The sequence below is a fragment of the Diplotaxodon limnothrissa genome, linkage group LG8 (assembly GCF_057381915.1).
Source record: "Diplotaxodon limnothrissa isolate DT_005_m linkage group LG8, D_limnothrissa_male_GT1.1, whole genome shotgun sequence".
In the NCBI taxonomy this organism is placed as follows: domain Eukaryota; kingdom Metazoa; phylum Chordata; class Actinopteri; order Cichliformes; family Cichlidae; genus Diplotaxodon; species Diplotaxodon limnothrissa.
This window is the reverse complement of record NC_140603.1, coordinates 16557989-16622372: the sequence shown is the minus strand read 5'-3', so window position 1 is coordinate 16622372 and position 64384 is coordinate 16557989. Positions and strand designations below refer to the sequence as shown.

Below are 64384 nucleotides of genomic sequence, written 5' to 3'. Positions count from 1 at the left end.
GAAAGTTGTCATTTCACATGAAAACGCTGTAATTAGAGTTGCATGAGTCAGCGTTGTGACTAGGTCTCGCTGTGTCGCTTCCTCTCGTTTCCAGGAGTGCTACAGCCCCTTCGTCAACGGCAGCTTTTTCGAGCACGAGGGCAAGCCGCTGTGCGAGGCCCACTACCACCAGTCCCGCGGCAGCATGTGTCAGGCCTGCCAGCAGCCCATCCTGGGGCGCTGCGTCACCGCAATGGGGGCCAAATTCCACCCGCATCACCTCGTGTGTCACTTCTGCCTGAAGCCGCTGAGCAAAGGCTGCTTCAAGGAGCAGGAGAACAAACCCTACTGCCACCCCTGCTTCATCAAGCTCTTTGGTTGAGGGCCCAGCAGGTCTTCGCCAGCCTGCCCTGAGAAGAAGCCCTAATGTGACTCTCAGTTCTCTCTTTTTTTTTCTTTTTTTTGTTACTGTGGGAGTTAGGGCGGAGCTGGACTCTTTGTAAATTTTGAAGAATATCTGAGTCAGCAGAGAGATGAGGAGGAAGACAGAATCATCCAACCCAAACCAGCCCTATTTTATTTTAACCATGGACTTTCAGTGCAAGGTTACAAACTTTATCACGGCTCAGAAACAAAAACACAGTGTGTTTAAATGAAATGAAAATTACGTTTTGCTACCAGGTGTAAAAAGAAGCATACATTTATACATCATTTGAGAATTTTTCCTGTTGTGCAAGGAAATCCCCTTTTAATATATTTGCTTTGTATTGCAGAAATTATCCACGTCACTGCAACTGCATTTTTATACCGTATGCTGACTGCTACATTTGTTTGTTTTTTCATTATTCATTCACTATTGCGCTGTGCAAAATGCCAAAAATGATTCCAAAGAATAAAATGAAAGCGAACGCGACTTGTTTTTGAGTGTTGATGTTTCTTTAAATTCACACGAGTCAGCTTTAAAAATAAAAAGCTCCTCTGCAGAAAGAAATATTTGATCTACTCCACTATTGGCAAGAACCTGGTGACAGTGGGAAGGAAAATCTGCCTCTTAATAGAAGAAACCTCCAGCAGAAGCAGTTGGTTGTGATAAAAGTCTGGTGAGAAAATTTACAAGCATCAGGCATAAGAAGATAAAGATTATTGATAGGTTATACGATTGGATGTTGAAAGGGCAGTTTGATAATTTTATTTTTATTTTTCAGTCATAAGTTTGTGTATGATAAGCAGTTGATTTATACAGAATTACTGTAAGTCATTTGCTGTGCAGGGTGAGACGGTAAATACTTTAGTTTTTGACTCCTTTACAATAAATAGAGGAGAAATATACACTCACCAGCTAAGTACACCTAGCTTTGTGAGATGGCACAATAACCAGCTGGAAGCAGAATGCAGAAGATGGTACACTGTGGTGATAAAAGGATGGAGATAGTCAGGAATGATACTCAGGTGGGCTGTGATGTTTAAACGATGCTCAATTTCTACTGAGACCTAACATGTTCCAAGATATCCACCACAACGTTACAACACCTGCATCACTTATGGAAGGCAGGATGGATCCACGCCTTCATGGTAGTTACACCAAATTCTGACCCTACCATCTGAATGTCACAGCAGAAATTTCACTATGTGTTATGCCTGTATAACTATGCATGTGACGAATAAAGAACCTTGAACCTTGAAAGTGAAGCTTCCTGTTCTTAGCTGACCAGACTGGGACCCAGTGTGGTCTTCTGCTGCTATAGCCCATCTGTTCACCTGCATACCTTAGTTGCAACAGCTGAACTCTGACATCAAAATAGGCATAAAGTTATTTTCACACAACAAGCGGCTCCTCACTGGAAATTTTCTCCTTTTCAAACTGTTCTCTGTGAGCCCTAAAGGCAGTTATGTGGGGAAAACCCAGTAGATCATCAGTTTCTGAAACACCCAGACGAACCCATTATGTTTAAAGTCACTTAAATCGTCTTTCTGATCCTCAGTTTGAGGGTTGAATATGTCTACATTCACAAAAGCATGTTGCCACATGATTGCTGGATATTTACGTTAATGAGCAGCTGTACAGCTGTACCTAATAAAATGGACACGGAGTAAATAAACGTTGCAGTCCTTTAAAATGTCTGCTGTGTGTGAGAAAATGTGCAAGGATTTTTCCCCCTCTTCTTCTGGACCATTAAGAGAAGCGAAGGGCGAATAAACGCTCCGTGTGTGAGGGAAATACTGACTTTGGCCACCAGAGGTCACTATTCGCTCACTGAGGATCGTGTGTAATTAATTGTAAAGTAGTTACAGGCAGGGTTTGAACACAAACGCTGAAAGAAACGAAGAAAAGACGAAAAAAAATCACCCAGACGACATGTGGGCGGCACGTGGGCGGAGGCGACTTGACAGCTGCTGGGAGCCGCGTGTGACGTGTCCACGCCTACGCGTCACCTCACAGGTGAGCTCGCTTAAAGGTTAATGAGCGTCACGCGCTGTCAAACGAGAGAACGCGGGTAACGCTGCGAAGGTGGTCGCGATCCGTCGACTTCATCAGGAGAGGAAAGAAGTTGTGAAATGAATTATGAGTGACTCAGAGCAGCAACACGTAAGTCTGCTTCAACCTGCTGCTCTTTAATGTGTGTGCTTTAATCAGGCAGCCATCGCATGCCCGGAATGAACAGATGGTGAAAGTTGGATTGAAAACTCCACACGTGTTGTTGCGTGATTTATTTATTTGTTGGCCTATTTGCTGTTTAGAAACACTCTCTTCATTAATAAATCTTAAAAAGCACTCTGTCTCCACGCACCAGGATGTGGTGCAGGTGTGCGAGCCGCAGTGGCCTGAGAATGGAGAGGACTGGAGTGATGGAGAAGGTGGGACGGATATGGACTCGGGGCTGCAGGCCATGGCCGAGGAAGATGAGGAGATAAACGTCCACAATGAGGAGACGTTTGGGATGGGTGTGTAACTTGTGCTTACAGGTGTTCTTCTTTTAAACTTCTTTGCCCCCCCCACGTGTCTGTGTGTTAAACGTGAGCTTTTACTATCAAAAAATAATGTAAGCATCCAGCATGATAATTTGGCATTCCAACTTAAAACTGAGGCTTAATAACACTAAAAATGTTTATCTTACAGGTCAGATTAAGGTTAAGTGGAAAGAAATTAGTCGTCTTCTTTCAGCTGCTCCTTTAGGTGTCACACCAACCTCCTTCACTACATCCAAAAACCTCTTTTGTTGTTTCTTCCTCGCTCCATCTTCAACATCCAAACCATCTCAGCGTCTCCTCTCTGCAACTTTGTCTCCAAACCGCTCAACCTGAGCTGTGAAGATCTTAAAATGTTCAGCTCCAGCTCAGCCTCCTTGATCCCTTTTTATTGTGCACAGTCCTCTTTGACGTAGCTTAAATGCACTTCTTAAATGCACGACGGCTCATAAGGTGCTGCCTTTAGGGTTGAATCGGGCTTTGTTGGGTAATGTGTGCTTGTTTGGCTGCTGTGCTCGAACCCAGGGTTGTGAAACATACGGCCCAGGGGCCTGAATAGACTCCGGTCCAATAAAAGTTGGGGAGCTTTACCTGTTCGCAAACCCTGCCATTTTTACTCATACGATACCTTAGAGTAATAGGCAAGGTTATTATAGTTAAACTGAAAAACGAAATGTGAAAAAACACTTGGTTGATTAAAAGAAAAAAAGGAAAAACTTGACTTTTGGGGCCAAAAGATTTCAGGAAACCTCTGCAGCCTTTAGAGGACTTTTCTGGTTCTGACCACTTAAAAGAAATATGTGAAGTTGCATTTTTTGCATCGTTTTTACAGGGTTACTGGGAATCTAACCTGTTAACCTATCAGAAAGCAGAGTTTCCACATCTGTTTCTCTTTGTTCCCTGCCTGCATGTCTAGATTTGGATGCAAACGGGACCACAGAAAAGTCCAGCAGCAGCCTTCAGTTTGGAGAGGCTCCGCCTTCGCCGCCACCACCGCCGCCACCTGCAACACCCCCTCCCCCACAGCCCAAACCTCGGTCTCCCCGCAGAGCCCCGTCGCCTCCCCGACAGAAGCTGCAGTATTTTCCGTGGGCTTCCTCGAGGCAGCGCGGCAGAAGTAGGGGACAGAGAGCAGCTCTGGGCAGGGGGCAGATGTTTGAAGACCCAGCTGTGATGAGAATAATCGAGGGCCGACCGAGCCTTAAGGTGACAAAGATGAATCTGTGTGTTGTCAGAAAATTGCACTAAAAACGTTAAAATCCTCCGTTTGATCCATTTTTTGCTCTTTTAAGAGTCTTGACAGTGCCATAGTGGACTGCGGGACCACCATGTACCAGCGTCCCTTTGAGGATGATGTAAGTGCCAGCTTTTAATCCTTTTACTACACTTTGTTTTTCTTCTGTGGTGCTGATGCTTCTCTTCCATGTTTGTTTTCCATCCTAGATGATGATGCCCTCTTACAGAAAAACCAGAAGAACCTCAGGATCCATACTTGAGGTTATGATCACTTAAGAATGTGTTATACATATAATGACAAGTTCATTGTATTTTTATCTTTGTATCTTCCTGTGTTCTGTAGGACAGTGCTATAGTGTGTGTAATTGGGCACAGAGGTAGAGGTCAGACTCTGAACTCCAACTTTGTTGACTTGCCGTACTCCGCCGGGCCCCTTTATGGGGTCAGGCGAGGGGAATCCAGAGGATTGTACTCCAGAAGACAGTTTGGCCATCGAGGACCCACTCAGGTGGGCAACTGGCTTTTTACCACCTGGATATTTGTGTAACTGGATAGATGCTGTTGATGTGTCACTGCTTCTAAACAATCAGCTGACTCACTGTAAATTGTGGACTTCTTCCCTTTTTTAAGTTCTACTTTTTTTTTTTTTTCATACAGGTGTACCCACCCATAGTACCAAGATCCCCCCTCTTCCCACGTCAGCCACTGACCCCACGCCAGCATTACAGTCAGGTTGATTTCAGTATTGCTCACCCCTTCATTTCCGTGTTTTTGTGCAGATCTGATTTGATCTTGACTTTTATTTTGTACTAAAGCAGACCAGGGCATTCATGTTTCCTCCAACCCACCCCTGCCCCTCGACGCCTCAGACTCCCAAAATGATGCAACTTCGCTTCGGAGCCAACTCACCAAGGCCATCCCCTTTTTACAGCCCCTCTAATCCAGTACAGCCTTTCAGGTGCTTGACGTTAATGTTGCTGAAACAGGTTTGGTCAACAAAATGTATAGTCTGTTAAACTCTGACTATAAATTTTGAGTTCATGAAGTTTGAGATGCAAAAGTCCAAGACGAGCATCACGGTGGCTCACTGTTGGGTGCGACCTGGGCGGGGCCCTTTCTGTGTGAGGTTTGCACCAGAGAACATGTTAGTTTAAAGCTGCCTCTCATAGTTTAGGACTCTTTAAAAAAACAAAAAAAAACAAAGAGACTTTTAATCTGTTTAAATAAAAGTTTGAGTATTGTGTGTCATGCATAAATATCAGTGAGTGGTGCTAATGTTTATCTGCAAGGTACAGGCAGATGTTCTTGGATGTATAAGCCTTCTGGAAATGAAAGATGGAGATTTCATATATATAAATGCATCTTCTCTTTATGTGCTCATAACCAAGCACAGTCTGAGATTTCATGCATACTGATGAGACAGTTCTCTAACCAGTAGGTACCCTGGTCCAGCCACGCAGCTCCATCCCCAACACAAACGACTGCTTAGTCAAAAACAGCGGCTATTCCAAAGGTTGGTGCATGGAGTGAAGAGTTTGATCGTGTTGGGTCATTCGCTATACTTACGGCCAAATCTGACCTGCTTATAGAAAGCCAGAGGGCTGGGATCCGTACTGTAACCTTATGACGGCCAAAGAAAAGGAGTGGATCACCCGGCTGCAGATGATCCAGCTGCAAAGTGAGAATCCTTACCTTGAAGACTACTACTATCAGGTAGGAAATAAAAGCTTTGCTCTTTAATTTTTTGATGGGAGAGGGGAAGCGAAGAAGCATTTCATTTTTGATTGCCGGTGAACCTTTAAACTGTTACAGGAGTACTATCGTCGAATAGAATCAAAGATGGCCGAAGAGGAGTTGGGCATCAGGAGCAAGAGGGAGCCACCTAAGCTCACCACGCCTTACGTCAAAAAAACAGACTCCTACACACCGGGTTAGTGAGGCACAGGCTGCGTTTCTCATTGAATGTTGAGATGCTTGTACCAGAATTTGCCCGTGAGAGTAGGAGAGACATTATCTCCACGCTGCTTTGATTTAACAAACATTTTTCCCTCCAGCTGCTGTTGGACTCGTTTGAGTCGGTGAATAGTGCATGCAGGTAGTCCTGCCTTTTTGAATGTTTTTGGAGGTGCACGAGGCCTAAAATGCTTCCATCCTAAAACATTTGTCTCATAGATGCCTTATTTTTGATCCTTCTGAATGCATCTGTTTCTACAGGGGTTGCTCTGCTTATGTGTAAGAGTCTCTTGTTCTTGCAGTGGTGCACATTGAAGGCTCTTTGGGTCAAGTTGCAGTTTCCACGTGTTACTCTCCTCGCCGAGCCATCAGTGCTGTTCATGCAGTCCAGCCTCAGGGTCTGCTTGAGGTGATTGTGTATTTTGGAGGTTCCCTGTGTTTGAGTGTTTTCGGTCTGCCTTTCCTGCTACTGACCTTTATTTCCTCTCATTTAAGTATCAGAAAGACACCAGACTACAGCGATTAGACATCCTTAACAAAATAGAAAAGGTACCTGATTATGACTTGATTTGACACAGCAGTGAGGGTTTTTTTTTTTTTTTTTTTTTTTTTTTTTTTTTTGCCGCCTTGTAAAATGGCTTCTGTCCTGCAGTTGTTCATGGTTCTGTTAGAGGTGGAGGAAACTGAGAGGATGAAAACTCCATTGTTGTCCGAAGCAGAAGAAAGGAGGTTGGTGGAGAAGATTCAGAGGAAAGTGGAGCACATCTACTCCCAGCTGCAGCACCACAATCCCCTGTGAGTCATGCAGTTTGTCATTTAATGCATCCTAACACGTGACTTCATCGTTTTAAACACTTTAAAAAATTTTGATGCAGGGAATCGGAAGGGGACTTCATTCCTTTTCTGCTCGTCTCCAAAGGCAAAAAGCTCGTCGCCCGTCTGCTGCCGTTCTTGAAACACGATTCTGCACTAAAAATCTTGCGTGTTGTCACCACTAACCTACCAACACTGATGAGCAGAGACGCAGACGAGGTAGGGCAGCTTTAGCTGTGCAAAAGGAAATGTAAGCTGAATGGTCTGCTTAGCAACACCACTTGGTGATATATTTATTTTTGGTTCTTGTTTGGTTTCCTGATGTTACTCAGCCTCTACCAGTTACAGCTGGTTTTACAGTCTACACGGACGGGGTGAGATTGAAGAATATATTGAGCCTTGATATATTCCAGTTACAGGAGAGATTTGCAAATGGAAAAAAAACAATTGGTCTTCTACAGGCCTACTTGGCACAGCTCCACCTATAAACACACAAGGCTGGAGTTATGCACATAAATGACGAACATCAAGTGTCTTTATAAAAATGACTGGGCTTAATCTTGTCTTTTCAGACCCTTCCTGTGCTTTACCCACCTCTTCGAAATGTGATCGGTGGGCTGGCGTTCAGTCAGCTCATTGGCGTCCTCAAAGATCTGACCTCTTTGGAGTCTCTAACGACATACGAGTGTCTTGAGCTGGCATGTCAGAACAAGGTCTGTGCTTTTGTTTTTGTGTTCTGACCTACAAGGCCCTGAAAGTTCAACTTACCCAGGATGACATTCTATTTTCTGGCTTCACTTATCCTGACACGGTGGCTTAACTTAACTAGTTGATAGTTAAGTTAAGCCGCGGTTCATCAGTGGCTATGAGCACATTTACATGAAGCATGGTGTTGTAGCATCTGACCAAGCACAATATCGTTAGTGTATATTTGAGTAAGCGAGGCTAACGGCAGTGAATCCAGGGTTAACCCTGAAGTTGCCTGGATAGTGGTACAGGTCTTTGTTCTAATTGGTGGATTTCTCTTCTCCCTTTCAGTTCGGCCTGTCCTTGCTGTACGCTCTGCTCTCCCAAGGAGAGAAGCTGCTGTCCTCGGGTGTTCCTCTAGAGCCCAGCATCGGGGACTTTGAGACCTGGTGGGAGTCTTTTAGGTTTTAATATCAAATGAAGTGACGGGTCTAAGCTTACTCCTGAGACTGATGTTTTCTCTTTTAGGACTGACATCATATTCCAGGTGGCAGGACAACTATCCCAGTGTTCGCTGGTGGAGCCGCTCCTTCTGCCCTCAAACCTGCTCACTCTCTTCTGCCGTTACCTGGACAAGCGTACGGTGCATCAGCTGAAAAGCAACATGGAGTAGGTTCTTTTTGCTTCAGAGGATGACAATTTAAATTGCTTTAATAGAACTATTGTGGACGTGGATGCAAACATCACCAAATATCTTCATTCAGGTCTGTTACTGGATGCCTTGCTCTTCCATCTTAAGGTGGACAGCGGTGGCTGGTGTTCTATTGATGACCAGGATGCTGTGAGCACTAGAGTGAAAGGAGGCGAGGCACAAACCCCCCTCGGTGCTCATTGAAACGGACGCTATATATGTGTATATTTAATCTCCTTTGACCTTTTTGATTCTTATTCCCTCCCCTCACCCGTTCCCTCACATTTTTTTTGCACTTGAACGGTTTCCCTGTTTTGTTTTCCTTTTATCTGATCATCTGACTTTCCTCACTTTGGTTTCCAGTAGGTTACATCAGCGTTACAATGAAATCACAACCCTCCCATTTTCCCGATTTAGACCTTAAACCTCTACATTTAGATTCAGTCACTTCTAAATGTGCTGTTTCACACTTGGTGACCAGGGTGTGGATTGTATAGTAGTGTATGATTGTACAGCTGAACCAATATGTTGACCATTTGAAAACCATTTAAGGACGTTGTCGTGGCCCATCAATGTGCCGTGCAGTTTGGGGTTTTGTTGAAGGGCTTGCATTGTTTATACTAGTAATGAATGTAATAGGATACATTTGTAAATTTCTATCTGAAGGTTTATGTTATGAAGAGGGATTTTATTTATTCATTTGGAAACAGGAATAATTTAAACTGCACCTTTGTACAGCACTTGCAATATAAATAAAAAAACTTTGAAATTGCTCAAGTCTGTAGAAATGAAGTGAAATTATTTATTTTTGTGCTCCTTGCAGTCTTAAAGGTTCCTGCTGCTCTCATCAGACCTCATCTTTGTGTTATCTTGGACTTCTTAAATGCTCCCTGGCTATGGTCCACTCATCACAGTGGACTGTCTGCTTCTCTCACCCTACCCTCAGCATCCTCCTGTCACACAAACTCTCTGCATGTCACTTAACTACACCCATGAGTCTGTCTTCCTCTTTTCCTCCTGCCTGGCATCTCTGTGGGTCAGTATGTCCACTTTCCCTCCTGTGGACATGTCCAAACCACCTCAGCCTTACTTTTTTTGTTTCTTTTCTTCCCAATGGCACAGTATTCAAACCATACATTGTGGCATGTTTCGTTACACTCTTGTAAAGCTTCTTTCGCTCTTGCTGCGATCATTGTCAGAAATCGCCCCTGGCACGCCTCTTCACTCACTCCACCCTGCCTGCACTCCTTTTCACCTTTCTTGTGCACTGCCTGTTGCTTTGGATGGTTTGTTCCAGGTATTGAATGTCACCCACATTTGCTACTTCTGCTTCCTGCAGCTTTACTGTTACATACTCACACTGGAGATCAGTGTTTGCAAATATCAGCCCAGGGCCATTCCCACCTGACCTGTGTCAGCCTGTCCATCACCATGCATACACGAAGGGGCTCGGAGCCGATTCCTGATGTAATCCAGCCTCATCTGTCACTCCTGACTTCCTCATACCACACAGTTCCTCGCTTAACAGCCTGTCATGTCTTCTGGACAGCCTCTGTACTTTTACATTAACACATTCAAAGTAATTGTAACATCTGCATGTTTTATCAAAGACACTTTTAAAGAATCTGTTTTGTAGCAGCCTGATATGGCAAAACGGCGGATTTATGGAGTGAATTCAAATATATCACCTAAAGAAGTTTTAATAAAAAATTCTTTAACAGCAGTGGGAGGAGATTCCCAGGCACAGTGATTGAGATGTGGTGTCAGCATCAATCAGGCAAACTAAGTGATTATAATGTGCATTACACGTTTTGCTGTTATTCCTGGTAATACTGTTTGCAAGTGGTTGCACTAGCTAAGTGCTAGACACAGTTTCCTGGAGGTGGAGGCCTGTTGACAGAGCACAGGTTTTCTCTAATTTAACTAGGATGGATGGGGGCAGGAAACATGAACGATGACTCACACTACAGCATTTATAGGCTAAGCTAATTTATCTTGCCTTTAGACATTTCTGCTGGCTCTGCATATCGTTGGGGATCTCACTGCCCCGTCCATCTCTACAGTCTTGAGTATGCAGATCACAGAGAAAGCTAAACTATTAAGACTGGCCCTAAAATTACACCTGAAGTGGACTGTTGCATATATTTTTGTTTTTAAGAGCGCATTTTATTTTATTTGATATCCATCGATCTAATTGAAGAAGCCTTCTAAAACTTTTTAAAAACTGGTTGTTTTCTTTTTTTTAAGTGCTTGAGTGTATTTCAAGTATTTCACATTTGATCTTTCCCTTAAACTCCTGCTCAGACCTCTCACAGCTGTTGCCAGTGATGTAGGGTGAGGCTGGATTACCAGCACCAACTCCTGTCAGATGCTCGTGTTCAAAGATTCCTCCTCCCTGGCTGTTAACCAAACGCTGACGTTGATCCTCGCTGGCCAGGCTGCCTCTACCAGCTGCAGGATCAACATCTGGACAGGAATGCATGTGGCAGACATGGGTGTGTGCAGTCAGAGAATCCCTGCTGAACAAAAGCTGCTCTGTGGTCCCGATCACAGTTGTTATTTTTTTTTAATGGCACACAGAGCAAGACGCCAACATCCTGACCGCCGTGTCAAACCAAAGTCCACCGCAGGAAGTGCAGTAAAGGCAGTTTAGGAATGAACTAGGGGTCGGCATCTGTGTTTAGAGGGATTTGTTTGCTGTGATGGTACAAGTGCTGAAACTGCAATCAATCAGGAGACTGAAGAAACTACTAAAAGAGTCTCTGACAGTTTTTTTTCCCCCAAGTTTGTTGCTCTGTACGTTATCAGTGTGCAGGGATCTCCTTAATTTGGTCATTTTGAGCACACAGATCTGGTTGTGAGCAGAGAAGGGCTTTTGCCATCTTCTGTTTAAACCTTCTCTTTATGAGGGGCAGCCTATGAGAAGAAAGTTGGCGTTAATATGGAGAGGAGCGGAAACAGTTTCCAACAGTGGATGAACTGTGGCTCTGTATAAGGTAAATAAGGGTGATTCTGAGCTGTGAAAAAGCTTTAGAAAACGTTGGGTCTAATAATCTAAAAAGCCTTCAGTTGATCCAAAATGATGCAGCGTTGGTACTGCCAGAGAAGAGAGAGAGAGAGAGATCGTATTTCCCCTATACTGGCTTCTCTTCACTGGGTCCCAGTTAAATCTAGAACTGATTTAAAAACCTTTCAGAATCAGAATCAGAAACTTTATTGTCATTGTCATGAGAACAACGAAATTACAACTAAAGTCTTGAATAATCAGTGAAAATAATGTCTTAAATGTTAGTTTGTAAAAGTAAAATGTGAGGCAGGTCCTTCAGCTTTCAGGTCTCCTGTCGAACCAGCTCCCAGTTTGGGATTCAGGAAACGGGCAGCTAAAAACATTCTGGCTGGCTCGGTGGCCCTGAACTATCCCGTAGTTATACCACTACAGGCTCAGACTGCTGCAGGACATCCCATCATCCACTGAGCATTTCTTCTGCATCATTAGTCACTCCTCAGCTGTTCATTTAGCTCTTCAGCATATCATTAATGTTTCTCTTCACTCTCACATGGTGTGTCTCCATAATCTCTAACATGATCTCTGGTAATCCCTGTTTCCCCAACAATACTGGGGAAACAGGGATTGATTCAGAAGACCCGATTTACTGCTGAACTCAAAAAAGGAGTACAAAAACTGGAGCCAGGAATCAGAATACAAGGAGTCATCAGGGAAACCGATAATTAATGAGACAACTCCAGATGGCTGCCGGTCCCTGACCCTGATTCCAGTGGATGCTTCTTCCTGTTAAAAGGGAGTTCTTCCTCCCCACTGTCCCCCAGGGCTTTATCATACAGAATCACTTAACCTGAAGTGACTTTTTTTTTTTTTGTGAATCAGCACTATATGAATGAAATTGAATTAATTATTAACATCTTATGGTGGATAAAGTAAATAAATGTAAAAAAATAAATAAACTTGTGGATTAGCTGATAACTATAACAGTTATAAATTGTCTTAATACACAATATGTAAATAGGTATCATATAAGAACATATAAGGGCCTTGTTATTACTAATACTTATCACAAGAACCTACAGGTGAAGCTTTGGTAGCTGAGTGATCAGTGATGAACTGAAAGACACATTCATTACCAGGTGGTGAAAAGCTGGCTCAGTTTGTCCAGAAGCCAAGTATGTGAGAGGTCTGGGTGGGCTGGGAAGTGAGACATTAACCTCTTCTTGACCCCACAGGAAGAGGATTTGGACTTTAGGTGAGGAATCTGTGCGAAAGGTGAGAGATCTTTCTCTTTTTAGTCACTTTAAACACACATGAAGCCGCTCTGTGTGGAGGCCAGGACTGTGAAGACGTTCTAGGCTGAAAGAGATGTGGAAAAAAGCACCAAGCTCACTTCACTCAAGTTTCCATCATCATTATCTCTGCCAGCTGCCTACTCTGCATATGGAAGTGATGTCATTATTGTCCATTCAAAAATAAGGCTTCATTCAGAGGGGCTGCATGTTGAGCTTTCTGTTTGTGACTTATAGAAGTTTTGGTCTGTGGAAATATTTACCGAAGTAACCGTATTTTCTTTCTTTAATCTAAATACAGAGCTATAATGCTGCCTATTCATGTCACTGCATGCATAGCTTTAGTTTGGCTGTGTTCTGTCACTGTGGTGCAGCAATTTGAATGATGGATTATATTTACATTAATCAGTCCTTTCATAGTTGGCTGCACGGATGAGGCTCAGTTCCTGTCCATGGTTGTTTTTATGCTGTACGACGGTGCTTTTGTAATCCAAGAGTGACCGGTGTCGTCGTCTACCTGCTATTTTGACAAACCTTCAGGGAAACATCATTCATGCTATAGACACATAAGTAACTGCACTGACGACTGTTCACCCGTTTACATCGCAAAACTGCAGGCACTGTGGAAATAGAGCGACTTAAAGCCTACAGCTGAATGTTTGTCACTATTAAAGGATTAGATGTGGTTGAGAGTAGTTTTGGAAATGTCACTGATGTTAGTAGGAAAAAAGTTTCTAATCCTAATACATTTATAATTCATAAAAACATCCATCCATATAATTATGGAAAAAAGAAAGTGCACCTCTGTAAGTTCTAATATTTCACATATTAGGACATTAAATATCATGTTGTCCTAAGCAGGTCTTAACTCTCCAGATGAACATTGTGTTATTATTTAAATACATCCTCTCTGCTTCTAAAGAAATTCATGTTGCAGGCAGGTGCTGATAATCAAATGCATTTGATTAACTGATCATCAGTTTGTGTGGGCACCTCTGTGAAAGCAGAGGTTTTGACATTTTGCTCGTCTGGAGCATTCAGGTGGGTGTTAACACAGTGGAAAGGTGAAAAGACATTAGCAGCGATTGTTGGTGAAGTCCATCATTTTATAGTTAGAACAAGTAGTTTCAAGACAGCTGCCAATCTTTACAGGAGTGGACCCCCCCCCCCCCCCCCCCCCAAAAAAAAACAAACAAAAAAACAAAACTTCAAGGTCAGACTTGCAATACTCAGGGAAACTGGAAAAAACCAAGAGCTACAGCTCACATGTCTCAGGAAGCATGTTAAATGTTAAAGTTCCTGACAGTACAATTATAATAATTAAGTATGGCTTGTTTGGAAAGTGGAGGCCATAATGCACATGTTTGGCAAAGAAAAAAACACAAACAGCACATATTAACTGTCAGACACGGTGATGGAGGGGTGATGGTTTGGGCTTGTTTTGCAGCCACAGGATTTGGGCACCTTGTCGTCACTGAGTCAACCATGAACTCCTCTTTATACCAAAGTACTCTAGAGTTTAATGTGTCCATTAGCCTGAAAGCTTGGCTCATATTGGATCAGCAACAGGACAATAATCCAAACTACAGCAGCAAATCTACATCAGAATAACTGAAAAAGAACCAAATGAAGGCAAAAACGTTTCCCAGTGTACTTTTTTCAGTGTTTTTCACACACTGCTTCTCCATTTTGGTGTAGTTTGTATTAAATAAACGACACTGTCCTGAAACTGAGGGTTTCTTTACTCAAATTTCCTGCATACATCATTTCTGATTCTTTTCTTTCACTTTATACTTTTAAAAATGGTGTATACGTATAGTTTTCAAACTATCAGCTGGCCCAGCCTGTATGTGTAATGCACCCTCCACAGGTCATCAGTCAATGTCCAATCTGGTAATCTCCCTCTCTTTGTTTCTCTCTGTTAAGTGTTAATGTACTTTAAGAGGCCAATTATTCAGTTAGTGTGTGCACACCTCTGGTGCATCTGCCAGTAAGTGGGGGAGGGTCCACCACAAACAGAGCTGGTGAGAGGAGGGACGCCTCAGAGCTGAGTGTATATTAGGCCCTCGTAATCAGGTTAGGTTCCCCACTTCGGAACATCTTCATCCTCCCGCTGGGTCTCAAAAACATTGTCTTTTAGGTCCAGCATGATGGGACAACTTCTTCTTCACAGTGCAGTGATCCTTTGGCTGGTGCAGGCAGCACACACAGGGGGTGAGTGTGCTGAAGCGCAGATTATCTGATAACATCTCGTTTGGATGTTTAACGCTTGATTTACATTTATTTGTGTGTGTCTGTTTTTGCCATGTGTTAGTTGTAACAATTCAAAATACAGTCACCAAATTGTTTTACAGGTAAACCATGTTAGGATAAATGTAAATGAATATAGGCTGCAGGAAATAGCCAGAGTAAGTGTAGTCGCTGGAAAATTTCCAGGGGTGTAGTTTAGTGTGAGGAAAACTGGGATTGAGTTATGAGCTGGTATATGGCCAAGGATGATGTAACTGGCACAGAGGAGCCGCTCTGTGTCTGTACATCCGACATGTCTCAGTTTGTATTCCATCATTTCCTTTCCTGCACCTGACGTCCATATTTCCTGATATCAAAGAAGGAAATTTAGTTTGAAAGTAAAAACCTGACAATCAGAATATTTATTCCTAATTTTGGTTTAATTAAATTACTTCTTCCTAAATCTAGAATTTGGCATTGCAGTCAATGACATGGCAGTAAAGCTTTAAGACAAGTCTCCTTTCACCAACAGGAAACTGCAGCTCTTAGAACAATACTGGAAAATGCACTCGCTCTGTTGCTATAGATGAACCGTACCTGTAACTGTATCTGTTCCTTAACTGCCGTGTCTCTGCATGAGTAAAACATAGACTGAACACCTTAATGAATGAAACATCCATGTTAAAAGTCTTTATTTACATACACTGTGTAGTTTGTTTCCATGGTCAGTGGAAACCATATTCTTTGTACTTTGCAATTGAACCTATATGTAATTTTAACCTATATTATTGTATTACCGGAATAAGCTTCCAGTTGATATTCGCATGTCTGAATTTATTCAATCCTTTAAATTACGTTTGTTAACTTATTTATTTAACTTAGCGTTGCAGATTAAAGTGCTCTGTGTTATCTGGTAATGTATTTTGCACTTTGTTATCACGTCCTTATGTCATTTTAATTTTATTTCATATTATTGTATTATTGAGAAGCACTTTGGTGTACCTGTGGTCTTTAAATGTGCTATATAAATAAAGTTGTATTGTATTGTATAAACATCAACCCTTTGAGGGCTGGATTCAAAATGACAGTGAAACCATGCCATGTGCTTCAATTTAATGCAAAATCAGTTAGAGAATTTAAGATTTCCTTTAACGATGTGAGAAGGAAATGCAGGAAAGACATTTTTTCAATTCTTTTAGAATAAATAAAAGTGTACATGTGGTTATGTTTTCTGCAAGACTCTCAAAATATCCTGGCTACACTCCCAAAAACCTCAGGAATCAAGTTATCCGGACTCCGAGGAGTCCTGAAATAACATAAAGTCGGTTATGTTAGTCGGGCTTGCCTACCAAATTTCTAACAATCATGTTAAACCAAAATCTGAGCAAGATGAGCCGTAAATCTCTTTCGTCTGGTCGACCCTCTACCAAGTATCCTTGTGATGATGTGAGGGAGCTCTGTATTTAGTTTTGTCTTTACTCGCAGACTCGGTTTGTGAAATCAAAGCTGCTGTGGCAGCAGCGGTCTAAATTTAACATCCCTCTGTGAGAAAGTAAGAGAATAGTTTTACCTCTGACACAGTCGGTTCTCCATTCTTTTGTAGAGGGGCTAAACTGCAAATCAAATAAAAGTGAACAAGGAAAGACATCTAAACATTTTTGTTGTTATTTTGGATCCTTATACGCAAATTAAAGGAGGACGCTAATTTAATATGTGAACAAAAGCAACTAAAAGCATAAAAATACTTTTAACTAACAGCATCTAAGTGGAATTACACATTTTTACTATAAACACTAAAACATCTAATGTAACTGAATAATGTGAACTTTTCTGAAGCAAATGAAAAATGATCTGATTAAAAATTAAAATCTGCAGCAAAGATTTCTGGCACTTACAACGCAGGAACTCCAGCAACACTTAGCCGAAAATGCGCTGGCAAGTTAATAAAGAGGAACAACTTTATTAACTGACCAATGCGTTTGGGCTTGTGGCCTTCATCGGGGTCATAAAAATTAAAATCTGTCATGCGTGGAAAAACAACCCGCTCTTTAAAAACATGGAAAATACTAATTTCTTAATGTTGCTTACATTACATAGACTCCAAGATGATTTTACCGATTATATAACAGGGTAAAAATGTATTGTCTAACCGCTTCACTTGTCAGAGTTATGTTTGTTTTATATAACACCATTGCCAGATATCTTCTGTGATGTTTTCGATTCCTTTCTTTAAGTTATCATCAATGCGGTGACCATGATAGTGATGAAAGATGGAAACTGGTTTTATTTTGTTTTAATTGGAGTGTCCTTCATCTGAATTTGTAGTCTTAACTTTATCTGAAACACTTTAAGGATGCAAAATATTCAATTCAATTCAATTTTATTTATATAGCGCCAAATCACAACAAAAGTCGCCTCAAGGCGCTTTATATTGTACAGTAGATACAGAGAAAAGTCCAACAATCATATGACCCCCTGTGAGCAAGCACTCTGGCGACAGTGGGAAGGAAAAACTCCCTTTAACAGGAAGAAACCTCCAGCAGAACCAGGCTCAGGGAGGGGCGGGGCCATCTGCTGTGATTGGTTTGGGAGCCAGAGATGAATAATAACTAATGATTAAACGGAGAGAGGTCTATCAACACATAGTGAGTGAAGAAGAAACACTCAGCTTCAAATGTTGGCAGAAAATATAGTGGGTAAGAGCTGTAGGATGACAAATAGTAATCAATTATTGTAAATGTAAATGTTATCAGGAAATGATCAGACAGGAGAGGGTTTTCAGGAAACACTGTTAAATGTTCAGTTTCTATGCCGTATGTTAAAACAAGATCTAGAGTGTGATTAAAGTGGTGGGTGGGTTCTTTTACATTTTGAGAGAAGCCAATTGAGTCTAATAACAGATTAAATGCCATGTTGAGGCTGTCAATTTTAGCATCTACATGGATGTTAAAATCACCCACAATAATTATTTTATCTGAGCTGAGCACTAAATCAGATATAAAGTCTGAGAAATCAGACAGAAACTCTGTGTAAGGCCCAGGTGGACGATATATAATAACAAGTAAGACTGATTTCTGAGTTTTACAGCTGGGGTGGAGACGAGGTTAAGCATCAGGCTTTCAAATAAATTAAAAGTCTGTCTTGGTCTTTCGTTAATTAATAGGCTGGTGTGAAAAATTGCTGCCACACCACCCCCTCGGCCTGGGCTTCGAGGTTTCTGGTAGTTAGAATGACTCGGGGGTGTTGATTCATTTAAACTAACATAATCATCCTGCTGCAACCAGGTTTCTGTAAGGCAGAGTAAATCGATTTGTTGATCAATTATTAAGTCATGTACTAACAGAGACTTGGAGGAGAGAGAGCTAATATTTAATAATCCACATTTCACTGTTTTACTCTTTGGTTCAGATGTGGATACTGTATTGTTCTTTCTTTGTAATTGTTTATGTTTAAGTTGTTTGTTGCTGGTTTTTAGTTTGTTTTTTGTCTGTTTGGGAGCTGACACAGTCTCTATGGAGATGGGTTTTTGGGGGGTAGCAGGAGGAGAGAAGCTGCAGAGCGGCGTGTAAGACTGCAACTCTGCTTCCTGGTCCCAACTCTGGGTAGTCATATTTTGGGGGGTTTAATAAATTTGTCCATATTTCTAGAAATGAGAGCTGCTCCATCCAAGACCAGGTTTCCTCCAGAAGGTTTGCCAATTATCTATGAAGCCCACATCGTTTCTGGGACACCACTCAGACAGCCAGCAATTTAAGGAGAACATGCGACTAAACATGTCACTCCTGGTCTGATTGGGGAGGGGACCAGAGAAAACTACAGAGTCCGACATTGCAAAATAAATGGCTGAGACCAATGCTTTGTATTAGTGGGTTAAAATTTGGTGTGTTCAGAGGATATTTTTGCTAATCCAAATGTTTTTCTTACTATTATTAAACTGGTAGTCTTACACTCAGCGTCTTGTGTTTAAGGTTACGGTGCTGTGGCTGGAGTACATAATGGACAACTTCCACAGCCTAACGGTGAGTCCATCACATCCTGTCCATTTTGTGTCACCTTTGTTGCATTATGTCCATGTAAGTCACAAGCTTTTGTTCACCGGCTCACACTTTTTATTTCTAGGAAGGACACCGCAGAATGGTGGAGGTGTAGGAGCAGTGCTGATGCCATCAAAACGTAAATTATCTTCACAGATTCAAAAACCATGAAGTGAACTGTTTGCCTGATTTTGAGATTTATGTCCTCTTTACTCTTTTTGTAAGGTGTGGGCCGGGCAATGGGGCCAAGAACTGGATATGCTGGCTATCCTACAAAAGGAGTCGGTCAGTGATAACACAGTTTCATTGCTGTTACTGAGGTTACAGATACAAACAGTAAATCTGTGTCCATACACCTACTGTGTACATTTACCAAATCTTTCTGCTGATGGTTACTCATATTCCTACAACAGATTTTTCTCTGATGCCGGTACTGAAGCACATTCAGTGGTTATGTTACATCTCAGAATCAGTCATTTGTTCTAACATTGGATCTCTGTTGGCACTGTGTTTCTAATTCAGGGGGTTATCCTGCAGTTTTATCCCACCAAAATGGAGATAACTCCAATGGTAGACATTTCTCCATTTTTAAAATCCACTTAATGATCAATGGCACGATAAAAATCACTGTGTGAATTTTTTTGTTGCAGGATATCCTGTTAAAGCCAGTCCCACCAATAGACAACAAACTAAAGGTGCTATAACACATGTTTTATAACTAAGGCCTCACACATCTACACTAAATCACATTCGATTTTAACTTTGTTCTTTTTGCAGGTAATGGCGCTCAGGATGGCAGATATGGATGGCAAGGACCTAAAGGCAATGGTAACGAACATGTAAACCAATACAACAGCACTGCTCTACTTTAATAAAACTAGCATAGTTTCCATTTATGCTATTGTCTTGATTATTAAAGCCTTCTTGTGGTGGCTATGTGGCAGAATAACGAGCAAGATGATGATACTGGGACTAAAAAGGTTTCTGAATCTGTTGTGTTGCTAATTTGTAGGTAATGCAGCTGCTGCACATGGAACAAAAGGCAATGGTAAGACAGTTATATGAAAAAGGACTCTCACTTCACAGTCCTCAAAACTCAGAACACCCCATGATTCAGTAGTTTGTAGAACTGCCTCTAGCAGCTATAAACTCTATGAAGTCTCTCACATCTTTGTGGAGGAATTTTGGTCCTCCTTATGTCACTTTTGTTCTTTGAGATTTGAGGGTATTTGTGTTTATTCAAAGCTCTCTTAAGATCTTATGAGAGCATTTCAATCGGGTTGGGGTATGGACCATGCTGTTGCAGATTGGTTGGTGTCCCTGGGATCAAAATCTAAATCATCATCACGTCATGAACTTCAAAATCGAACATGCTAACTGAGAGATGCAGAGTCTGACAAGCAGCTCTTGGGTTTTCTGCAGATTCTCTGAGCATTGCATGATCTCATTTTGAGGTGAATTTGGTGGAACAGGAAGATGTTGAGTTGTGTCTACACACACATGAATGCTCCAGAGCAACAAACTGTCAAAATGTTTTAGAGTGCTGCTCACATTTGCTGCAGAACCTGCAGAAAGGGTGTTTTTAGTTTTTCAGGACTGTACAGAATCATGTGAATTTTTCTTTTTTAACATAACTATATTTTCTTTATGTTTTTATCGGTGGTTAGTGTTTTTGGTGTGTATTTGGTGTTAGTGAAGAACCTGGTTGCGAATTATAAAAACATAACAATGTTTTAAAACTGGGAGGGGTCATGATTAAGGTGTTAATTAAATTAAGAACCTCACATCTGTTGCAGGTTATGGTGCTGGTTCTACTGGAAATGTGCCTAACACCAAAGGTATTCTTTGCAAAACATGAAGTTCAATGCATGAAGATTAAAAAAAGGAAATTAAATAGTTTTACAATTTTGTATATTATCATCACTCTTTAGGTCAAGGAGCTGTAGCTGGTCCATCGACTGGCTATGGGACACGACCAAATGGTAAGAAAGTAAATGGGTCATTTGGGAGCAGGCAGCTGGACTCTTTGACTTTTAAAAGCACACATATATGTTAAATACTCAAAATATTTAACAGGCCAAGGAGGAGCTGGAAGTAAACCTATGAAAGGATATGGCCGACCACCTTATGGGGCAGGTAATGCAACTTCAGTTGCTTTGTTGTCCACAAAGGTGAAAACGGTGATGTAACATTGGTATATCTACATGAATAAAGGACCGGGTAAGGGAGCCTTCAAAGGTCTGGGAATGCCTCAGTTTGCTGGAAGTTATAAAGGTTATGGAGCTCAGCCCATGGCAGGTGAGTCATATAGATGTCACACGCTCAGTCCTACAGGTGTGTTTGGCTAATGTACTGGTTATCTGTGTTTTTAGGTTACAATGTTGGTTATGGCAGTGCTGGTTTGGGTCTGGGGCATCGGTATGGGAATGGGTGGATGAAGGGACCGAAGCCAGGTAGGACAATAACAACATGCTTCTCTGCTTTTCAACTTTATGTCTTCATCTATACACTCAACATAAATGAACTCATGTTGCAATGTTGAAACTGTAGGCTATGGTGCAGCAGCTGGTGCTTCCAATGGACAAGGAGCAAAACCCAACGGTAAAGATCACAGAGTGAATATTGGTGTATAATTGGTGTATAAATCAAAAGCTATAAAATAAAATTCATTATTCATTATTCATCATTGTTATTCATCATTGTAAAGGTTATGCTGGGGCCAGAGCACCTTTCAGCAATGGAGCCATGTCAAATGGTAGGTTAACATGGACAAATAAATATTATTGCCACATGGAAGTTAAATATTGAATTTCTGCTTGTGAAACTATTAAGGTTATGGATCCCAGAATGGTGGAGCTCCCAAGTCTGCAAAGCCAGGTAACTGTGCATCCACAATAAAATGTTATATTTCAACCTAAGTCAGTGTCAAGATAAGTATCAAGCTTTATTCTTAAAGGTGACTTATGCTAAACAACAACAGGATTTTCAAACAGGGTAGAAAACTTTTCCATGCCATTAGCATCAAGCTATCAATTGCCAACGATGCTATTCTTCCTCAAATATTATGTTTTTTTACACTCATGTGTGCATAGGCTGGCATTGTGTAGTGGTTTACACATTCGTCTAACAAAAAGAAGGCCCCTGGTTTGCAGGGAGTACTAATCTCTTTTTCTGCCAAATCAAAAATGTGAAATTACCCACCCCATATTTCCCAAATACTTTATTGAGAGGGGGATTGGTTTCTGACTATTTTGATCCAGGTGCAAAAAAAAAAATCTTTAGCTTTAACTTGAATGAAAGGATCTATGAGTGAAACATGGATAGTGTTTCAGAACAACTGTCATTTTTCTCCTGTGTATTTCTTTAGTCTTCGGAAATGTTCCATACGGGTATGGTGCCAAACCCAACGGTGAGACCATTCCTTCTTTTTCAGATTTCAATTTACGATTCAAAACGTCGATGCACATCTTGAATATCGATTTGAACATTACTAATATTCCTTTTATGAACATTTGACAGGATATGGAGGCTACAGAGGAGGTGCAGTAAGACCACCACCAGGTAATACTTGTGTTGTACGCACATCACAAAATAAATGTGGTTAACTCTGTAAGGATAAGTATATCATACCTTACACATGGGTTTTTGTTGCTTCTGAAAAATCTGTGATTATTTTACCCTGAAAAACCTGAATAAATTACACAAAAATGTCAGATTTACTTAAAATCATAAAGATTAAAACTCATATAGTTTCTTTTCTTTACTTTCAACTTGTCAGAATGTTCAGTAAACATCCCAGTTTCAAAAACGTTTAATTGCCTGGCAGTCATTTCCTGTTTCAGGCTTTACAAGGTTAAATTAAGTTTTGAAGTTTCTTTAAGGAGTTTTTTGATCTCAAGGTTATGGGAAAGGACCTGCTGCCAATGGATATGGACCCAAACCCAGTGGTAACCAATTACTATTTTCTGTTCTGGTGCTCTATAGTAAATGTTTCTGGTTTAATGCCATTGGTGTATTTATATAACCTCATGTTTGACTAAGGTTATGGAGCTGCGGCAGGGCCTGGAGTTAATGCACTCAAAGGATACACAGCCAAACCCAATGGTGACAAGCTACTCTTTATTGTTTATCATTTGCTAATTTCTATTCACGTCAAAATTGTCATTTTTAAACATAAAAATCCGCCTCGAGAAATTATTATTCAATTCCGCACTAGGTCACGGAGTTAGAAATGGTGCATTGGGTGGATACAGAGGAAACCCGTACGGTAAGTTTGAGTTATGAGATGGCAAATTCATACTTGAAACTCCAGCAGCTAGGCCCAAGCTTCAATGCTGTTCTGATTCTGATGCCGTCTACAGGGTACGGAGGGTCAAAACCTCAGAAAACTACTAAAGGACTTGGAGCACCAAGTGAAGGCGTGAAAACACTCGACAGTGGTACGAATTCTGCAGAACACATACAGCATTTGGGAACCAAACAACTGAGTTGTGGACAATCAATTGTTTTTTTCTTTTTGCATCTGTTGATGGCCCCTCATGTGTTTCTAATGTCTGCACTGTTTAAACAGGATATGGTGGTCCTGCTGGTGTAACTAAAGGGCAGTTGCCTAAAGCAGCCAATGCAGGTAAATGCTCCTATGCATGTGTTCGGTGCAAGGTTGAGATCCCATATCATTAGATAGCACTACAAAAATGCTTCTGTAAACTTAAGCAGACAAATGCTGGGTGTGTACATTTGAACATTTGTACATTTTAATTTATGGTCTTGGAGGTTTCTTCCTGTTAAAAGGGAGTTTTTCCTTCCCACTGTCGCCAAGTGTTTGATCACTGGGGCTCATCTGACTGTTAGGGTTTTAAATTTTTTTGTTTTTTTTTAAGGTTACAACATGCTGCCGAATACAAAAGGCCAAGATGGAAAGGGTGCAGGTGAATTTAGTGGAAAGAGCCTCAAAGGTGGAGTTCTTTCTCCTGAGCAGCCAAGTGTAGCACCGCTGGAGGGCCTTTCCCTCCGACAAGCAATAACTCGTGGCGCAGTGCCTTTTTCCCCGACAGGTGGTGTCCATGCTGAGGTGTCAAAAGAGAAATACCAAAAGCTTGTTTCCCCTTTGCCACAAGAAAAAAACTACAAGCAGACACCGCTGGTCCTTCAGGTTCCACCAGAACCAGCCCCAGCACTTCCTGCCAAACACTCAAAGTCTTCAACCACAGGTCCACAGATCAAGGGAGAGAAGGTCCCCATAGCCAGACCTCCACAGGGGGTTTCCCAGAGTAAACCAGCACCAGGCCCAGCAGCTATCTATCCAGAAGGCAAGTACCATTACCAGGGTTAATGCTAGCACCAATATGTCATATTACATATCGCTGTGGTGACCCTAATGAGAGAGAGAAAAGAAGATGTTTAAATGTAGTACTTTAACTTCAGGGGAAATCTTATCAAAGCTATCGCTGTTATTACTGGAACTGCAAGTGACCTTTTTCATGGAACTGGAAGTTTCATTATGGTTAACAAAACTGAGTAACAAAAAGTTTTTATAATTTAGTTTGGTTTGCATTAGTTTACACACACTGTGGATGCACAAAAACATAGATTTTCGACATTTTCTACACTACAAACGATAAGCTCATTGTCGCAGGTTTAGTCAATTAATCTGCATAAATGCTGATGACATTTATGACCTCTAGGTTATATGACTGGGAGTGCTGTGCCTGAGCAAAAAGCTGCAGAGGCAGAGGTTATTTTGGGGGTAGACAGCACCGGTGAGGGGAACGCTGCCCCTGAAAGCACCAAAGCTGTTCCCGAAACAGAGGCAGCTCAAATTACAGAAACCACCGCCGCCGCTCGGGAAACAGCGACTGTTGTTGTGCCTGAAGTCGCACCAGAAGAAGCCAACATCAAACATGAGGCTGAGGCAGAGATTGATAACCCCGGGGTCAAAGGTCACCCTGCAGGGGAAACTGGGGCAACGGGTAAACTAAGTCTCAAACTAAGTGGGTGTGATTACTAGACGTGGAATGCATGCGTAGATGTTTAATGAATGCTGTGTTTTTTCCTAACTCTCAGTATTCTGATGATATCATAGCTGTTATGATCTCACAGGGTTGACCGCACTGTTCACTCTGTACCATGTTAGTAGTTGAATTCAAACTAGGCTCAATGAACATTTACAGACCATCCAGACCCCTCAAGGTGACAAACACACAAATGCCAGTCGTTTGTTTGAGAGTGAATCGTTGCTGCTGGACCTGGTTCTGTTTCAAAAATGATTGTTGTCGTGTTGCATGTTTTCTTCAATGCTGACTTCAAAAAATTACCAACCTTTTTGTTTGGACTTTTTCTCTTTTTAATGCCAAACCCCTCACCTAAAAATTGATATCTAATGGTTTTAAAGTAATGTTTTGGGAAATTTGCGCCTAATTCAACTTTTAATAAAAACCTGTTTTGCTACAACTGAAAGCTTTCTGCTGAGGTGTGACATGCTGGTGAGGATTAGTGGGTTTTAGTTCCTTTGATTAGCTGTTAGGCTATATTTCTGGACTTTATGCTAAGCTAATTTTAACTAGCTGTACAGCTACAGGAGCAAATATACATATACAAATATACATATACAAATATACAATTATATGCTTTTATTGTTTGGAAGTACATGACTGAAAAGTTCACCAATATAAAATATGTCATTTAGATTAAAGGGTGTTTTGTGACATTTTAACTTTTGTTACGAATTTAATTACAGCATATTCAGTGCATGAGTTGAATTGCAAGTTTAACCCACTAATCTGATTTTTTTTTCCACTGCTAACTGTTGATGCCGCAACACCTGAAAGAGCGACTGTAGATGGAGCAATGCCAATCACACCCTGACCTTTTGGTTTCCTTTTTTCAGAGAGTGGAAGAGCTTCAGTCTCCAAGGGTCAAGGAGCTAAACCAACCAAACATGGTAAACATTTCTCTCTTTTCTTTGAGTAACAAAAAGAAAGCTTCCAGCTCTGTCAGAACTGCCTTAATTCCTCATGTTAGAGGTTCAATGAGGCACTGAAAGACATCAGTGTTTAATAATCAGTAAACTGTAATAATAATAATAATAATAATATAATCAGTTACTGATCAATAATAATAATAATCACCAACGTGATTACATTTAGCAGTCATTTAAGCTGCTGGTGTTACTACTGATCCTCTTTTACGAACACAAAGTCTGCCTGTTTGGTAGATTCCTCAAGTCTAAAGTTCATATATGTGTGGTGGTTGTTGTGCTTATGATACTACATGCTGTTACAGACTGTGGACCATCAGGAGTACCAAATGGGCAATGGATGAAAATCCCTAGACCTGGTAAACTGAGAGTCTCTTACTATAGTACCAGTGTGTCTTAATATGATTATCATGTACTATATTTAAAGCTCTAAAGCTCTCTGTTTGCTAAAATGTTTGCTAAAATTTCCACTGTTTCTCCATGTGAAACGTATGGCAAAAGGAAATTAAATAGTTACAGCAACCTCTTCACTCATAAATAAAAAAGTCAAAATATTAAAGGGAGTGAAAACAAGTCTTAACTTTGGTTTCTGATGTCATTTCAGATTATAACACAGGTGCTGGAGCATCTATGGGCACAAACACCAAAGGTATGTCTAATAATATATAATAATAATAAGACCATTTTGCACAGGTATAGCATTATTTTTGCTTGTTGTTCATATTGATTTCTTGAAGTTGCTTTGAGGTTATGAAGCAGGAGCAGATGCTCAAAAAGGAAATTTAACTGTCAACATTTTTTGACAATTATTGCATGGGTCAGGCTTTAACAGGTTAAATCTGTTAACAGTGATCTTAGTTTTTAGTTTCACAAAACAATGTCAGGAATCGTAGCTTTATTTTCAAGGCGTTTATTTTATAATTCCTCATTTACATGAATGTGTTTTCTTCCTTGGCGTACGCGTACACACACACACACACACACACACACACACACACACACACACACACACACACACACACAATTTGAATTTTCTTTTTCCAAAAGGTTTTATTGCAGGAAGCCAAATGTTCCCTGGACTTGGCAAGGGATATGGAGCAGGTAATATTTGCTAGCAGTAAATGTCTTGATCACAAACAGAAAAATTTTGATGTAATTTTTAAAGTACAATCTGATTTGTGTAGGATTTGGAGTATTTGTTTTGGGGGGGTTTTGTTCTCAGCTGAAGTGAGGATATTTTTCCTGTATTCACTCAGGTTTTGGACGAGGAGGCTACCTTGGAGGTGAATATAGGAACGGACATACTTTTGGAGGTGAACCTTTAAATGGAAACGCGTTAGATTTAGTGCATTGTATCAGTGTGTAAGATGATGAGTAGTTAGGCGTAAGGAAGTTTGCATCTTTAAAAATCTGCCATTGTAATTTTACTGAAATTGCTGTTTCTCTCTGGAACTGTTGGGCCATATTTTGACTGCCATTGTTGGATATTAACAGCTAACATAGTTTATGTTTTGCTGCAGGTTATGCAAATGGCTACGGTGCAGGTTTACAGCCTGACTATGCAAGTAAGAGCATTTTATGACATTTAGTTGAGAAATGTTGTTTTGCAGAAGTTAATTTTTGTGTAAATGGCAACATTTCCCTGTGTTTCCAGGCATTGGACAAGTTGTGCCTGTTCCTGATGGCAAATCAGGTATGGTAATGAGTAATAGATAAGGGTGGGTAGATAGTTATAGCTAAATATAAGATAATCGTGAAGTATATTAGGTAAATATGACAGAAAAGGTAAATATATTCCAGTGATGCTGATTGGACAGGTAGGACAGGACAGATTCCATACAATGGAGCTCCAGTGGTTGCTGCTGGAGTAGATGGTAAGACCATGTCGCCATGGGAAAAACTGATCTAAGCACGTGTGAGCAGAATATCAGACAGAGAAGAAGTCTCCTTTCTCCCGTGGAGTAAAACTTTGGTTGAAATTGAAATATTTTTCATACATTTGTGCAGGGATGAGTCAGTTTGAGCATCAGTCGGCAGGTCTTGGTCCAAATGGAAAATTAGGCAATACATATGGTGCCTAGTAAAACTTAACATGTTCACATGTATTTTATTTTAACAAAATACAACTAATCTTTGTTTAAAATCCACAAAAATAAATAAATTTTAGAGACCTATAAACAGCAGAGTTTTTCCTGTTGTTATAGGAATGAGTGAATTTGCCCTTGGTGGACAGAAACTGGGTGCTGGGAAAGGGGGAAAAAAGAAAGCACACATCTAATAACATTGTGCCTTTCTGCAATGCACAACCTTCAACCTTCAACAGTATTTGTCTCTCATTACTTATGTCCCATCTGATCACGTGTTCTGCTTGCTCTGATTCAGGTATTGGCATCGGTGGGCTGCAGTTTTCTGGGCAGCCTGTTGGTACGGGAATTAATCGTGCAGGAAAATATGGTACGTCTGTCACCGTGCTGTGGCTTGGCTGAAATTGTGCTCAACAAAGAGGAAGTATAACCACACTTGTCCCATTTTTTCCAGGTTATGGATTTAGCCCCTATGGTGCTGCAGGTGACGGAAAGCCATTTGGAAAATATGGTGAGAACATATTTCTTTTAAGCAGTCTTTAAAACATACACTCGCCAGATTTTAGGATTTGATTTCGTAAGTATTTGGACCTTCTGCAAAAACACTTGAAATTTAGCTCAGGCTCCAGTTTCTCTTCATCATTCCTGCGATTCAGAACATCCTCTGAATTATATAAATTCAACACACTTACTGGTGCTGTTAGTGCCAACTTACACATGGATCCTATACCTGGAGACTGGCTAATCATTCTTCTAATCCAACAGGAAACACTCTCTAGTCTATCCAGAAATGAACCAGGAACCCAAGGGGAGAGGAAAATAAATTCAAAACTTACACTTAGCTGTGAAAAGGCTTCCCGTAAAAAGGTTGTGGTCGTTTTAAAAAGTTTTCTTTCCATCTATGCCAGGATATGGAGGGTTCCCCAATGGTGGACAACTACTTGGCCTTGGCAACGCTGGAAATACAGCTGGTAAATATGGAGAGTAATGACAGTCACTAAGTTCTCTTCAGTTTGAATTACCTGGTAAACATCTAAACCTCAGTCACGATCCTCTAACCATTTTTGTTTTTCTGTTTCTTGTGTTCCGCTGAAGGTTATGGAAGGCTGCCTTATGAAGCTCAACCAGCTGGACTGGGCCTGGAAACAAAATCTACCGGTAAATATGATTAAAACAAATAAAATTAATTTTAAAAAAAGCCTTTTAAAAATGCTGATTGGCTTGTCGTTAAGGTGAATTTAGTTGCCAAACAGATGGCTAACTAAAAGCTAACTAAACGGCATAATGTGTTCATTTGCATATGATACTAATGATACATTTTCCTCTACTTTTGAAATGACCTCATATCACCTCATCGCTTTTCTTACCGCAGTCATCTCCTATACTCGCGGCACGCCAACATCATAGAGCTCGTGCAGCTTACAAACACTGGGTGGTGCCCCTCAGCAAGCTTGCAGAAGTCAGCGAATCAGAAGAAAGTTTTTGTTGTTTTAGGGAATGGGGTCTTAAAGAGAGAGCAGGTAAATGGCTTCTCTCAAACACAAGTGCAAACCTATGAAACCTTCCTGTAAAACACAAGCGGAAAAATACAGGAATGAAAAGGATTATAATATATAATACAGTATTTTTAATGTAGGTGTTCCCCCTGTTTGAAATCTTTATGCTAAGCTGGGCTGAAGTTTGACTGTAGCTTAGACATGAAAGCAGCAGTGGTTTTCTAAATGTAGCTCTCAATGATGAGTCCACAAAAATGCAGACTACAATAAAGAATAAATAAACCAGAGCTGTGAAAACCACAGGGTGACAGGCTGTGCACAGAGAGAAACCACCGTACACAGCATCCATGCATTTGTTCTTTTATTGTATTTCACTTTTTATGATTTTTCTTTTCAGGTCTGGCTGTGTCACAATATCAACCTGACCCACTCGGGCTTGGACATAATGTGAAAGGAAAATATGGTGAGACTGAGCAAACATGGTGCCACCATGTACCTGTCAGCTTTTATCTGGTTTAATTATCACCTTCATGTTTTCATCTTTGTTTAAGGTGGCGCTGAGGGTCCCTATCTACCACAGGCTGTTGGTTTTGATGGTGAAGCTAAATCTTCTGGGAAATATGGTACATAATATCTGTTTTATGTGTTTTTTTCTTTTGCTTTCTGTTTTAACTGTTTAAAATAAGATCAACTTGATGATAATTTCTTAACAGATAATCAGGGAGCTTACCAGTCACAGCCTCTTGAAACTGCAGCTGAAGGTAAAACTGGTCATAACTTGTCATTAATTACCCGACCAGTCAGGCTTGAAGTGTACAAATAATTTATCTTCATTTTGGCTTAAACAGGTGCAGCAGGTTTAACTTATGAGCCCCAGCCGCTTGAGTCCAATTCAGCTAGAAAATCCTACGGTGCGTCAGAAAAAGGATTTGATCTCTGAGAGATTCACAGAACATATGGACCCCAACATCACCTGCTTCATTCATCTACTCTTTCTTTTCTTTTTTACTCACAGTGAAAGGAGAGCTGCCCACTCCAGGGCCTGCAGCTGAAGGCGTGGGGAGATTCATTGATGGATACGGTGGGCATAAAAGCTTATTCTGCATTGGTATCTGCTGTGGCTTCACTCTGCTCACGTCACTGTTCATCTGACAATTTCAGAAAACCTGGGCTACATAAATGGCCGAGTGCAACCACAAGGTAATAAAAATAAATAATAATACTGATATTTAGGTTTACATTTATATATTGTTTTCATGCATCTTTTCTGCCCCCCCCCCTTTTATGGCACTGTCTCATAATTGCTGTGTTTCCTGCAGCCCCCACCCCAAGCCCGGCCTATTCGTCTGTCCACTCGCGTCTCCCTGCAGAGTCTTCATTCACAGCTGACGCGATGCCCGGTGATGTTCGGCACTTCCCCGATCTAGAAGGGACAGCCGGCCTCACGCTCGACTCAGCACCCGCTGCAGAATCAGAGGGTACGACTCAGGTGTCCGAGCAACCCGATGACCTGCCGCGTCAGATACACATCCAGCAGCATCTCAAACTGCATTTTCAGCCACAAGGTAAGGCCTGAAGGCTTTAGACACTTCTGCACAGACCATCCAGTCTATATTTCTGCTCTTGTCTTTCTCCCAAGTGTTGACATTTTGTCACCATGTCATCAAAAAAAGGGAGTGTGGAAGCTAATTGTAAAAGTACATTTCGTCATAGTTGTAGTCCTTCTGCATTCGATTGATTTAGTTCAGTCTGTGTACCAGCTGCATGGCTGTTGAATTACTACATATTAAATAATAAAATTGAATATTTCTGTCTGTTTAGGAGCAAAGGACAACAAATATGAACTGAATGGCTTCTTTGGGGATACTGGGCATCAAGGTGAGAACAGACCTGTTTTTTCCTATGTGCTGTATTTATCTTAACCAGCCTGCTCACCTTTCTCCTGTATTCTTGTCCCCTCCCACAGGTTAGCTCTACTGAGACAACAAATTGAATCTCTCTTAATTGTTGTTGTATGTGATATAATATAATAGTGATAATTTGGTGTCTTGTTTAGTTTTGTCCTTCACATTTTTGTCCCATGTTTACTGTTATCCTTACAACTGAAATGTAATTTTGTTTAGCATTTTTAATAACCCCTCAAATTAGTTGAAATATTTCTAAAAACAATAACTCCATCTAATTTATTTTACATGAGAAATTCTTTTTTACTACTTGTGGCAATCATGTGTTGTTATTGTACAGTATTTGAGTTATTAAAACTACCAAAAGAACCTCAAAGTGGAAGTTGTTTCTTTACTGACCTGTGCATGTTTTACACACACTGCTGGCTCTGTAATTTGCAAACCTGTTTTCAAATAATAAGTGGACACAATAAGGAATCGTCAGTGCTGGTTAAGAGTCACGAAGAAAACAACCGCCCAGTAAGGATTTGTAATCCTTGAGCCTGGTGCAGCAAACGTGAGTGACAGAAGCACACATGCATTACTGTACATAAGGGAAGTACTTCTGTTTTGTTAAAGTGCGTTACGTAAACCATGAAGCTGGTTAGGTGTGAGTCAGTTACAAGGGAGGAGCAGCTGCAGAAGTGCACATGGCTTTTTCTGGGGGATTACCCAGCTTAGGAATAAAGGCCGTGCGCTGATTGGTCCAAGATCATGCCACTTAGCCAGCTCAACAGGTTGCTTGCATGGACTTATACCTGTCCAATGATGGGTTTTGAGGACCAGAGTTTCCGGCTGGTCGTGGTCAAGACCAGCCCGGGAGTCCCGAGTGCACCCTTTTATGATCTAAATGGTGAGGAAGCTAAATGTGAGGGCACTGGCTGCAGGAAGTCATGATGGTGCTTTACAAAGGACCGCGGCTCTTGGACTTTGCAAAGGCTCCTGCTCACCTTCAGTTCAACAAATATGTCCTGACGGGTTACCGGCCGGTGTCCACAGCTGAAGAGTGCGTCAGGAGCCTCTTCTACATGCACAATGAGCTGGGGAACATCTACACACACGGTAAGTCCAGCAGTTATGCTTCTTTCAACTGGTGCATACATACCTAAACTAGAAAATGCCATTGCAGCCGTTCTTACTATACCTGAATCATCATTGAAATATATTTTTACACTTTATACGCAAAGCAAGTTTCTCTCACCTTGAATCGTATTAACCCGCAAACTAAACAAGCCACGCATGTCAACTCTCACTTATGGCCAGATACAAACACACTTGATAAGGATGGGTAATGAGGATATGGGGTATTAGCTGTAATCTGCCCTGGGAATCAGAGCCCTGACAGTGTCCACTGGTTAACTGGGCCGTTGAAGGTGACCGACACCTCTGATCTGTAAATGCCCATACGGATCTTGAGTGAAGCATCCAAAGACAACTTTGCACAGATTCTGAGCTGCTGTAGAATAAGATATGTGTTAAGAAATCTTTAAAAGTTCTGGTTTTAATGTGAAACTTTTCAAGGCTGGCTCATGGAAAAAAACTGCAAAAAAGGGAAATTGGTCCATGCACAAACTAGAAACTTCATAGCCTTGAACTTCAGTAGGCCTTGTCGTCTTCTTGCCCCATTTTCAACATGGCTATTCCATAAGTTCATTAAACCTAACACTCTTACTAAGGGGAAGTGAAGCATATTAGCATTAGAGTGCTGCTCGAGCTTCTCTATGTATGTAACCAACTACTCATTTCTAGTAAAAATTACAATTAGACAGAGGAACCGTTTCGGTCCATTGAATTCCTCATATTGTTCTGCAACAGGCGGTACTTCTATGTGTTGCACTAAGGTACTGTGATTAAAATGCCACTACAAATTAAGCTGACACTAACCTACAGCAGTGGCACATACCTCAAAATACTCAACAAATTATTTTTATATTCTGCAGATTTCAGAAAAATAATGATGTTCTTTTTCCATCTTCCTGTCATTTCAGGAATTCCTTTCTTCCTTTTCTTGGTGCTGCTACCTTTTAGTATCCCCTGGAAGGAGGTGGACAGCATCTGGATATGTGTTGTCCACTATCTGGCCTGCCTCTGTCCCACCATGGGATCAGTGGTCTACCATTTGTTCATGAACCACGTGGGAGGAGAACATGTGTACGACACGCTGCTCTCCCTGGACATGGTCGGCGTCTGCCTAGTTAACACCCTCGGTAGGTTGACGAAAGAAAGTAAATGTAACCGCAGAGATTGCTCCTGATGCTAAGACCGGGACCAGAGGGGCTTACTGGTCATAACTAAGATGTTTTCAAGTTTTAAGTTTTTGGAATTCAAGCCATTAACAAGCACTGATAAGTTACAACAAAATTTTAGAAATGCTGAATACTATGGTTTTGATACAATTCAGGGGTGCCCCTGCATCCACATTTCTTTCTTATCTTCTAATTCTTATCCGGGTCCAGGTTGCAGGGGTAGCAGTGTTAGTAGATACCCACCTCCTCCAGTTCTTCTTGGGAGACACCAGGGCATTCCCTAAGCCAACTAAGAGATAATCTTTTCTGGTCAGCCTCAGAGCTTCCTCACAGTGGGACATACCTGAATCACTTCACCAAGGAGGTCCCCAGGAGGCATGCTAGTCAAATACCTGACTCAAATCAACTGGCCTCTTTTGATGTGGAGTAGCAACTCTCTCTAGCAGTAGTCCCACCAACGACCGAGTTTTTAACCCTTTAGTCTAGATCTCGGAGTATTGAGGATTGTCTGATTAGCAGACCTCAAAGCTCTGACAGGAGTGTGAACGTGAATAAGAATGGACAAAATACTGTGGTGGTCTTAAAAACAACCAATTAAGTCTTCAGGCAGATTAAAGATATTGAACATTAAACAGTTCCTCCCAGAATCACTTAAGTCGGTCAATAAGCCTAAAAGTCTCATGTAAAGTCTTTTGCAAAGATAGTTCAAGCCTACCAAAAGTCAAAGTCAAGCCTCATTTAACAGTGCATGGGATTATCCACAACTTTAAGGCTAGACCTCAATAAATATCAGACTGATTGCCATAAAGTTTGTGTTTTTCAGAGGAACCCTGGATCACTCCTGATTTTTTTTCTTTAGTTCGACCTAATGGTTAACATTTGCTTCTGAAAAACAACAGCAAAAATAACAAGATACCAAACGATTTTTAGTGTTGACTAAAAATAACCATGCTGACAACAATGCCAGTAACAGCAACCTTGCATTATCTCTCCAGGGGCAATTCCTATCATTCATATCACCCTCCTCTGCTACCCAATCGTGCAACAGACTGCCTTGCTGGTCTATATCCTCCTGTCAGCCCACGGGATCTACTGTGCCACCACTGCCCGCACTAACGTCCGGCGCCTGCAATCGTTTGTCTGGCAGGCCTTGTTCCGTTTCAGCCTCTTCCTGTTTCGGGTTTATGGCAGCGGGGTAGGAAGCCCAAATTCCCTGCGTCTCTTTGTCATCATGGACTGTCTAGCTTTATTGGGAGGGCTTGTCAACATTGTCCAGATCCCTGAGCGCTTCAAACCAGGATTGTTTGACAACTGGGGCAACAGCCACCAGATAATGCATGTCATGGTTATCTGCTCAATTATCTACCTACACTGGGGCACACTGGAGGATTTAGCCTGGATTAAGAGCTACCAGTGTCCTGCTGAGTGATGCCAAGTGCAGCTAGTTCACGCATGCTTGCAGTCAAGGCTACATTTGAATTTAGCATTCAGTGAGGGAGGAGTATATGGAGGGCCGAAACTGCCAAAATCAATACTCTATAGATATATATATTAAAATATTAAAGAAATATGCCATTAACTGCCCAAAAATAACTACTGTAAATTAATATAGCCATTAATACGTTTATAAAATTGGATATAAAAATAAATGTTTTGATTTATTTCCATATTTACATTTGTATTCCCCCATTTATTTACCTTCCCGTTTAATTTTCAATGTATAATTTCTCTAATTACCTAACTTATCAATTTATTTAATTTTCTAGCTAACTAGTTTAGCTAGCTTTAGATAACCCCACTCTAGGTAACGTAACTACGTTAGCTAACTTAGCTAGCCTATCTAAAGTAGCTAGCTTTAGTTAGAAGTTACATTCACACTTATTTAATCACAGCCCCTTATTCAGATAATGAAGCAGAAGTGCTTCAATAAATCTGACAATTAAATACTGATGTGTATAAAATAAGGTTGAAAAATGCAAAGGGGAAAAAAGTCCCCACAAAAAACCCCTATTCTTAAATGTAACGTTTACATAAAAAGCTAAATTAAAAGGGAAAGTCAATAAATATGAAGTTAATATACAGAAGCAAATTGTGTTTTTTTCTTAAAGTTACATTTAAAAAATGCACTTTAGTCCTAGCTGCTGAAATTCTTCACAGGGGAAGTTCATAATTTGACATTTTGCCAAAGAAGAATAAGAGGAACCTACAGTGTTCTAACTGTAAATCACATCATTGTATCTAATTGAAAATCCTGAACATACTTGATTTATAGAGGTCGATATGCAGTAGTTTGGGGGTGTAATGCCCTTAAATAGTTTTTTAAATGAAAGAAAAAAAATAACTGTGAGAAAGAAAATATCTATTTTTATATCTTGGTCCAATCTGTATTTAACCCATGAATGGTGATAAACGAGAGAAATAACAGGAGTAGTTGCATGCTTCTGCTGTTTAATTGCAAGAAAGATATATTGTATGTACACTTGACTCAAGAAGTCACTTATTTTGCTATTGCTATCATTTAAAATGAATGGGTTTTTGTGACTTGGCAAAAAAAAAAAATGTTAGATTCATCTTACTGCCCTTCTTGTGAATTGAGGATTTTCTGTCTTTAGCTTAAAAACCATCAAAACTGCATCAAAATTAAGTGAATTTATGGCCACTTTAGAAAATCAGGCATGTTCATTTGATTTGTAAAAGATGTGGCTGTTACAGGGGTGGAATTTCTCACGACTCGTTGTTTCATAACACATTGAACATTCCCATGTTTATCTGCAAAACTGAGGGCGGGTATCGGGAGAAGTCTGGGGTGTTTGTGTGGATCAGTCTTCATCTGAGCTACTGTTGTCCTCGGCGTCTGAAAGGTCGGCGATGGGAAACCGCAATATGGCAGCCACCCCGCTCAGCTGAGTCAGTTCTGGTGAGACAGTCCAGAATAAATCAAAAGGTGACACATCCTGTACTGCGGACTGGCTTTATATTTAATTATAAAAATCCAATCGGTGCAGTTGTAGCACAAATTCTTGACTTCTTATTTGAGTAAGACATCAATAAAGAGTGAGATTATCACTTTATGTGTGTGGCGTCATCAATTCACTGAGTCCAAATGACAGCGGTAAATTAATCCTACGCTTTATTTTTCATTATTTTACTCTTATTAGTGATTTCATGTTAAGTAACAAACCCTGCAGAAAAAAAGGTGCACAGAAATGCTCCCATTTGTTTCAGTGGTGCTCCGCCAGGGATGACCATACAGGCCAGATACAGTTTTTTGAGGCTTAAGTGATGTAGCTATACATCAACAAAACCAGTGCAGAAGAGGAGAACAAATTAGCAGACATGGATTTAAACCATGATGGTATCAGATTAAAAAAAAAATCCTATGCAATCCACTGCAAATGTTCATGTGAAATCAAATCCAGACGAAAATGCTAAAAAAGTTAAGAGGCATTTTTTTAGAAGTTGCCTGATGTAGTTCAAAAACTGTATATTAACATCAACTGTAAGGTTCACATATGAACAACAAGAGCATTTTTAGGTTGTGGCCCAACCCTCCAATATATCCAGATCTGGGACCAGCAATAGAAGAAGACCAGATTGTCACCCCTAGGCGCAAGTAATTGCTAACAGTTAACCGACTAATGTTAACGTAATGACAGCAGTTCAATACTTTAGTGCTGTTGCAGTTTTCCTAAAGTCTTGTTCAGGTTCATGAACTTCAACTACTTCAGCTTTTAGCGAGGGACAGGACTGTGAGAAGTTACTTGTCAAACTGAGGAAGTAAGGATGGCACTGTTGGTATCAGTACTGTGGCTGTAGTGATAGTAATGGGAATCTATGGGGGATTTTTTTACGCATTGAAAACAAACGTGACAGGACATCAAGTTGAAAAACGACAGCTCCTTAGAGCCTGAGAGAGCTAAAGAGTTAACTTCAACTACATGAAGGGAGCAATAACTTACGTTCACCCGAAACGTGAAGGCTTGAGAATATTCTGCATGGAAAAGAGAGAAAAAGTCATTAGCCTGATGTTTTCCAAAGTACTTTAAACATGTTCTAGCCAGCATGTAAATCTACAGGAGCCTGCATTTCTACTTTTAACAAAATTGTCACATATAGTACATAACAAAAATTCAGTTTTTAAGTCTACAAACATAGTATTTACAAAGTTACCTGACAGTGCCACCATTGTCTCTCACATTGTCCACCAAGCGAACGTAGCGACTCCTGGTGGGGATATCCTGATGCCTGACAAAACAAATTAAGCATTGAAATTGGGAGAACTGTGGGCCCGTAATGACGATTTTAAGGATATCCTCTTTTTTTTATAACATAGAAGTCCCAGAAAGCTGTCATAAATCAAGTGTTTAAAGAAGAGCAGTCTAAAGACTGACTGCTCGAAGCGTATACATGTACATATGCTGACGTCATTATTTGATCTTGGCTGTGTTCAGTATGTGCATCCACCCTAGTAACGTTATACTGATATGACAAAAATAAAAACACAGAAAGGAAAAGTTCTTTGAACGTACTCATCAGTATGTTAGTGAACATGTTACACATAAACAACAGCAGCAACGAGGCAGAATAACACTGCCTGTCAAAAGCATCCCTCATGCACACCTACCTGAACAACTTGTCGCTTACCAACAAGGTGTCGACAGCGAGGGCCTCAGCAGCTTTCTCCACATGAGCGAGGCTGTGAGGATGCAAAGATATGCAGGTTGTTTATAATCAGTGTTAACAATATAAGTTAACTGTTACATTCCATCATCAAGCACGCACCCGTAGAAGGCTCGGTCAGGCTCATGCTGCAGCATTTTATAGAAGTCCTCCAGGGCTTTCACCTCTCCGGCTGCCTGAGGAGCAAGACACAAAACAACAGGTCAAAATTATTTATGTCTCCAGTGAAAATAATTCATAATTCCACACAGATTAATACAATTTATAATAAAAAAAAATGTTTTTTGCTCAGAGTTTAAAAAGCTGTGTGCACAGTTTAGCAATCATATGCACAAATATGCACAAACTCTTAAATCACAGGATGCATAGTCACCTTCGTATCAGACAGCCTATTTGTCACAGTGGGGTCAGAAAGGACTTCTGCAAAACAACAGTTGTCTCAGTGAGTTTTCACCTTATGATGAGATCAATTTAACTTCGCTGTCAAGTGGCAGCAGCTCCTACCTTTGAGTGAGTACTTATGACCTGACGATGAGTGGACCAGCATGAATTTGGGCCGATTCTCCTGCAGGATCTTGTTGTCCTGCCGTACCGCCTCATTAAAGAGGTAGGTCGTAAACTGGTCCTTCACATAGCCTGGGCTGGCCACCAGGATGCACTTCACAACTGGCAGAAAGTAAGAAAGAAAAAAAATCTAAATCTCAACTCTTTTTAAATGATATCTTCTGTAAAGAGAAACTACCTGAACCAGCAGTTTACATCCACATCTGTCTAGATTTATATATGTAGTAAAACACAGAAGCAATTTAATAAAAGGTATTATGTTTACAGGAAAATAGAGGTTACTACTCTAAAACATGTATGATCCCACTGAAAAATATCCAGTGAGAGTGAAAAGTCTTCTTAAGTTATAACATTAATAAACAGTTTCAGGAACAAAACACAATGGTGCACATCACCATGAATGAAAGCTTCACAGCAAACATTAAACTGGAACTGTTACAATAAGTTAAAAAAAAAAGGCAGAAGTGTCTACGCGCACACAACAGCCTTACCATCAAAATTGATGTGACGGAGAATGGCTTGCATCACAGCTTCATAAAACCTCTCCAGTCCCTGCAAACAGACACTTTGACAGTAAGCACACAGGATGAAAAACTCTCTCAGTGTTACATCCCCAAAGAAAGGGGACAACCAAATTTTTTGTTACACTATCACAGAAATATCACAGAAAACAAACAAAAAAACTGAGGTTGACTTCCTGAGGCTAAAGAGAAATGTAATCCACTTGAACTCCACTCAATCCCATTTAAAAACATTTAAATATATTTGAATGTGTATATCTGCCTACTTTGTTTTAGTCAGTAAGCTCTTAACTCCCATGACATCTACACCAAAACACTCACGCAATATGAAAATTATAATTGGGTTGGCACACTGTGTACATTTTAGCTGTATCTTCATATTCAGATTTGACACTGTGCCCTTTTCAAAACGTCACTTCATTCCCGTTTGCTTGCTTTTAGAGCTCCCAATTCGCTAACAGCTGATCAGTTGCCTATAAATCATTTTTACCTTGTCGTGCTGTGTGCAGCTTCCTTTTCTCTTACGGGGAATGGTGACTTCCACTTTTGCACGAAGCAGCGTCATGGCAGGTGTCACGAGCACCAGGTTGGCCAGGCCTTCCTGCATTACCACAGCAGCCACATCTGCCCTCTGGGTCGGGTCACATGCCTGATCTAAAACGTAGACAATGATATAATGGAAACAAAAAGAAGAAGTTATATTTAAAACGTAATTGACAAAATTTCCAACATCTTCTACGGTGGTTTTCCTAATAAAGTGTTCGGTGATTTTATTCACTCGACTTACAATTTTTGCCATCTGGAAAAAGCTTTCACTGCTTGACCAGAATTTTAGAAAGAAAAGGTCTTTGTTTTGTTTATGACTGTTTATTTCAAGAATAAAAAAGGTTGATATAAAAATAGTAAAAGCTACTTTGAGCTGATCTTTTATTCACCTGCTGAGATCGAACTGTGGACCCTTTTTGCGTGAATGTGTAAACCCCTACACTATTAACGATTAACTCAAAGTATATCTTATAAGAGAACTGTTGACAGCCTGTTGAATTTGAACAAATCTGAATAAAATGAGAAAACTAGCCAAACAGCTGCAGAAATTTTGAGAACAGTTACCAAAGCCAAGAAATTTCTATCTGCTATAATCAGTTCAATTTTATTTATTTAGTGTCAAATCACAACAACTGTCACCTTTATGTTGTAAGGTTAAGACCCTTCAATATCAGAGAGAAAACCCCCCAAAATCAGATAACCCCCTATGAGCAAGGACTTGGTGACAGTTGGAAGGAAAAACTCCCTTTTAACAGGAAGAAATCTGCAGCAGAACCAGGCTCAATGAGGGGCAGCCATCTTCATCAGAAAACAAGTAAGATGTTTATATATATATATATATATATATATATATATATATATATATATATATATATATATATATATATATATATATATATATATATATATATATATATATATATATATATATATATAACTTGTATGTATGTATGTATTTATATACAGCTTAAGAGTCTTTGTGACTAGTTGTGGTAGGAAGTACATGCTTTAAAATAATTGACAGTCAGACATAGCAGTAAACAGTTTATAGTTGTTTTGGTGGTCGGAGTACTGAGGTAGCATCTGCTTACCAATTCTATCCAGCACGACGCTGTCCCAGTTCTTTTTAGCCAGAGTGAACTTCCTGTTGAGCTCAAGCTCAATAGTGTGATAAGCCCCCATCTGAAGAGCAAAAAAATACAACACAATCACAACTACTTTTCATTTCAAACACAAGTTAGCCTGCATCCCAGGGTTGGGTGGTACGTGAGATTAAATCGGTTAATTTCTGCTTTTGTGCAACATGACAAAGTCATAAAATCAGAGACCGTAAAAGACAGAAACATTGGTTCTTGAGACAGCTGTTGATGGGGGAGCTTTCTTGGTGAAAAGTAAACAGACAAACCTACGATGCTCTATAAAAGTAAAAAAAACAAACAATGTTCAACCTAAAAATCAGATAATGGATCTGGTGTCAAGAAGAAAACCACAGCAGAAAAGCAGCTGACATTAGTTGCTTCGTTTTGGTGTCACTTATTTTTTATAATTTTTTTGCCTGTCCCGTTTGGCTCTTTTGCCATCAGAATTATTGTCTGAAGGCAAAAAGAGAAGCCCAACAGAATTACTTTACCAAGTGGACCATCCCTGCCTTGCCGTATTGGTCCATTTGATTGACCTTTGTTGTTATTATTTATTTATTTTATTTTATTTTATTTTCAGTTGTTACAGACAGGACAGACATGACCGGGGGGAGGGAGGGAAACAAAGACAGCGGGGAAGAGGAATAGTGATGAAGGGCAAAGAAAGGAGAAAAGAAAGGGGGGGGGGGGGGGGGGGGGGCAAAAAAAATACATATCTCTATATATATATCATCTAAATAATATATCATAATAATATATCATTATTATGCAGCACATAAGATTTACAGCACACAGTGTTCTTTGAGATCGGAGCCAAAAAGGGTGTATTTTGTGTCTGTGAGCACCTGTGTGTACACCTGTGAGCATGAGCGCGCTTGTATTTAAAAGGTTCCTTCATGTAATGATCTGCTAGAGCAGGGGTGTCAAACTCAAATACACAGTGGGCCAAAATTCAAAACTGGAACAAAGTCGTGGGCTAACGCTAATATTTATTGAAATATATTTATTCCTCCAGATATAAGAATGAATCTTTTCTTATAGACTCAAACACGTTTTGCTGAAAAACTGAATATGGAACAAGCAAAGCTTAATACTAAACAATATATATATTAGCTGTATAATACCAGTAAGCCAGCTCTAATAGTAATTTGGTATGGCTTGGCCCGCGGGCCAGAGTTTGACACCTACAGTGGGGCAAAAAAGTATTTAGTCAGCCACCGATTGTGCAAGTTCCCCCACTTAAAATGATGACAGAGGTCAGTAATTTGCACCAGAGGTACACTTCAACTGTGAGAGACAGAATGTGAAAAAAAAAATCCATGAATTCACATGGTAGGATTTGTAAAGAATTTATTCGTAAATTAGGGTGGAAAATAAGTATTTGGTCACCTCAAACAAGGAAAATCTCTGGCTCTCACAGACCTGTAATGTCTTCTGTAAGAAGCTTTTCTGTCCCCCACTCGTTACCTGTATGAATGGCACCTGTTTGAACTCATCATCTGTATAAAAGACACCTGTCCACAGCCTCAAACAGTCAGACTCCAAACGCCGCCATGGCCAAGACCAAAGAGCTTTCGAAGGACACCAGGAAAAGTATTGTAGACCTGCACCAGACTGGGAAGAGTGAATCTACAATAGGCAAGCAGCTTGGTGTGAAAAACCAACTGTGGGAGCAATCATCAGAAAATGGAAGACATACAAGACCACTGATAATCTCCCTCGATCTGGGGCTCCACGCAAGATCTCATCCCGTGGGGTCAAAATGATCATGAGAACGGTGAGCAAAGATCCCAGAACCACACGGGGGGACCTGGTGAATGACCTGCAGAGAGCTGGGACCAAAGTAACAAAGGTCACCATCAGTAACACACTACAACGGCAGGGAATCAAATCCCGCAGTGCCAGACGTGTTCCGCTGCTGAAGCCAGTGCATGTCCAGGCCCGTCTGAAGTTTGCCAGAGAGCACATGGATGATACAGCAGAGGATTGGGAGAATGTCATGTGGTCAGATGAAACCAAAGTAGAACTTTTTGGTATAAACTCAACTCGTCGTGTTTGGAGGAAGAAGAATACTGAGTTGCATCCCAAGAACACCATACCTACTGTGAAGCATGGGGGTGGAAACATCATGCTATGGGGCTGTTTTTCTGCCAAGGGGACAGGACGACTGATCCGTGTTAAGGACAGAATGAATGGGGCCATGTATCGTGAGATTTTGAGCCAAAACCTCCTTCCATCAGTGAGAACTTTGAAGATGAAACGAGGCTGGGTCTTCCAACATGACAATGATCCAAAACACACCGCCCGGGCAACAAAGGAGTGGCTCCGTAAGAAGCATTTGAAAGTCCTGGAGTGGCCTAGCCAGTCTCCAGACCTCAACCCCATAGAAAATCTGTGGCGGGAGTTGAAAGTCCGTGTTGCTCGGCGACAGCCCCAGAACATCACTGCTCTCGAGAAGATCTGCATGGAGGAATGGGCCAAAATACCAGCTACTGTGTGTGCAAACCTGGTAAAGACCTATAGTAAACGTTTGACCTCTGTTATTGCCAACAAAGGTTATGTTACAAAGTATTGAGTTGTATTTTTGTTATTGACCAAATACTTATTTTCCACCCTGATTTACGAATAAATTCTTTACAAATCCTACCATGTGGATTCATGGATTTTTTTTTCACATTCTGTCTCTCACAGTTGAAGTGTACCTCTGGTGCAAATTACTGACCTCTGTCATCATTTTAGGTGGGGGAACTTGCACAATCGGTGGCTGACTAAATACTTTTTTGCCCCACTGTATGTGCTAGAGGGTGCGGGGAGCCACAGCCCCGACCTCCAGGGCATGAAACAGGTATGGAGGAGCTCAAGGCTCCAGACATCTCCAGACATTTTGGTGTCACTTATAATAAAAGACAGACGATGCTTTTTATGTCAGTCCTGACATAACCACACTGACACAGTGGAACAACCAGTCTTCACTCAGATGCTGGAAAATAAGTATGGAGTGTGGTCTAAACCATTTTCCAAAGGCTGCATTGACTCCTGCTATTGCTAGCCAGCTGATCCTACTGTTCTTCACTACAGCGTGCAGAATATGTAAAAGGTGCCAATGATGTCGTTGTATTGTCCACAGACGGAGGGCAAGTGCATTTTTTTTTTAATTTAAGACAGGTTCATATAGGAAACAGAAAATAAAAATAGTAAATATTTCACCCAGCCCATTTACAAGAGTGTTTATAAAACTCAGACCTTGACATATTGGTTCTCCTCTATGTTAGTTCCCTTTACTCTCAGCTGGCAGGCCTGGGTGTCGAAGTCGATAGTCTCCACACACAACGTCAGAGTAGTTCGGACTCTCGAGCTGCCCACGCTTCCTGTAGGGGACTCGGTCTGCACCTTTCTGTGGGAAAAGGACAGAAGCCGAAGCTTTAATTGCTGCACTGATGATGAGCTGTGTATTTTTCAGAACAAAACACTAAGGTAGAAGAGTAATGCTGAAAGCTATAACAATCCTTGAATAACACAGAATGACTATAATAAACACAACTTCACGCCGGTGTCAGAGCATCGCTCCACACACTGAGTCACAAAGAGGCATAAACTTGAGTTACAGCTACATCAATGCTGCCCGAGGGATGTGGGTGTTTTTTTGTTTGTTTGTTTGTTTGCTTGAACATTCTGGTATATCAACTACAATGATCCCACCAACACTGAATGGAATACCGATACAAATACTCAAAAATGGAAACTTGCACTGCAGATATAACTAGAACTTTTATTAAAGATTATAGGTGGAGGGGAAAAATTGACGTGGTGATATTGTATTGTTACACGAAGACTAAATATGATATTTTATTGAATAAATTCCGATACTCTAGGAATACTACAAACAAGAGGCCTGATCCCATGCACCACCATCCTGAGACAATGTTAACTTAGTCTGACCGAGTGACTTACTATCATAATGGAGGACGTGTGGTCTAATTAATATCTACCTTAATTAGATAATATCAAAATTCATACAATAATCAGGATACATGAATACCATATATTTCTAAAGTATTTCTACAAAGCAGTCTTGCACACACAACCTTTCTTTTGCAACTTAATTGTTACAGTGAGTGTCTAATCTTTAACTTCTTTTGCCAGCATATTTTACAAACCCATGAAATGAAGAAAAAAATGAAGAAATCTGCATTATTACAGGGCTTCACCTGTGTCTTTGTGTAATATATTGATTATTACCTGATAGTCGAGGCTCTTAAGCTGTCCCCCACTTGGAGCAGGTTGTAGGTATGCCACATATCCTCCGCCTCCTCGGGCACCAGAGTCACCTGACTGAATTAAGCGTTGGTGATCAATAAGCCAGGATCTGCACTCGTGTGGTTTTGGTATACAATTTTTTTTAAAAATAGATATGCTCCCAATTTAAGATGCGAAGGTGGTAAAATGGCACAGGAATTCCCAAAGTACACAGTGTGTATTACTATATTTATTTACACAAGTTTGTTTGGTTTACTCCCTAAGGTGTGGTTTGTCAATTCAGTCTGTAAAGCTAAAGCTAAACCAGAAGTTGTAACATGTTAGTAAAGGTTCAGTTTTAACACATATTAAGACAAAATGGTCGGTTGGCTTATTAATACAAAACCCACACCTCTCCCGTTCTCTGAGTGTACACGGGAATGCAACTCACTACACTGACACATGTATAGTCAGCTACAACACAGCAAGCTGGTTAGCCTACTAGCATTAGCCATCAGCGCTCACTCACCCGGTATTATCTTTCTCAATATCTTTATGGAGCAACTTCATGGTTGGATGATTGTATGATACAAACCGAATTATTAGTGTAAAATATATAGGTTAGCAGCTGTCCGGCTAAGGGACATGTTTATCTCTTAGTGAAATAACAAATTAGCCAAGCCATCTCCCAACTTTACAATGAATCACTCGCTGCGTGTTGCCAGGCGCTGGGACATTGCGTCAGCGCCCAAATATGTCGCCTGTTCTTCCAATCATGGTCACTTCCGTGGGAGTAGCTTTTGCTGCGCAACAAATACGAAACGAATACAAACACACTGTTTGAGTAAATGCGAAAAATTTGCTTTTTTTCTTGTCTTCACTCATAAAGTCTTTAATTTACAGTAGCCTAAGCGTAACATAATCAAGAAACAGTGCCCTTTTTTTTACAAATTAGTTTGAGATAAGTAAATGCTGATAGACACGGAAAACAACCAATCAAGGAGTAGATAGGATGTCACAAACGCCGCCTATTTTTAAAGCTAACCAATGGGGGCACGACAGCGGTCAGCCCACTTCCGTTCAACACCGCTTTGAGCTAACGCTCGTCCAGCAGCTTTTTTTGTCGATGGCATGGTGCTAGTAGCTTCCGCACAATAACGTAGTCGAGAAAATACGAATAGACTAAACGAAATTCGGATGCCTAAATGGAATTAGTCGATTAATGTGATTTCCGAAGTACATGACAGCCATCACATCGTTAACATTTCAAAATCTCGCCTCCAATATTGAGGTAGCCGATTCTTCCCCAAGGTTAGCTAGCTAGCGGGCTAACGATAGCCGATTAACACTAAACTAGTTCAGGTAACTATAATTCGGCAACCAGTTAATACCCAGTACCTCTTGAATTCGTAGAAGTTATTAGAAGTCGGCCGGAACAGGGGCAGAACATGGCAGAAGCCGACAAGTTGAACATCGACTCCATTATACAGCGTCTCCTCGAAGGTAAGACCAAGTATTTCGCTCGATATTTATTCAAAGAGGTAGCCATTTTAGCCAACTGCGGCTAGGGAACGGTAGCCGCCAACGCCGTAAAAACAAGTTCAGTTCATCCGGCGCTTCTTGCAAAGAAAGCATAGCACTTAAACGCTCAGTAAATTTAATTTGTTTGAATGTTGTCTTCGGAAATTGAATACAAAAGAGAGACGGGTTGAATATATATTTTTGAACACAGTTATATATTCGCACCATTTGTATTGTGAGAGTTGGTCTCGTTAAACTTGCATTGAAATATACTATGATGCAGAAATATGCATTATTTTATACTTGTGCAGACATCGTTTGGGTACACACTGAAGTGGTTATACGGTTAAATTTAAAAGGTCACTCCTGTATGCTAGCAGGGTGAGGTCATTTTATTTTGTTACTTGTAATCACATTTTTATTGTTTTGTAGGACAGAGAGCAAATGCTCCATAACACCAGTAAAATCATCCAGGGTGCTACTGAGTCTTGATTTGTTAACTATCACTGTTCACTATATATAGGTCGACCTCTGGATGCCTCTGAAAATGTCTTTGTCTTTATGTTTGGTTTGGCTGTATTTGGAGCCATACAAGATTCTTCACGAAAAAGTGTGACATTTGCAGATTATGATTATAAATGAGTGCTCTGATTACCACTGTAAAATGTGTAATCCACAGATTTGTTCTCCTTTATTTTGAGATATCTTATTCTAATTATGTTGCTTCTAATCAAGAACATAGCAGATTCACTGCTACAGTGTGCACAAAATGAATTGAGCCAACTGTCCATGGCAGTATGCCCTACAAATTACACTTTAAGCTGCATTTATGCAGAGAGAAATGAGAATAATCACCCAATAGCCACTTGTAATAATTTACCCCTTTCTTATTAAAAACAGTGTAAGAATTTGCTGTTGTTTTCTGACTCATTTTTTCCCCTTACAGTGAAAGGCTCCAGACCTGGCAAAAATGTTCAGCTGACAGAGAATGAAATCCGTGGTCTTTGCCTCAAATCCCGGGAGATCTTCCTCAGCCAGCCAATCCTGCTTGAACTTGAGGCGCCCCTCAAGATTTGTGGTGAGGCTTAAGTGGCGTTCTTTGGAGTCGAGGGAATTCTCGAGGGTGGTCAAACAACATAGCAAGCTGTTGAAGCTTAGAGTGCTGGACCATTATGAGTCAGCTTATGTGCATACTATGCTCTAGTATTCACATGACCAATGCTAAGTTATTATAGTTAATTAAAAACAGACTGGCTCTAAAAAAAAAAGAAAGTGTTTAATTCTTCATGGCTGTAATCTTGCCACATAAACAACTCACGGGATAAAGTGGTACTGACTTGCTGGTTCAATTCTGTTTTGTACTTTAAGTTTCCCTGGAGTTTTCCTGCCGTACCTTAACGTTGACTGACTGCGTTGAATGTTAGTTTAAGGAACAGGTTTCAGGAACTGAAACAGTCTGTACTGCAGTAGAAATCATAAGCATCCTTGTACTAAATGCAACCTCATAACAAAACACACACATAAGGTAACTCTGTAATAAGTGTTTATTTAAAATAACACTTTGTCAGTCATGGTATAAAGTGCTAATCTTCAAGGTCTCTAGTCATGTTGTACCTCCATCCAACTCCCTCAGCCTTTGTTGTGCACATATACTGAGCACGATAATCACACCTTTGAACAACATTGCTGTTTCCACTCTAACACTGCTTGTTTCTCTAGGTGATGTTCACGGGCAGTACTATGATCTGCTCAGGCTGTTTGAATATGGAGGCTTTCCACCAGAGAGCAACTACCTGTTCCTGGGCGACTACGTAGACAGAGGCAAGCAGTCCCTGGAGACCATCTGTCTGTTGCTGGCTTACAAGATCAAATACCCAGAAAACTTCTTTCTGCTGAGAGGAAACCACGAGTGCGCCTCTATTAACAGAATATACGGCTTCTACGATGAGTGTAAGTCATGATATATGCACACAGATACAGACAGTAATTTGGAAAGTTGTGCGACTGCTCTCTGTGGTTACCAGTTGAATAGAAAAGTGTAGGCCAACACAGCAGACCTCGGTGTGGTCAAGAGGACACCTTGGTTTTTCTTTTTTGTTTGTTGATACCGAAACTGTAAAAAGAGGAAACACGTGTACACAACATCAAACTTATCATATATAGAAATATATAAAATATAGATAAATAGATGTAGGGTGAGAGAAATGGATGTATATGTGTCTATATCTTAATACATCAAAAGCTAAATAGAATAGAAATGAAAAATAGGAAAGTGTTTCAGCAGCAAAGTGACAGGCAGATGCAGATTTACACATTAAAAACAAGAAGGGAGAGACTGTACAGGGCAGATTTACACATAAGGAGGAAAAAACAAAAGAAACACCAAGTAATTAGTGAAGTAATGTTTATCAGCACTTGCAACAGGTGTGGTGGTTACAGTTTCTTTTTATTATTTTTTTAATTGCGATTAAGAAAATATGCCTGACACTTTGAAATCTGTCTGTAGATTATTAACTAATTAAGTATTCTTAGATTAACAGTGTACACAAGATATCTATTCCCTTGTGAGTTCCTTTAAATTGATGGAGAAACATGGGCAACACTCAGTACTCCGGGCTTCAGGCTAAGGAGCATGATCGGGCAGTGGGAACAGTGATTCAGTCACATGCTTTTTGTTCTATTTAGAGCTCAGCTTATGTAAAATGTGTTTTCAGCTTGAAACAAGTGGCGCTGCTGATTTTATAGCTCTTATGATGAGATTGTGACAGAGTAATTGTAATTTCCTCCCACAGGTAAAAGGCGATACAACATAAAACTGTGGAAGACCTTCACTGACTGCTTCAACTGTTTGCCTGTAGCCGCCATTGTTGATGAGAAGATCTTCTGTTGCCATGGAGGTATCCTCTTCAAACAGTTAATTTGGTTTCTATCCAGAGCGAACACACAAAGACTAGACTCCGCTCTGTTGTATCTGTCAACATATAATGGTCATGGTCTAGCAGGGACCATCTTAATTTGTTAGACTAATTCAATTTTATTTATATAGCACCAAATCACAACAACAGTCGCCTCAAGGCGCATTATATTGCACAGTAGATCATACAATAATAGACACAGAGAAAAACCCAACAATCATATGACCCCCTATGAGCAAGCACTTTGGCGACAGTGGGATGGAAAAACTCCTTTTTAACAGGAAGAAACCTCCAACAGAACCAGGCTCAGGGAGGGGCGGCCATCTGCTGCCACCGGTTGGGGTGACGGTGTTTGTAATTCCTTCTGGATCAGTACACAGATATAGCTAAAAACGGGTACAACTTTAACAGACTGTCATTTAATACATCAATCCCTTTTGTAATAAGCGTGTACTGTGCAAAGGTCTTGAGCCACCTGTCATTTCTTTATATTTTGCATTAAAGGAGCCAGGATGTCCTGTGCTTTATAAAGTGGTCTTGAGAAACAGTTCTCCAGGCTTTGACAGTCTTTCAAAGTTTTTCTTTGGACACTTGCTGCTGCTTCACTCATTTTCAGTCCAGTCATTGTACCTGATCAATGTCAGAATTATTATTATTTATTAACACTAGGGATGTAAGAAAATATCGATACAACGAAATATCGCGATATTTCGCGCAATGATACTGAATCGATATTTAAAATCACTGTTATCGATTTTTTTTATTGAAAAATGACATGCATTTACTGTTTATTTCTTTTGTATGTTGGAATTCAAACTCCGGCCACTGGTTTGCAGTTTACCACCTTTACTATGACGTAAAAACGAGGTCTCGCGATAACTGTAGAAGCCTCTAGTTTGCCAAAAGAACGAAGTAGAACAGTCAGTGGACGTGTGTGATACTAGCTAACTGATGACTGAAGAGGAGAGGATACAGCCGGCCCCCGCAGCTTTCAAAGCTGATGTGTGGACTTATTTTGGATTTAGGACAAAAGAAGGCAGTAAAGACTATGACAAGAGCTATGCAGTCTGTAGAATCTGCACCGCCAGAGTCAAATATTCCGGTAACACAACAAATTTACGAACACACGTGTCTAGACACCATAGCGACGTAGCGTCAAATGCTAATTTTAAAACGAAACGAGGTGATCCCTCTCAACGGACAATTGAAGAAGTTAACTTTTCGAAACTACCAGCAACTTCAACTCGTGCAACAAAAAAAACGCAGTCAGTACTTGTTTTTATTTGCAAAGACATGCGCCTTCTGAGTGTTGTGGAGAATAAAGGATTTCGTAATATGATTAAAACGCTGGAGCCCCGTTACACCGTTCCTTCTCGACAACACATCACGGACTTCGCTCTGCCAAAGTTGTACCAAGAAGTCAAAGCGACAGTGCTGGACTCTCTCAACTCGGCTGAGACAGTTGCTCTGACATGCGACGCTTGGACTTCGAGAGCCACTGAATCGTACGTAACTGTTACAGCACATCACATAACGGACCAGTGGAACCTTCAGTCTCATGTACTACAAACCCGAGCCATGCATGACAGTCACACAGGTGAGCACATTGCAGTGTTACTAACTGACGCTGTGGCTGAATGGGGATTGAACGCAAAGGACCTTGTTGTTGTTGTTACCGATAATGCACCAAACATGGCTCTCGCGGCTAGACTTGCCTCAGCTATCCAAAGTAGCAAGGAGTTTCCTATGCATTCCTGGAACAAGTGTCTCTGCAGAGAGAGTTTTCTCCTCTGCAGGAGACATAGTAAATGCACAGAGAAGTGTCCTGAGAGCTGACCATGTCGATCAGCTTGTATTCCTGCACAAAAATCTGGAAATTGAAAAATAAACACTGAGAAAACACTACACATGTAAAATCTCTGATATGAGAATGTTTGACATTTTGGTTGAGTCTCATAAGCACTTTTATTTAGATGAGTAAATTCCTTTTTTCAGGTTGTACTAAAAGTGTTCCATTGATGGACACTGCAGAGCTGTACTTTATTTTATTAACACTTAATTGTAATAGCACTTTACATTTTTTGTTAATGTTTACTTGGATGGATTCTTCAAGCAATTTCATTTTTGATTTATATTTGTTTATGTTAAGGTCACATAAAAAGTACTTTGTTTTGATGCTCCATAGAGCAGTTTTTGGATAAGTATTTTACAATCATAGTACTTAGAAAGACTTCAGTGTTACATGTTTACTTTTTTCATGTTAAAAAATACTTGATATTTCAGTAAAGTAGTCTTTGTTTGTTTATTTGACATGACTTCTAATAAGGCAGATGTTAATTTCTCCATTCATTTTGAACTTAGAGTGTTTTTGTTTCAGATGTTTCATGTCAAGCATTAAACAGTTTGGACTGTTTACTTGAGTTTTCCTAATTAAATTTAGTCCTACTAAACACAAATATCGTCTGGCTTTTAGTATTGCAATATATCGTATCGTCTACCCTGTATTATGATACATATTGTATCGCCAGATTCTTGCCAATACACACCCCTAATTAACACTATTATTTATTTAACAAACCTATTTATAATTCAAGCATTAAGAATAAGAACCTAACTCAAGGGATTAATCAAAGTATTTTTGCACCAAAAAGATGATTCCCAAAGAGCTTTTGGATAAAAACTTTGTACATCTTGGGATGGTGTGCAGTGTCTTTTAAAACTTTATTTCTACCACTCTCTGTGGTAGATGTTTTTTTTTTTTTTTTAATCATTTACCAAATGTTATTGATTAATTCAAGCACTTCTTTGTAATCTGTTTGCTGTCATATTTATGTTCAAAATGTGAAAAAAAAAAAAGTTAAACACATTCTGACACTAGACATTTTCTTAAAACTTCGTATGAAACATTTTCTTATGGATGATTATCATGATGTGATACAGTTCTTAGTTATTACTGCAGTTTATTTTCTTAAACATCCAGACATCTTAGACACTAAATAATTCTTAATCTGTCAGGACCTGTCAATAGGTCCTCAAAGTCAGTGGTAACGAAGCGCCGTGTGCTGCGCTAACACCCAAGTTGAGCAGCCAGCGAAAAACCGCTGCAGTCTGCTTGTACTGCGTAATCTTTTGTGGCCACTCAAGGTCTTCATAGGTTCTGCATTTCCCCGCTCCCTGTCATTCTGCATTTCTGTACCCCCAGTGTACGTTTCATCGTGGCACATGCAAGCTCTCCCCAGTCAGTGCTCTTAGTCGACACAGCAGCAAACAATTTTTTTCCACCGCAAAAGCCGTAGAAAAGAATGGCTTTCAGAGCGTGTGCTGCTTTCTGTATTAAAGGGCCTGTAGGGAGACACTGATGTGCCAGCTGTGCTCTATTCACAAGAGAAATTAGGCTAATTATTGCAGCAGAGGCAGTCATGTCCTGTTGGCACTCTGTCAGATATCCACGGTTACATTCATTAAAAACATCCTACATTATTCAATAGAAAGTACTCATTTAAAAATTTCTTCTTCAGAAACCTAAGTTCTTTATCTTGTGAGGATGTTTCAGGTGGTGTTTGTGCGTTGAAACAGTCGGTGTGAGCAAAACTACCATGGAGTGTCGTGGCTTTGGATTGTAATTCCAGTGATGGGCTTTTCTTAAAAGGAAGCAATCCAGTCTACTTGCATGATGGCGCTATCTTATTAGCTGGGATATGGGTGAAGTTAACATCGGATGACCGGCCTCTCCGTTTTCTGTACCTTCTGATTTAAAAGTTGAGCACTAAATTTACCTTTAAACATCGCCAGAAATATCACAGGGTTTTTGCGGCATGTGATATTCATTTTCTTTTTATGGTTGCTCTTTGAATCTTTTCAGGATGCAAACATTTTTTACAAAAACAAATTCTAAAATCAGATGCTGATTTTTATTTTTTTTTTCCTTCACTACTGAAGTTTAATTCTTGGACATTTATATTTTCCAGGTCTGTCTCCAGACCTCCAGTCCATGGAGCAGGTGAGAAGGGTCATGCGTCCCACTGATGTTCCTGACCAGGGCCTACTGTGCGACCTGCTGTGGGCAGACCCCGATAAAGATGTGCTGGGCTGGGGTGAGAACGACCGCGGTGTCTCTTTCACTTTTGGTGCAGATGTGGTGACAAAGTTCCTCCACAAACATGACATGGACCTCATTTGTCGAGCCCATCAGGTCAGTACCAAAAAATGTAATTGAATGGTTCAGTTTCATGGTAGTAAAAATGAGTAACACAAGTGAAAGGGTTTGATAACTTACAGGATTTGGTTGAGCCTCATAGTTAAGTGTTTAACTGCTTGGAGTTGATTGGGGATTTTTTTTCCACCCTTGGTTGCCTTTAAAGATGCTGGAGGGTTGTCTGGTCTTTATTAGAAGTTGCAGCAGGGTACCAGGTATTGTTTTGATCTGACGAGGTGCGAGCTGTTCTATGTCATGTGGGTAAAGGAGCTATTAGCATTGAAGCGGCTCTTCCTTCAAGCTACAAGAAGGCTGCAACATTTATCAAACAATAATTTTACCGATGCTGTTGTGTATTTTAAGAAATGTCATGTGGAAGTGCTGCAGGGGGAAGTGTTTAGATAGTGGCAGTGACACAGCAGCTAAAAACCTTTTAACCATTTAAGCACAATTGGATTTCAGGCCAGCTTCAGCAGTTAAATTTTGATTTTAGTCTTAAGAATATCTTCAATGTGTTGATATTTAGAGTAGTTTCCAGCAGTACTGACGCTGACCTTACATGGCTGCAGTTATCGCTTAGTTTGTGTTCAGCAGTTAGATGTGTTAGCGTAATTTTCTTATTTGTCAAGCTGTGCTAGTAACGGGGCATTTATAATGTCATGTGTTATCATCCGTAGCAGAGTCTATTGTTCTGCTGTGTGCTTGATCCTGTGTGAGAGTTTGCTAACCTGTTTGTTTTTCAGGTGGTTGAGGATGGATATGAATTCTTTGCAAAGAGGCAGCTTGTGACTCTGTTCTCCGCCCCAAACTACTGCGGGGAGTTCGACAATGCCGGCGCTATGATGAGTGTAGATGAGACCCTCATGTGTTCATTCCAGGTAAACTAGAAACTGATTGAACTTGCTAATCTTAAAGGTTGTTGTCATTTTTAACTCATGGTTTTTCTTCTTCTTTATTTTCCTTGTGCAGATCCTCAAACCTGCAGATAAGAAGCTGTTCTATGGTGGGGGCGGGGGCATGGGCTCCGGTCGCCCAGTCACTCCACCTAGGAAAGCTAAGAAATGACACCAGTAGTTTGCCCTTGACCCTTGTCCTGCCCTCTCTACCTCTTCTTCTCCTTTCTTTCACCAAACAGCCAGAAATCAAACCTATACCCAGGGCTTTTATTTCCTTTTTTATCTGTACTTCTTAAAACATTTAATGTTACAGATGGTCTGAGTGAGTGTGCGCGTGTGCAGGCTTACAAACGTCTGCAGGTGAGCATTAAAATCATGTGTGCACGTGTATATTCTGTGTGAGAATATTAGAGATTTATAATCCCTGCTCTCCCCCCCCCCCTTTCTCTGACCACTCTTCCCACTGAAAGGCTGAAACCACATTGTCTGTACAGTAACTTGACTGAAACGACAGGGTTTGGGAGAAGGTGGGAGATTGCTGATGTAATGAATTTGGCAGCAAGCTCTTGTTAGCAGATGGTGTGTACGTACATACTTGTGGAAGGGGGATTTTTTTTTTTTTTTTAAATATATATTATTATTATTTTTTCCCCTGTCCTCTGTACTGTAAAATCGAAAACACAGGTGTGTGCGTGTGTGTGCATGCTGTGTCTTGCCTGTTGGAGTATGATCACAATATGCTTGAACAGGGAGGAGTTTGTCACCTTATCAGAGCGAGCGCACATTTGCACACATGCCCACACACGTGCATATGACTCGTCAGATTCATATGAGCCAGAACTGTTTTAAAAAAAAAAAGAAAAAAAAAAAGAAGGAAAAAAACCCCCACAAAAAAACGACAAATAAAAAAAACAGTCCAGTTTAGGTTTGTACAGATTTGATTACTTGAAAGATTTTTTGTGAATTCGTTTTGTAGTCTTTCATCAAGTTGACCAATAAAGCGAGAATCTGAGCTGTACTGTCTCTCAGTCGTTTTTCTGTATCTGCTTCGGTATACAATAGTACTCTTAGTTGCTTGGGCGGTTATTTTAAAGGCTCTAAATGAATTGGGAGGTGACTTTTAATTTCAAACATGATAAATGCATGTATAGACAAATCTTATTAGAATTTTCCTTTTCTTAAGAATGAACAGATTATAAACTCATCTGTCAGTCTCATTTCTTTCTGGTCATATTCTATTTATTCTCTGGTGTAATGGGCTAACTGGTTGGCAGAGGGAGATACTTGTACCCGGAGATTATCTTAGACAATGCATTTCATCACAGAAAAGTTGCAAGTTTTGTTTTTTAAACATGTTCCTGTAAATGTTTCACAATAAAAGTCTTTTCCTAAAAGAGGTTTCTGTGCACTGAAATTCTGGAGGGCTTTTAATTTGAAACAGATATGTGAAGTGTTGTTAAAGAGTAAAGGCAGCAGAGGGTGAAAGTATTTAAATATTACCAGCAATAGCTATCAAACTGAGAATAGGAGAGGGCACAAGGTAATAGGGTAAAGGGCATGAGAAACAAAAGACAAGATAAACTATGTTTATGTTAATGGATATGAAAATATTTGTTAGACTTTAAATTTTCTTCCATTTAACTGTTCTAAAGGTTGATTCTTTATTAAGTCTTTATTATACTTCATCTACACCAGGGGAATATATCTTTTTTATATTTTATTTACGAACAAAACAAGACAGCAACTTGGAGACAGATCCAGGACAAGGACATGGTCAACTTACAAACACAGACGGTACAATAATCGAAACACGGGGCGAGTGGAGTGCGGATAATGTGCAAGGAACCTCCACATGGGAAGTGTTTCTAACCAAATCCCTCATGGATCGGGTGAAAGATAAAATAGGTGACAACAGCAGCAATAATTATATCAACACACTTACAGTGATACAATTATAGCAAATATAGATGCACATAAGAAAAGGAAGAAAATGACTATATAATATATATATATACACACGCATCTAAAAATTGATAAATGAAAGGGGGGAAGAGTAATCAAGCATATCTAATGAGAGCATGGATGATTCTTGGTATAGCAGGTTATTATTTTGACTTCTCAGGTTCTGAATCGCTCCCTGACCTGATCGGAGAGAGCTCTCCAGAACATATCATCGCCAAACAACACAAAATAACCCCCATACCCTAAAGAGAGAGCGTATTTATCAGGTGGCCATTGGTTAATGACTGTTTAATCTGTATTAATTTACTAAGCGTGGTTTATAATGAAGACCTGCCAAAGGTGTGTATCCTACCCATTCTCCTCCAACACATTTATTAGCTTGCTTTCCAAGTTGTCTGTTAGAACAGACGCTTATCTACAGCAGTTTAGAAGCGTTTGGTCGTCAGGAAGAACAGCTCTGTTCTAGGTTGCCCCCTCGACCCAGTGCAGGTGGTAGAAAATAGAAGAACTTTGGCAAAAATAACACAATTTTTGGACAATGTCTCCCACCAAATGCATGAAGCTGTTGCAGAACTGCAGAGCTCCTTTAATGACAGACTGTTGCGTCCTAGGTGCACAAAGGAGTGTTATCGCAGGTCCTTCCTCCCAGCAGCTGTTACACTTTAGACTTTAACCTTCACTGCTCCACAATAAATTATTTAAATCCCTGCTGTTATTGGTACACTTTTTTCATTTTCTGTAAATAGTCTGTGGTTGTTTTTAAAGCATAAGTATGCAGCACTTTTGGTACATTTAAAAAAAAAATCAACCTACTCAGTTGCACATTTCTTTGAATCTGGTTAGGCTATTTTTATCAACTGTACAATACTTTTTTTTCTTATGTTGTACATTTGCCAGGTACAGTCACTTATTTCTTGTTTAGAGTTTTGCTTATAATCTTAATGTCCATATTTATGAGCACAGCATTAAAGTCACCTCCTATTATGTGTTCTGAGCCAGGTAGGTTATTAAGTATAGAGAAGAATTTATGTGAAATTCACTATTGTCAGGGGGGAATAAGTATTGACATTACAAAACATCCATCTGTGTCTGCGATTGTACTGTTGTGAGTGACTGTAATTGTATTATGAACGAGGACAGCAGTTCTTGTTTTCCTGGAGTTATAGTTGACAAAGATACATGGGAAACCCGAGGTGACTTCAGTGTTGTGATTTTCACACCAGTTAAATGGGTTTCTTGTCATAAACATGTCTGCTTGAAGTCTGCTGAGGTAGTCCATTATTTGAATGCTTTTTGCCTGATTTCCCATACCACAAATATTATATTCCAGCTGAGTAGTTTAAGTGATACCATTACTTAAAGGGAAGTGAGTATGTAGCATAGATATGTTTGTGTGAGAGGCACTATTACATTATTTAAAGTTAGTTGCGTATACTTAAAAGTATCTATATCTTCATATCTATATGAACATCTTTTAGGGTAGAAATTTCAGCATTTTTAAACATAAGTAAACGTAGTGAAGCAGTAAACCCTCCTTAATCATTTCTTTGCCAAATCAAAGAGCTCCCAGACCAAATGTAATCTGCATGTGGATTACTATTAACGTATCACCGTTGTGCGCATGCTCTACTCTGTGACGGTCATCTCGTCCATCCTTACAAATACTTCCAATTTAGTTAATTTAGAGGGTTTGTGTCGCTTTTTCCCCAACTTGTTTTTAACTGTAAATAATTTTAATGTGTAAATAAATGTTAACTGTTGTAAAGAAGTTACTCACAGCTTTTTCTATTAAGTAATCAATCAGGTGAGCGAGGTAAGTACTAGCTAGTGGGCTGGTTTCAGTTATTGTGCAAAGGTACTGTTTATAAGATTAGGGAAACCTGCAGTCAGCTGAAGAAGTCACATGGATGAGTGACGAAACGTTTCTCCCACTGGAAACACGTCCAGATGAACAGAATCAACTTTTTGGGGTAAGTACTAACTAATCTGTACTACCTAGCTTAAAGTTAATACAATTTGTTTTGCTTTGATGAACTCAGCAGCAGACAGTCAGCATAATTTTACCACAGAAAATAGAAATACCGTTAAAGAAAAAAACACAAATAAGACAAAATAAGCTAAATGCAGATTAAATTACACGTCAGTGTCTCTTTGTCAGATCCTGTGTTACTGTGTAATCTCTTATGTTGCTATTCTGAGATCAACTACTGTCAATATTCACTTTAATTTTAACATTTCCTAGAGCAAACCCCCCCCCAAAAAACCTAGAAAAAAAGGGGGGAAAGTATATCATCTCTGTTTATCAATGCCATTTTCTCTTGTGTTGGCAAGTAATATTTAATAAAATCAATTTCTTGAAGTGCTTTAGTTTAAAAAAAAAAAAACCCATACACCACTATTCCTGTCTGGCCACTAATCTGCCATCTGGATGGAAAACCCACACCGCTCCTAACACCTCAGAAAACTGTTTTACTGCACAGTTTTCTAGTGCTTGATGTGTGATTTGTTTTAGGGATATCTGGCCAAGAGAAGCCAAGTGGACTACATGAAATTACCAGGCTTTAAACTTATATTCACTCAGTGGTCGTAGTACGGGATTATCTTAAAGTATCTAAGTCTGAATAGTAGAGAGCTCTTTTTTAAAATCCTGTGATAATTTTACAAAAGCTGCAGGTGTTTTAACATTAACAGGCTAAACTCTAGTTTCTTTTTGAAAATCTTGGTAGCGCCTTTGTCGTCTGAAGTGAGGGCAGAAACTGACAAAAACTGTATTATTCACTGAAAATTATTGAAGATCAGACACCTTTTTTGTCCTATTTCTTGTAATTACTGTTGAAGTTACAGTGACTAAACACTGCCCGATTAAACAATGAGCATTAAACATTGTACATTATGTACAAGAAAACTGTGAGTTTCCAGGATTTGTGCATTAATCTCTCATAGAATTAAAGATAAACACAGTCTCACCAAACTAATAAGGCTGCACAGTTGTCTGCCTGTATCTTTACTGAATATGCTCAATAATCACTCACAGTGCTATTTACTTCTCCAAAAACTATTAAGGAGATGAGATTAGAGGCGTGGGTCATAAAGGTCACTCTTTATGTAAATAAAGGTGTACAAAGTCTCGTGGTCTTCTAGTATTGCATGAGAGGTTGTTTGTCTGTATCACAAATGTTTTTACACGAGCTTACAACTAATCATGACAGAGGTGTGTAAAGCTAGAAGATACTGCAGAAATGTTTTAAACACCCATGTGACAAAAGTAAAATTGTATTTGTATGATACCTTTTTAAAATAAATATCACAAAGTGCTTCACTACAAAATTACAGAACCTAAAAAGAAGACTAAAAAGATTTGTTTTATGTCTACAAAATCAGCAATTATCTCTCTGGGAGAAGGCATCATGTAAAAATGATACGAGGCAGATACCAGCGTGTAATCCTGAACCGAAATAACAAAACACCTGCAGCAAAAGGCCACTTGGATGTGGCGAAACAAATATGGGAAAATGTTCGGTGAATAAATGACACAAAAGTTCGACTTCCTGGTAAAGATCTGTGATTACCGGGGGAAAAAAATGATAACCTCGTGCTTTGGTGCCGGTTTGCTACCTCAGGACGAGATGTTTTCTCTCACTGAGGGAGCAGTGAATTCAAGCTTCTATCAAGAAATTCACTTACAAATCTTAACCCAGTTTGAATTAGTCTTAAAAGTGTTAAATTTAGCTTGTCACGTAGTCACAATGCAGAAATATTAAGTTAGGTTGCAAAAATGTATCTATCCATTTTTTTACATCTATATAAGCTGTGATAGACAGAAAAAAGCTAGTTATTCCATCTCTGTTCGAATCCTCTCCCATCAGTCAAGAATAGAATGTACCATTAGACAAAAATCAAAAGGCTTCAAACGTCACTCTCCTAGGTCAAAATCCTCTGCTTAGACATTGCATTCTACATTGATTCTTAACCGTCTTTATCCTATTCACCTAATCTTCTTTAAAAGGACCTGTGAAAGTCTCCTGCCACTTGGATTCTTTGTTTAAGGCCTGAAAAGATCCCAGGGGAGCTTTAGGAGTCTAGGTTTTTCTCGAATCGCTTGACTTTCAATATTCTGACAGGTTAGTATGAATTTGTTTGTTCAACTGTGCTGAAAACATTATGCCCAGCTTTAATCCCAGAGAATTAGTGATAACTTTAAGAAATAGTAAAAAAAAAATATTGCCCAGCTTCCTAAAACAAATTCATGCAGTAGTTGTATAACTGTAGCTTATAGTTCTGCGTTAGTTTATAATTGCATGGTAATATTTTTTATTTATATTGGGAAAGTAACTTATTACAACAAAAAACAAAGTCATACACAAAGGATAGTAGTATAGTGGCCCAATATTCCCACTTTTGCTTTCAAAAATAATGCGGTGTCATGTTCTGGTGCACAAATTGCTGCTATCACTCATTTTCCTGTGCATTTGTGTGGACATATCAGCTGTTACCCACAGGGAGGCAGTGTTAAGTTCCTCTGAGAGCAGACACAGCCACCCAGACACACAAAGACATATTACTGAGTGGTTAAAAAAATGCTTTAACAAAGGGAAGTTTAGTAGCTCATTCCTGGTTTAGTTCAGTGCTCCTCATAGAAGGAAGCTGTGGTGGTTTGCAGTTTCTGTAGTAGGGGTATTGTGTTCTAAATGTGGTAACCATTAAATCATTTTTAATAACAGTAATATGTACCCTGTGTCTCAGGACAGAGGCTGTGTTAAACCGTATCTCCGTTGTCAGACCTCATTCTATATTTATCAAAAGGATCTTGTTTCTTACTTGGGCATTTCTCAGGATCTTTTTGCATTCATTCGTCTTCCTGTCATCAGCACCCTTCCTCAAGACGCTCTGTCCATTTTGCCTTCTTCGTACGTCGCAAGTGAGCTTAGGGGCAAAGGGCAAGTGTGAGGGGGTTCGGTCTGGACTTGAAAGAAAGAACCTTTTTAGTTTCAATTGACATCCTGTTATTTTGTTACATACTTAATCTTTTTCGTAACAGAAACAGAACAATTCAGTGAATTATTTCCAAACATTGCTTAAGAATTTAGACTATAAAAGGAATACATTTATATATTTTTTGTATTGAAAGAGAGTTGAACATTTTAAGATTGAGACTAAAGGATGTGCATATGGCTGAAATATATATCTTAAGTTTATCAAGTTCTCCGCCTGTAGAAAGTCTTCAGGACAATCGTCCGTACATTTATAGCAGGATGATGGAGATTTAAGGTCACCCCTAATCGTCCTAATCTGTCAGTAGCTGTGTGGTCTCAGGTTCTAACTACTTTGCTTGTGTAGGATTATGTTTCCAAGTTCTCTGTTGGTCAATGAGCCCTGAGAACAGAATGTGACCTTGTTCCTGATGCGTGTTGGTTAAAATAAATAAATAAATAAATAAAAAAGCTAAAAAATACTCGTACATTATAGGTAAGGACTCTTTTTCTTTTTGGCTACAGTAGTCAACTCAAAAATAGTGTCTTGGTGAGATAAGAGTCCCCTCCTCAAAATAGACGAGATGTTGAAGGTGTTATGGATTTTAAGAGTTCATCTTTCAGATGATATCAAATACTGTACATACTCATTCATGCAGCTATGCTGGCCTGGAATACTAACCTGTTTAATTTATGGGTCCTACTATAAAACTCCAGAAGGATTTTGTTTACGAGACAGCAGTAAAACTCTGTTTAAACTGTTATGAAAATGAAAAGGAACTGCCATTTATAAAAGTATGCCTGTATAACTTACAAATTATGCTTCCTTAAATTGATAGTGGTCTTCACTTACATTGAAAAAGTGCCACTGTTTTAAACCCCCAAAATAATATTTTTTAAAGGGGACGTTACCGTTTTTTTTCCCTCTTAGTTGTTGTTATAATGTGCTTAACAACACAAAAATCTGTGAATAAAATTTTTTTACTGAATTCACGTTTGTTTAACCCAAATTTAAGTCGGGAATTATACAAGGATTGCAGTTAACATGACATGCTTTACTATTTTCTTCTTCTTCATTTTTATTGGTAAAACAGTAAATCTGAAAATTGATGAATAACGACATTAATTATATTTTAGCAATAAAAATGTTATTTTGATTAATGAGTCGGCATATATGCAAGTGAGCCAGAAGCTCAGTGCTCATTACGAGGACAGAGAGAGAGAGAGGGGACATATGCATAGTATGAACATCTCAAGCGCAAAGCTCTGGCTGGTAAAACAGAAGCCCCGCCCACCTGCAGCTTAAACTTGTTTGCCTGGGGCAGCCAATCAGAAGCAATCTGGCTAAAAGGAAAGGAAGCTGAAGCAGCTTCTTTCAGACAGTGGTCCAATTGAAACGCTGCACCGAGATTGAGTACAAGTTACATATGATTACTTTGAATTGTGAATCAGTAATAGTAGTTGTAGAAGTGCAGATCTGCAGCTCAGTTTTTTTTGAGTCACCACTAAAAACAGAATGAAGAGCTTGAAAAAGTATTGAAAGCTGTACGGTGGATTTTGGCTTGTATAAAATTAACATTAACTTGTTTTCTCCTCTATTGTATCAAGTTAAGAGGAAATGAAGTATTCTCCTATTAAACCAGTGTAGTTTAAAGCTTTGCATTCATGCTGTATATGATCTAACACAGAAAAGCGCGACAAGATTCTTACCCGAGGATAAACAGTGGATCACACTTAAACCCATTCCATATCATTATCAAGTTAAATCTGCAAAACTAATGGGGTCATGTGCTGGGTACTCCTAAATGTCCCAGTAAAATTGGGCCATTTGGCTTCTAAAAATGCATCACCAGCCATGTACGTGACTCCAGTAAAATGAAAGCCACTTTTGATCAACAGGCTCACTTTCCTGTTAGCTCCCCTGTGGCTTATATAGTACAGCCTTACGTGTGTGGAATGGTGCGAACAACCGGGAACTCTTTGGCCCAGTTTACCTCATAGATACTGATCACACTGCAGAGTCGAAGTGTGTCCCCACACTCCCATTTTTCATGTTTTTCTCCTGCCAAAAATTTGATTAACAAGCCCAAATCGAAGATCCGGTGTTCTGAAATGAAAAAGCAGCAAAGCTGTAGTGGTGCCATGCTCAGCAGCACAGTGTCACCTGCTCTATTTATATCCCAAGAGGAATTCCGGATTCAGAGACTCAGCTGCCACTTCTATTATTACTATTAGCTAATGCTGTAACAAGTATCCACCTAACACCCACGCTGTAGCTCTTTTATCAAGAGTCTTATTGCTCAGCACTAATTATGTCCATGCTGTCAATACCACACATGCCCCGTACTATTACATTTTAAGTTGTCCAAAGAACTTCAGGGTACACTATAGTAAGTTATATAAAAAAAAAATCTCATTGATATTACCCTGCCTTTCCAGTCAGTCATTAAAGGATTGTTATGACGTCTGTGAAAATGTTTGGTTCACTTCGTTATGTCTCCCAGATGCATGATATTTATCAGCATACAGTGTGCACTCCACAGAATGTCGTGTTAATGGCAGTAACCTTCTTTAGGAAGCATGTCGGTGTCTCCTGGCTCCATATCTTT

The 64384-nt window shown here is 40.0% G+C and overlaps 7 protein-coding genes across 7 annotated transcripts in view; 6 read left to right on the top strand and 1 right to left on the bottom strand.

The window, feature by feature from the left end:
• Positions 1-668, top strand: part of LOC146626646 (transforming growth factor beta-1-induced transcript 1 protein-like) — a 10803-nt gene extending 10135 nt beyond the window's left edge. Inside the window, exon 11 of the mRNA XM_085360704.1 lies at positions 95-668. Coding sequence (XP_085216830.1) covers positions 95-361 — 267 coding nt within the window. The 3' untranslated portion in view covers positions 362-668. The remainder of the gene's footprint in view (positions 1-94) is intronic.
• A 1874-nt stretch (positions 669-2542) lies between these two features.
• patl2 (PAT1 homolog 2) lies at positions 2543-8433 on the top strand. The gene is made up of 19 exons (XM_085360703.1): positions 2543-2566; positions 2772-2922; positions 3863-4152; positions 4239-4301; positions 4390-4443; positions 4526-4690; positions 4840-4914; positions 4998-5140; positions 5618-5695; positions 5772-5895; positions 5995-6112; positions 6438-6544; positions 6631-6684; positions 6788-6930; positions 7011-7167; positions 7521-7661; positions 7987-8084; positions 8164-8304; positions 8400-8433. The coding sequence occupies exons 1-19, from the start codon at positions 2543-2545 to the stop codon at positions 8431-8433; spliced, it is 2160 nt and encodes a 719-aa protein (XP_085216829.1).
• Positions 8434-14769: 6336 nt separating this feature from the next.
• On the top strand, positions 14770-31412 carry cmn (calymmin). The gene is made up of 44 exons (XM_085361819.1): positions 14770-14836; positions 18820-18870; positions 18971-19024; positions 19111-19170; positions 19408-19455; positions 19536-19580; positions 19663-19713; positions 19898-19933; positions 20682-20723; positions 20817-20867; positions 20962-21021; positions 21100-21183; positions 21258-21338; positions 21436-21486; positions 21593-21640; positions 21718-21762; positions 22253-22294; positions 22405-22446; positions 22785-22832; positions 22927-22989; positions 23102-23152; positions 23247-23324; positions 23456-23512; positions 23766-24194; positions 25772-25825; positions 26167-26220; positions 26466-26510; positions 26909-26962; positions 27118-27174; positions 27382-27426; positions 27516-27554; positions 28244-28315; positions 28400-28456; positions 28854-28916; positions 29041-29103; positions 29839-29904; positions 29993-30064; positions 30155-30202; positions 30290-30352; positions 30457-30522; positions 30603-30641; positions 30761-31006; positions 31263-31319; positions 31408-31412. The coding sequence occupies exons 1-44, from the start codon at positions 14770-14772 to the stop codon at positions 31410-31412; spliced, it is 2949 nt and encodes a 982-aa protein (XP_085217945.1).
• An 865-nt stretch (positions 31413-32277) lies between these two features.
• Positions 32278-35059, top strand: paqr4b (progestin and adipoQ receptor family member IVb). Its single transcript, XM_085360702.1, has 3 exons — positions 32278-32446; positions 33373-33591; positions 34626-35059. The coding sequence occupies exons 1-3, from the start codon at positions 32278-32280 to the stop codon at positions 35057-35059; spliced, it is 822 nt and encodes a 273-aa protein (XP_085216828.1).
• Positions 35060-36069: 1010 nt separating this feature from the next.
• pelo (pelota mRNA surveillance and ribosome rescue factor) lies at positions 36070-46034 on the bottom strand. Its single transcript, XM_085360701.1, has 13 exons — positions 45846-46034; positions 45320-45412; positions 44324-44474; positions 41033-41123; positions 39886-40049; positions 39366-39426; positions 38815-38976; positions 38684-38730; positions 38413-38486; positions 38255-38326; positions 37801-37875; positions 37590-37621; positions 36070-36544 (listed from the first exon to the last, which is right to left on the bottom strand). The coding sequence occupies exons 1-13, from the start codon at positions 45884-45886 to the stop codon at positions 36450-36452; spliced, it is 1158 nt and encodes a 385-aa protein (XP_085216827.1). The 5' UTR covers positions 45887-46034; the 3' UTR covers positions 36070-36449.
• A 377-nt stretch (positions 46035-46411) lies between these two features.
• On the top strand, positions 46412-56198 carry ppp1cab (protein phosphatase 1, catalytic subunit, alpha isozyme b). Its single transcript, XM_085361400.1, has 7 exons — positions 46412-46819; positions 47784-47915; positions 48557-48787; positions 49630-49734; positions 53721-53944; positions 54691-54825; positions 54917-56198. The coding sequence occupies exons 1-7, from the start codon at positions 46765-46767 to the stop codon at positions 55010-55012; spliced, it is 978 nt and encodes a 325-aa protein (XP_085217526.1). The 5' UTR covers positions 46412-46764; the 3' UTR covers positions 55013-56198.
• On the top strand, positions 50459-51724 carry LOC146626641 (E3 SUMO-protein ligase ZBED1-like). The gene has a single exon (XM_085361403.1). The coding sequence runs from the start codon at positions 50704-50706 to the stop codon at positions 51586-51588; it is 885 nt and encodes a 294-aa protein (XP_085217529.1). The 5' UTR covers positions 50459-50703; the 3' UTR covers positions 51589-51724.
• Positions 56199-64384: the final 8186 nt, after the last annotated feature.

Coding starts and splice junctions, on each gene's coding strand:
- cmn (XM_085361819.1), top strand. CDS start 14,770: ATGATGGGACAACTTCTTCTTCACAGTGCAGTGATCCTTTGGCTGGTG. Junction 21,641..21,717: donor CAATGGAGCCATGTCAAATG/GTAGGTTAACAT, acceptor GAAACTATTAAG/GTTATGGATCCCAGAATGGT. Junction 30,523..30,602: donor GAGATTCATTGATGGATACG/GTGGGCATAAAA, acceptor TGACAATTTCAG/AAAACCTGGGCTACATAAAT.
- patl2 (XM_085360703.1), top strand. CDS start 2,543: ATGAGTGACTCAGAGCAGCAACAC. Junction 7,168..7,520: donor TGAGCAGAGACGCAGACGAG/GTAGGGCAGCTT, acceptor TTGTCTTTTCAG/ACCCTTCCTGTGCTTTACCC. Junction 8,085..8,163: donor ATCGGGGACTTTGAGACCTG/GTGGGAGTCTTT, acceptor TTTCTCTTTTAG/GACTGACATCATATTCCAGG.
- paqr4b (XM_085360702.1), top strand. CDS start 32,278: ATGATGGTGCTTTACAAAGGACCGCGGCTCTTGGACTTTGCAAAGGCT. Junction 32,447..33,372: donor GGGGAACATCTACACACACG/GTAAGTCCAGCA, acceptor CTGTCATTTCAG/GAATTCCTTTCTTCCTTTTC. Junction 33,592..34,625: donor CTGCCTAGTTAACACCCTCG/GTAGGTTGACGA, acceptor TTATCTCTCCAG/GGGCAATTCCTATCATTCAT.
- LOC146626641 (XM_085361403.1), top strand. CDS start 50,704: ATGACTGAAGAGGAGAGGATACAGCCGGCCCCCGCAGCTTTCAAAGCT.
- ppp1cab (XM_085361400.1), top strand. CDS start 46,765: ATGGCAGAAGCCGACAAGTTGAACATCGACTCCATTATACAGCGTCTC. Junction 49,735..53,720: donor GATCTTCTGTTGCCATGGAG/GTATCCTCTTCA, acceptor TATATTTTCCAG/GTCTGTCTCCAGACCTCCAG. Junction 53,945..54,690: donor TCATTTGTCGAGCCCATCAG/GTCAGTACCAAA, acceptor TTTGTTTTTCAG/GTGGTTGAGGATGGATATGA.
- pelo (XM_085360701.1), bottom strand. CDS start 45,886: ATGAAGTTGCTCCATAAAGATATTGAGAAAGATAATACCGG. Junction 40,050..41,032: donor CGTCGTGCTGGATAGAATTG/GTAAGCAGATGC, acceptor TCTACGTTTTAG/ATCAGGCATGTGACCCGACC. Junction 38,487..38,683: donor ATAGGCTGTCTGATACGAAG/GTGACTATGCAT, acceptor CTTGCTCCTCAG/GCAGCCGGAGAGGTGAAAGC.